General features: G+C 44.9%; 2 protein-coding genes across 4 annotated transcripts in view; one reads left to right on the forward strand and one right to left on the reverse strand.

Moving 5' to 3' along the window:
* The window catches only part of NSMCE1 (NSE1 component of SMC5/6 complex), a 133,486-nt gene extending 125,665 nt beyond the window's left edge, over window positions 1–7,821 (forward strand). For all 3 annotated transcript variants that reach the window (XM_086940591.1, XM_086940593.1, XM_086940592.1), the window contains exon 8: window positions 7,408–7,821. In XM_086940591.1, coding sequence (XP_086796717.1) covers window positions 7,408–7,550 — 143 coding nt within the window. In that variant the 3' untranslated portion in view covers window positions 7,551–7,821. The remainder of the gene's footprint in view (window positions 1–7,407) is intronic.
* A 23,892-nt stretch (window positions 7,822–31,713) lies between these two features.
* On the reverse strand, window positions 31,714–56,170 carry ZFAND2A (zinc finger AN1-type containing 2A). Its single transcript, XM_086940594.1, has 9 exons — window positions 55,230–56,170; window positions 49,579–49,699; window positions 48,852–48,946; window positions 45,338–45,466; window positions 43,925–44,076; window positions 43,713–43,802; window positions 42,607–42,667; window positions 40,107–40,183; window positions 31,714–32,835 (listed from the first exon to the last, which is right to left on the reverse strand). Exons 2-9 carry the CDS (start codon window positions 49,631–49,633, stop codon window positions 32,739–32,741), a joined length of 756 nt encoding a protein of 251 aa, XP_086796720.1. The 5' UTR covers window positions 49,634–49,699; window positions 55,230–56,170; the 3' UTR covers window positions 31,714–32,738.
* Window positions 56,171–72,089: the final 15,919 nt, after the last annotated feature.

The raw sequence follows: 72,089 nt of genomic DNA on the forward strand, positions 1-72,089 counted from the left end.
GACCTCTAAGCAGTCCATCTCTAGGTGGATTGTGTCCTGCATACAATTATGTTACCAAAAGGCTAATAAGACCTTAGGAGGTATGCCTAAGGCTCATTCCACCAGGGGCAAAGCTGCCACGACGGCTCTGCTCCGTAACGTGCCGATTGCTGAAATCTGCAAGGCAGCCACTTGGAAGTCGGTTCATACCTTTGCTAAGCATTACTGCCTGGACACTGACGCCAGGGCAGACGCTCAGGTTGGGCAGGCTTCGCTGCGGAATTTGTTCGCACAGTAGTGGCGTTATGTATTATTCTCCACCGCCGCTTTGGTGTGGGGATGGGCTTGCCATCCTATTCACTAGATTATGACTATACACAGAGATCCCCTACTACAGAAGGAGTAGTTTCTGTCCTGTAACTCCAGTTCTGTAGTAGGGGTATCTCTGTTATAGTCATAAGCGCCCGCCCTCCTCCCCGGTGGAGATTTGTTCATCATGTAAAGAATGCGACAGGTCTGGCGTGCTTCGCCTTCAAAAAGAACTGAAAGTAGAGGGACCTGCTATGCATTCTGGGATACTGGGAGAAGTTCTGGAAAGTTCTCTTGAAGGCACAGTATCCTATTTAAGCCACATAATGGCAGCCTATGGGGCTTGTCTGTCCCTACCTTCCTCTCTATCATTCCAGAGTCTTTGACTGGGGGAGGCAAGTTTCTCTATGGTAGAAACTGGCAGGCTGTGCTGTGTGTGGTGTTTTTTTGGTGGAATTTCTAGTTGAAGGACTGGACAGTGTAGCCTGTGGATATAGGCTGCATTATTTGTCTTTATATTCTCTCTTAAGTGTCTTTGCAGTTTTCTGCATTATTTTGACAACTTAAGAGATTATTTTTGATTGCCGGGGTCCACGCACATGGGCGGGACTATTCACTAGATTATGACTATAACAGAGATACCCCTACTACAGAACTGGAGTTACAGGACAGAAACTACTCCTTGTCTGTTATGGCAGTACGCTTAAATTGTAGTGTAGTTCCTATATTCTCAATAGGCTCTGCGCATTGGAATAATATATCCTATAGTTTAGGCGTAGGACTGAGGTCTACTAGGTCTCTATCGAATACATTAGACTTAATTGTGAGTGCCGACTAGCTCAGAGGTCACTAGAAACTTTGTTTCCCTAGGATAAAACTGATCAGAGTTGTGGAAACAATAGATAGATATTTCACTCAGTCAATCGTGCATGCTTGGTTTCACCAGAGGTGCAGAGAAATAGAGAGACAGGCATTTTCAATAAAAAGGTTTTATTGAACAGTCTTCTTTCTCAAGCATAAGAAATGAACTGCTACAATCGTAAAACTGATTGTAAAATATAATGCATACAGTATAAAGAGTAGAATAAAATAATACCGTAAGAGCATTGTATGGTTCCTAAACAATAGATAAATACATAAATAACAGAGGCTAAAAGTACTCAACTGGTGCTTCTAAAACACGCCTATCCCGATGTGACTAACCTAAGCTTAGTACGAGGGAAGAAGTAAGTGAGGTGTAGCATAAATGTAGTATTCTTTTGCCAAGAATCTATCCAAGATTTCTCTTAGGGTCTAATCAGCTCTGTACCTTAGTTTGGAATGAAGGAGGTCAGGCTCAGGACTCGATTTCCCAGCAACCCACAAGGGTAGCCTGGAAACACTGGAGCTGGATTTCTAGGCAGGATAAAAGACAGCGTCTCGCTGTGCGTCTGCTGGAGGGTCGGCTTCCTTCGGCACTTGCTGCAGCAGGATGCGTTGGGCAAGTAGATAGTCTAACTGCTCAAAACCACCGTGTGTTTGCTAAGGCAAGTGTGGGCATATTTATACCTTGAAATTGCCGAGTTTGACGTAAAGGTGGACATAATAATGTCATTAAAGACTCTTGGTTCTTTGAAAACTCTATGAGTTCTTGGACAAGTCAGTTCTCGAGCAAAGGGAAAGTCCCTAGCTGCTGAAGCTGAGTTTTCCAAGAAATCGTTGTAGATTTTCGGAACTAGTGGAAGTAGCCCTGCCGTATTTGGACTGCATGAGCTTTGTCTAAATATGGTTATGATTCTTATGCCTATATAAGGACATAATGATTTATACCTATATAAGGGCATGAATCAGGAAATTTACAATAGCGTCCTAAAATGGTTTACAACAAAATACTCCAATTTACCCCCACTCCACTCCACTACTCCACACCTCTGCGCCACACTATGCCACTTCACTCCACACTGCGTCACTGCACTCTTCTCTACATCACTCCATGCCTCGCTATTCAACACAACTCCACTCTACGCCAATGCACTCTACCCCACACTATTCTACTATGCACCACTGCACTCTACACCACTCTGCTTTGCACCCTGGCTCGCCATACCACTCTACAACTGCCCTCTGCACCACTCTACTCTGCGCTACTGCTCTCTACAACAGTATACTTTGCAACATTATATTCTCTGCCACTCTATTTTATGCCACTGAACTCTATGCCAATCCACTCTAATCCACTCCAATCTATCCTGCACCACTGCACTCTATAGCACTCTAGTCTATGCCATGCACTCTATGCCACTTTACTTTACTCTGAAACAATCTACTCTGCCACTGCAGTCTATGCACCACCCCACTCCATGTCACTGCACTCTACACAACTATGCACTACTTTACTCAAAACCAACACACTTTACGCCACTACACTGTATGCCAATCTACTCTGCAACACTGCACTGTACACCACTCTACCCCACTCTACACCATTGCACTCCACATCACTTCACTCTACACCACTGTAGGCCCCTGCACTCTTCGCCAGTGCACTCACTGCCACTGAACTCTCTCCCATTGAACTCTATACCACTCTACTCTGCTCCCCCTACTCTGCACCACTGTACTCTGTGCCACTGCACTCTACCATTCTACGCCACTCTTCTGCACTCTGCCAGTCTAATCTACTTTGTACCACTGCACTATACTACCCCACTCTACCCTGCACCACTCCGCTTTGCGCCTCTTCCCTCAACTCTGAAACAATCTACTCTAAGCCACTGCATTCTGTACCACTGCACTTTACACCACTCTACTCTGCGCCGCTTCAGTCAAAGCTGCACCACTACACTACGCCACTATTCTATTGCACTGTGCTCTACCCTGCACCAGTGTACGCTGTGCTGCACCACTCCACTCTCCTCTAAAACAATCTACTCTACTCCACGCCACTGCACTCTACCCTACTCTGCACCACTGCATTCCACGCTACACCACTCTACACAACAGCACTATGCTACTTCACTCTACTCTAACCCTTTGCACTCTATGCCAAATCACTCTACATCACTTTACTCACACCCTATGCCACTGTACCTATGTCAACTATTTTGCACCACTACACTTTATGCCACTATACTCTACAAAAAGAACAGTTGACGGACAGAATACAGAACAATGTCGTACATTCACCCCAGTACAGAGATCTGGGCCTAAATCGATCATTTTTTTGCTCACCATGCCATTCCAGTTTGCACCCAGCTATATGCTAATCAGTCTTTACCCTGTGCCCAATGGGAACAGCCCAGCCCGGACTGCCAGGCCAGGTGCTCCCTGGACTGGAAACAAGCCTCCTAGGACGGTTTCGGGCCTCATCCCTCATTGAGCAAACGAATGATGGATTAAACCCAGATTCTTGTGACTGGGGGTGAATGTTTGCATTGTCCAGCATTCCGTCCATCAATTGTTTCTTTTGCATATGTCACCTTAAGTGGGAAGGGTATGCCCAGACGTGGGTCCCGTGCTCACTACACCACTGGATTTAAGCCAGCCTTGTTGATGAAGGGTGATGCCCTGAAACCATTCCCAGGATGCTTGTTTCCGGTCCAGGGAGGACCTGGCTTGGCAGTTTGGGCTGGACTGTTCCTACAAGGAACAGGGTCAAGACTGATCTGCATCAGCTGGGTCCAAATTGGGGGCGTGGGCGCAAAAGAATGATGGATTAAACTCATATCCTTGTGACTGGGGGTGAATGTTTGCATTGTCCAGCATTCCGTCCATCAATTGTTTCTTTGGCATATGTAGCAATACTCTACAACATTCTACTCTGTGCCACTGCAATCTATGACACTGTATGCTATGCCACTTTACACCATTGCCCTCTACATCACTCAATGTATGCCACTCTATTCTACTCTGATCCCACTATACTTTACGTCACTGCTCTCTGCACCACTCTACGACCCTGCCCTCTGACACTCTGCATAACTGTACCCTGCACCACTTAACACTAAGCCACTGCACTCTACCCTGCACCAATCAACTCTGCACTACTCTACTCTACTCTGCACTACTCTACCCTGCACTACTCTACGCAAATTCACTCTACTCTGCGCCACTCCACCCCATTGCACTCAATGCCACTGCAATCTACTCTGCACCACTCTACTCTTGACACTGCTCTTTATTCTACTCTGCTTCACTGCACCGTACACCACTTTACCCAAAACCAATACACACTACGTCACTGCACTCTATGCCAGTCTACTCTGCACCACTGTACTTTATCCCATTTCACTCTACGGTACTCCACTCTACGATACTTCCCTCTACGATACTCTACTCCTTTAAACTCTGCACCTATGCCACTCCAGTCTACAGTACTCTACTCCACTCTGCCATTCTACTGCACTACTCAATTCTACGACCCTCTGTGCAACTCCCTCTGTGCCATGCCATGCTCCACTGTATTCTATGACACACTACTCCACTCTATGCCACTCCACTCTATGCCACTCCACTCTGATAATCTACTCCGCTGTCTGCGTCTCTACTTTGCAACACTCTACGCAACACCCTCTACGCCACTCCACTCTGCTCTACACCACTCAACCCTACGCCCTTCCTCTCTGACATACTACTCCCTCCTCGACACTCCACAACACTGTATACTCTTCCATGACACTCCACACCACTCAACTCTACTGTATGCCACTCCATAACACTCCACTCTAAGCCACTGCACTCTACCCTGCACCACTCTAATCTGCCTCTGCACTACTCTATGCCAATTCACTCTACTCTGCGCCACTCCACCCCATTGCACTCTATGCCACTGTAATATGCCCTGCACCGCTCTCTTGACACTGCTCTTTACTCTACTCTGCTTCACTGCACTGTACCCACTTTACCCAAAACCAATACACACTACGTCACTGCACATTATGCCAGTCTACACTGCACCACTGTACTTTACCCCATTTCACTCTAGGCCCCTCCACTCCACAATGCTCCACTCCACGATGCTCCACTCCATTAAACTCTGGACCAATGACACTCTACTCCACTCTGTACCACTCCAGTCTACAGTACTCTACTCCTCTCTGCCATTCTACGGCGCTACTCCATTCTACAACCCTCTGCAACTCCCTCTATGCCACGCCATGCCACTTAACTCCACTGTATTCTATGACACACTACTCCACTCTATGCCACTCCACTCTGATAATCTACTCCGCTGTCTGCCTCTCAACTTTGCAACACTCTACGCAACACCCTCTACGCCACTCCACTCTGCTTTATACCACTCAACCCTACGCCCTTCCACTCTGAAATACTACTCCCTCCTCGACACTCCACAACACTGTATACTACTCCATGACACTCCACTCCTCTCTACACCACTCAACTCTACTGCCCGCCACTCTGTAACACTCCACAATACAACACTCCACGCCACTCTTTCACCCTAACCTTTACCCATGCTGAACAGCAGCCACTCTGGTGTACAACATTGCTAAATATTGGCAAAGCCAAAAGCTCTTGCATAGGTGCGACCTATTGGCTTTGTCAATGCTTGTTTTTGTTCTTCTTCTTCTTCGTCTTCTTGACTGCAGGCTGTGCAACACACACTGAAATGTGTGACTGCTGATAAGCAGTGTTGGTGCTTGTGTGTGACTCCTGTGAAGCTGTTTGAAAAGGCCATCATTAAGCCTGAGTAATTTATCATACTGTGGCAATCCAAAAATGCTTACAAGCAGACACTGCTTGGCTGTAGAGGTCGGATCAGCCTAATTGTTGTATCCCTTGACCAGGGAGAGTGTAATAGGATTGTTAACAGCATTCAGAGAGAATTCTTAGTACCATAAAACTTACTGAAGTTACTGACCACATTATCTTGATGAAAATAAAGTGTTGTATTTCTTTTTTTTTGTTGTATTTTTTTTAATAAGAGTTCCAGTGCTTGATATCTTTATTATGAGTGAGGCATATGCTGCCTACCTTACCACACCCTTCAAGAAATAGCTTTAACTGTTTTACTGGGTAAACAACGTTTACCACAAAACTTTTTCCCCGCAGAGAATCACAACGCGGTTGTTACAACAACCGCGTTCAATCAATCATATCATTTGTAAAGCACACTACTCACCCGTGAGGGTCTCAAGGCGCTGGGGTGGAGAATGCTGCTCCTGTTCGAAAAGCCAGGTCTTGAGGAGTTTTCTGAAGGTCAGCAGGTCTTGGGTCTGCCCTAGGTGGATGGGGAGGGTGTTCCAGGTCTTGGCGGCAAGGTGGAAGAACGATCTGCCGACGGAGGTCTCTCTTTGGAAGCGGGGGACTGTGGCCAGGGTGAGGTCAGCTGAGCGGAGCTGGCGGGTGGGGGTGTAGAAGCTGAGTCGTCTGTTGAGGTACGTTGGTCCGGTGTTGTGGAGTGCCTTGTGTGAGTTGTGATTCAGCATACCATTACTCCGCAAGTCGGAACAACGACTTGCGGAAGGGGAAGGGGGTTGTATTTAAAATCTAACACCTTCCCTAGTGTTCACACAGACTGGAGTTGGAATAGTAAATTATACTATTCCAACATCCAGTACTCCCCCCCCGGCAAGTCCTTGTTCCGACTTGCGGAGCTTGGTATGCGGAAACACAACGCGGTCGTTGTAACAACTGCGTTGTAATTCACTGCGGGATAAAGACATGGATTCATTTTACTGTGCTGCCTCCTGAAAATCAGCGCTAAAAGATGAGGGTCTTGGCAGTTCCATGAGCTTGCAGTATTCCCTGGCTCTTGTGTTCCCAAGAACAGTAGTAATCCTTGTCACAGGGATTACTTAACAGCCTTTGAGTTGTACAGGCCCCGTAGAGCTGGCCTTCCGGAAGGGGGAATACATTTATTAGTGTGTTTTGATAAAATAGAGAAAAGGCATCAAAAATGAGCCAAAGTCTTTGCAAATTAGAGACCGGGAAAAAGTTAGTCATTTATCCAGACAGCAAGGTGGACCAGAGGTTTAAATATATGGAATTGAAATAATCTTGTCCTGTCCCTGAAATAATTTTAGGTGATTTCTTCCCACGCCTCCTCTTTAGTTTTTAGAATTAACATCTCAACTCAGCCCAAAGAATAACTAACTCATTCTTTGTATCTTATTGCAGACATTGCTCGTTCTGATTCCCAGAATCCTCCACAGCAACCATCAGAGGAGCCATCCACATCACAGAAAGATACGCCCACATCTCAAAGACAAAAGAGGGGTTCAGCCCCCTCATCTTCGGGAAGGAGGTCAAGCCGACGCTGAAAACGAGATTTTCCTTGGGACTTATTGCATGTGGAAGTTTCCACTCAAATTTTAAATAGGTTTGTAAATCTTTGAAAGAAATGTGGCGTTTGGACTTCGGCTTTCCTTAGCGCCACTCGCCCCATGGAAACATACTGATTTGCTGCAGTTGCATCCAATCCGAATGAATCCATCATATGCTGCTTGTGAGATTTGGTATAAGGTGGTGGCGGAGAGAGATTATTTTGGTTTATAAGATTTGCTGAAAATAAAAACTATTTTGCCAACATTATCTGCAGACCTTTTCAAAGTTATTAAAATGTTTTCTGATCTGATCATGACATATCGAACAGTTGTACAATATCACAGTCTCGATTGTAGATCTCATTGCGTATTTTGTCAGAGGTGAAAAAAGGTATGACCCTTCTTCACCAGTATCATGCCTGCCACCAGAAATACTATTACTAAGAAGGCTGAGGAGGGATTTCCGTCATGGAAACAGATGTTCTTCCTTCTCGGTTCTCCTCAAACTATATCTGGTAGTTGTGTTCAAGAATTGTTTTGTACTGTTGGCTCGCATTATACCTAACTATAGGTAATTCTGGGCCATATGTAGGAGGCCAAATACCGGTCGGTAACGGCCAATTTCGGCCGTTACCGACCAGTATTTGGAGTTTCGGATGTAGTGGGCCAAAATATTACCGAATCTGTAAATTTACCGAATTGGTAAATTTACCGATTCTGTAAATTTACAGATTCGGTAATATGGGATGTAGGTGGCACTGAAAACAGTGCCACAGGCCCTAAATAATTCGTTATTTACCATCAAATTCTATTTGACGGTGAATAACGAATTCCTGTGTACATGCACATCTGTGCATGTACACCTGTGCCATGTGGCACACATACATGCCCTAAGGGCATGTATGTGTGTCACATGGCACACAAGCCTGAATCCGGGGTGCAAGAGGGTGTCAAAGTGACACCCTGTCCCCCTTGTAAAATCGGTAATTTTACCGAATCGGTATTTACCGATTCGGTAATTGCCATTGGTTCCTATGGGCCTCAAGGCCCATAGGAATCAATGGCAATTACTGAATCGGTAAATACCGATTCGGTAATTACCGAATGTTACCGATTCGGTAAGTATTTCGGTAAAAATACTTACATAGCATTTACCGATTTGTAAATACCGAATCGGTAAAATTTGGTATTTACGAATCGGTAAATGCCATTTACCTACATATAGCCCTATGTCACTTAAGGGGCCTCTCCCCAAACCATTAAGTATACCTACTACTGTTTTAGAGCCGAGAAGCCAGAATTGGATCCAAATAAATTCTAGGATATTTTATCATTATTGGGTTTTGCATAAATGATGAAGAAAGAAATAGAGGATCACAGGCCAAGGTTATCTGCGCCTGATCAAATTGAGTTTTATTTGTGCTCTGATGCACATTTGTCAGACCAAGAAAGAACAAAAATAATGCGGCGGAATGGATACAACAACAATTTGTAAAGATGATGGAGACCTGAATTAATCCATCAGTGAGAAATTATTCTCTTGCAGGCCGATTGTCTTTATTTATAAACACACTCGCACTAGGTTGCAAGTCCGATGTATATCGTTATACATCCAATTTATATATATATATATATATATATATATATATATATGTATGTATATGTATATATATGTATGTATATATATGTATGTATATATATGTATGTCTTTATCAAACAAATCTTTTACATATAATACATGAGAATATACATACAGTCAATTCAATTCAAAACCAGATTAATTCGGTTGGAACAAAAAACCATAAAAGCGCAGTATACAACATTTGACAGTTAAAAATTAATAAAATCGACATACGTGATAAAAAGACATACAGTTAATTATTTCCCGATATTTCATACATTGCATTGGTTCTCTTAGTGTAGATTGTAAGCAACTTTACATAATTAAGGTTGATAAGAACACCAGGGCTTCACAAAGAGCAGTTTAAAATGCATAAATTATATCATAACTCCAGATGTAAACAATAAACACATAGTGGCGTAACATGATTATAAAAACAGAGTATAGTTTAAAGTGCATAGATTGTATCATAACTCCGGATGTAAACAATTGCGGGGGATACTTACAGTTTTGGAGGGGGGAGGCGAGGAGGCCCCCACAGCAGCCGCCACCGTCAGGATTCAATCTGTGCTGCCCACAGCGCCGCCCCGGGACTACATCTCCCGGCAGCCTTAGCGGCGGCGCTGCTTCCTGACAGCACGGGAGCGCCAGGAGGCGCCTAAAAGCAGCGCTCTGCTCCGCTCCGCGGGACGCCGGGCGAAGCCCGGGCAAAGGGCGGGCCCTCTACGGCCCTCAGAGGCCAGAGGAGGACGGGACGGGCCACCCCACTTGGCTCCATCCAAGGAGGAGGTACAGAGACGTTTTTAACTTCCTATTAATCCCGCATTGTACTGCCTACTGTCGCTTTTGGAGTTCTGCTTGCCATTAATCATGTCCATCTGGGAGGAGCTGAATGCCCTGTGTGGCACAAAGTATGTCCCGGACGTATCAACCCCCCCTATAGTGGGTAGAGACGCTGACCAACTAAATTGCACTCCACAGGATGTATCTTTATCCCCCCAATAAAACCCTTTCTCTAGTCAACACACTGTCCCGAGGTTTAAACTGTAAAAGGAAGCATGATGAGGAAAATGATAATGTCAATGAGAATCTATCCAATGCTGACAAATTGTGCACTAGTCCCTCATCATCCCCCTCCAACCCAACTATATTAACGTCGGACAAGGCTGGGAATAGAATACATGACTCTGTATCGCCCCTCCAACTGACCTTACTGGCTCAGATTGAGCAATTGCTAATATCTGCACTATCACCTTTGGTCACAAAAATCAACGATCTAGGGGACAGGTTGACCAGTATTGAAAAAACAATAAAAAGGAAAGATCTACCATCTGAAAAAACTGCTATACCCAATTGCCCGATTCCCTCTATCAACAATAAAAAGCCTAAGTCCACTGCACGCAGGAAAGCTCAAATTCTTGAATCCCCCCTTACTACACCCATTCCAAGTGGCCCGAACGTTACTTTTAAGCCTGCATACGTACCTCATAGAGCTCCCAGGACCGCTCTAGAAAGAAGGCATCGCATTAATCTACCTCCCGAAGCCGCTTCATACGTGACTGTTCTCTCTGGGGTCCCTGTACTTAGCCAGGGCAAACTTGAAACACACCAGTACCTGCTAAACAAAGCCATTTTCTGGCTAAAACACAACAGACCGTTGCCACCTGCCCTAGATGGTGGAATCCTGAGCGTCAGGAGGGTGGGGTGGCTAGGTACACTGCCCAAAGACATCCCGGGGGATTTGATTTTAATTATATTCAAGAATAGGAACCTTGTCCCCTACCTACGATCTTGCCAGCCCAAAGAAGGAGATGGCCCCATTTGTATCTGGGACTTGTATGATTTTTATCCCGGCCCGACACAATCTGTTACCAAGACTGATGTCACTGAATCATAATTCTTGGTGAAAGGGGATTCCGTGTACCCTGTGCTATTAACCCTCTACCCTCTAATTAGTCTTGATTATGCATGTACCTGGTTTAGTTGATTCGTCAAATCGATTTAATCTTGTTTTAATAGTCGGTTTCTTTTTACCTTGTAATGAAATGATGAGTTACCTATGCATGTATGTATTTTTTCTTGTGGCTTTTATGGTTTTAAACTAAAAACCGAATAAAGCTTATTTGATTTGATGTGAACAATTGACTCAAGCAGCGAAACATGGTTATAAAAACAAAGGGTCAGAACACATGGGCTTAAAGTGCAATATGTAAAGTGCAGGGGGTAACATTTACGTTAGAACAGCATACTCTTTCTGGTCTTAATTGCACTTAAAATATATGTGGCAGTATAAAAACAAATATCTGGTTCTTTGAGTGCAAGAAGTAGGGTCATAGCAGCATTGATGGTATTAGTTTCATATTTCTTAAACAAAGGTTTGAGATATACAATCCTAAGCGACAGAAATTAGTCACATAAAAATCCACTTATGTATCGGAAAACAGAATCCTTGGTGCCCTAATATTAGTAATGCTGCGAAAGACACTTTTATACACCAAAAATACAATTTGCAACTCACATTAATAAAGATCGCCCTCATGCCAACACCTCTAAGGTTATTTGCACATTACACCCTATTATACTATTTACTGGAGTTGCAAATTTTTCTTTCCATATGGATTAAAGTGCTACAGGGCTTCTTTCTAAATCAGGTCGGCGCATTTCAGCCCATTTCGTCTGGGCCTCATCAGGACTTGGGGGCCAAATGAAACCTCCCCAGTAGGACTGCTTCTGAGCCGAAGAGGAAACCTCAAAATTCGGCCAAACGAATCGCGATGGAAGTTGACTCCACGTATATAGTTGATGGAAAGAGATTAGGTAATCGTCAATCTTCGCTCAAGTCATCCGTCGGAATCTCTGGAAACTCTTCTGCCGGGTAAAGACTCCTGGCAAGTCTCTAAGCGGACCATTCCGCTAACGAAATCTCTGAGAGATTCCATTGCGATTCACTTGGCTGAATTTTGAGGGAAGCCATCATAATACTAATACAAAAACTAGTGTATAATCATTTAGAATGTGGGTTATACTAACCACTGTTGATTATAAGTGTAGAATATAAAATTCTAAGATTTCTGCAGGGTGATTGGCAAGCTTAATGCTGGTCAAATCGGGTTCAACTTGTTCTGTTTCTTTCTAGCTGTAGACTAGATAATTTAAAAACCTACTTATGTGCCAGTGTAATCATTGATGTCCAAAAGTCTTTCAACTCAGTTGGGATTGTATGCCAAATGTGCAGCAAACTTATGGTATGGGCACTGATTTTATGTATAGGAAGCTAAACAAATGGTAGGGTTTCTTACGATTGGGCCTTCCATAAGGGAATGTGATGAGGGTATTACATTTTCTTCCATTTATGTCTACATTAGCTGTTGTAGGTTGATGAGAAGCAGCATTGAGGATCAAGCACGTCATCTGGGTTTAAGCCAAACACATTTTCTTATATGCTTCTCATCCTGTAGACTCTGTTCCTGACATTATGTAAGAGATGCAAGACATTGGCATGATTTCTGGCCTGCACGTTAATTTATGTAATTAATCTAATATCTAATTTATCTAAATCACTCCATCTTCACTTTTGGAGTGCGCATGAATGGCCTAGTTAGCACCCGGGCTGGCTGTAGCAGTAGTCTCTTTCAAGTTCTTATTGGAGCAAACATACAAAGAGGAGGGGTGCGGTATATTTAGGTTGAGCATTGAGGGGTCGTTACCAACATGAGTTAGTGATTGTTTCTGGGCTGCGCTTCTGATTTTACTAGCTGGCAAGATTGTTTTGTGTACTGTCAGATCGGATACAAGAAGGTTTTTTCAGTGCTTCAAGGGTTGTGGAATTCCTATTGTCCAATTCCCAGGTCATATTGGTTTGGGTCCAGGGCAAAACGTTTTTTAAAGTTTATTTTGACTTCTTGATAAATAGGCACAAACCCCTTCAGCACAAACCCTTTGGCTGCCAGTTTACATTACCACAGTACGGCTCTGTGAAAGGAGTGTCTGCAACTAAGGAAAGGTTTGTATTCATATGTATAAACTGTTCATACTTGTATATAAGATGCATTATTTTACACCCTTGACCCTTGGCGTGCTAAAGAAATGCTGTGATCTCAGCTTGCATTACTAACTATAGTTCCAGTAAAAAACAAGCATTTACAATGCAACGGTCTCGCCTTTGCAAAAGTTAGCGCTTTTGGCATTGTAAATGACAAATGTTTTATTTATGTGTTGGTTTTGGAAACAGATAAATAAATGGCATTGTCATGAGCAGTAGAGAGTGAGCAGTAGAGAGTGAGTAGTAGAGAGTGAGTAGTAGAGAGTGAGTAGTAGAGACAGTAGTAGAGAGAGTAGTAGTGAGTAGTAGTGAGTAGTAGAGAGTGAGTAGAGAGTAGTAGAGTGTGTAGTAGAGAGTAGTGAGTGTGTAGTAGAGAGTAGTGAGTGTGTAGTAGTGAGTGTGTAGTAGAGAGTGTGTAGTAGAGAGTGTGTAGTAGAGAGTGAGCAGTAGAGACTAGTGAGTGTGTAGTAGAGTGGTGAGTGTGTAGTAGAGTGGTGAGTGTGTAGTAGAGTGTGTAGGAGAATGTGTAGTAGGGAGTGTAGTAGAGTGTGTAGTAGAGAGTAGTGAGTGTGTAGTAGAGAGTAGTGAGTGTGTAGTAGAGAGTGTAATACAGAATGTGAAGTAGAGAGATTGAAGTAGAGAGATTGAAGTAGAGAGATTGAAGTAGAGAGATTGAGGTAGAGAGATTGAATTAGAGAGATTGAGGTAGAGAGATTGAAGTAGAGAGTGTGGAGTAGAGAGTGTGGAGTAGAGAGTGGAGAGTCTGTAGTAGAGTGTAGTAGAAAGTAGTGAGTGTGTAGTAGAGTAGTAGAGAATGTGTAGTAGAGTAGTAGAGAGTAGTAGAGGGTGTGTAGTAGAGTGTGTAGTAGAGCGTGTGTGTAGCAGAGTGTGTAGTAGAGTGTAGTAGAGTGTGTAGTGTAGAGTGTGTAGTAGAGAGTGTGTAGTAGAGTGTGTAATGTCGAGTGTGTAATGTAGAGTGTGTAATGTAGAGTGTGTAATGTAGAGTGTGTAATGTAGAGTGTGTAATGTAGAGTGTGTAATGTAGAGTGTGTAATGTAGAGTGTGTAATGTAGAGTGTGTAGTAGAGTGTGTAGTAGAGAGTGTAGTAAGTAGTGACTGTAGTAGATAGTGTGTAGTAGAGAGTGTGTCGAAGAGAGTAGTGGCTGTAGTAGTGAGTGTGTAGTGAGTGTGTAGTAGAGTGTGTAGTAGAGAGTAGTGACTGTAGTAGAGAGTGTGTAGTAGTGTGTAGTAGAGAGTAGTGACTGTAGTAGAGTGTGTAGTACAGTGTGTACTAGAGAGTAGTGACTGTAGTAGATAGTGTGTAGTAGAGAGTGTCTAGTATAGAGTGTGTCGAAGAGAGTAGTGGCTGTAGTAGTGAGTGTGTAGTGAGTGTGTAGTAGTGTGTAGTAGAGAGTAGTGACTGTAGTAGAGTGTGTAGTACAGTGTGTAGTAGAGAGTAGCGACTGTAGTAGAGAGTGTGTAGTAGAGAGTGTGTAGTAGAGTGTGTAGTAGAGAGTAGAGTGCGTAGCAGAGAGTAGTGACTGTAGTAGAGAGTGTGTAGTAGAGTGTGTAGTAGAGAGTGTGTAGTAGAGTGTAGTAGAGAGTAGAGCGTAGCAGAGAGTAGTGACTGTAGTAGAGAGTGTGTAGCAGAATGTGTAGTAGAGAGTAGTGACTGTAGTAGGGAGTGTGTAGTAGAGAGTGTGTAGTAGAGAGTGTGTAGTAGAGAGTGTGCAGTGATTTGAGTTTTACATCAAATTAAAAACGGGAACGGAACAAACTCATCCTATACATTATTGTGGTAGGTGCCCACGCATATAGGGTTAAATGATGCGTTAGATGCCACAGGTCCCACCAACACGCTTCCTTTATGATAGGAGAATGCCCAACATCGCGGAGATTTGCTCTCTGCTCTTCCCGGATATTTGTATTTTCAAATGTATAATGTTATCCTGCTAAACGAAGACGATGCTCAAACTATAAAAGAAGAGGGTTTCACAGATATGTTAGTCCTTCCGGGCAAACGAAATGACCCAAAGAAAGATCATGTGACAGTTTAGAGCTCCAAGTGAGTCTTAATAAAATCAGTGTCTGGAACTCATAGCATCAAAAAACGAGCGGGGCATCAAACTGCAGTGTCATTCAATCAAAGCTTCAAGGCTTCTGAGCGCTAGCCGAGAATTATTTTTTGTGAAGCACTAATCACTGTGGAAGGTGCCCCTGCTATCCCAGATGTGAGAAGTCAGTCTGATATGAAAATAAGCAGTATTTGGAATGAATGTATTTGGCAGGGGGAAGGTGGGGCGGCGCAAGACCGTACTGACGAGTGAGCAGGAGCCATTTTGTACCAAGTGATTCTGCCTGTGTGCATGTAGACAAACCAGGCAGCAGCATGAGCATGTGATTCGGTAAAATAACAAGCATTTACAATGCAATGGTTTTGCCTTTGTTAAAGTTAGAGCTATTGGCATTGCTCTTGACACTCTGAAGCTCCACTCTGCATTCTGAAGCTCCACTCTGCACTCTGAAGCTCCACTCTGCACTCTGAAGCTCCACTCTGAAGCTCCACTCTGAAGCTCCACTCTGAAGCTCCACTCTGAAGCTCCACTCTGAAGCTCCACTCTGAAGCTCCACTCTGAAGCTCCACTCTGCACTCTGAAGCTCCACTCTGAAGCTCCACTCTGCACTCTGAAGCTCCACTCTGCACTCTGAAGCTCCACTCTGAATCTGCACTCTGAAGCTCCACTCTGCACTCTGAAGCTCCACTCTGAATCTGAACTCTGAAGCTCCACTCTGAATCTGAACTCTGAAGCTCCACTCTGAATCTGAACTCTGAAGCTCCACTCTGAATCTGAACTCTGAAGCTCCACTCTGAATCTGAACTCTGAAGCTCCACTCTGAATCTGAACTCTGAAGCTCCACTCTGAATCTGCACTCTGAATCTCCACTCTGCACTCTGAAGCTCCACTCTGAATCTCCACTCTGCACTCTGAAGCTCCACTCTCAACTCTGAAGCTCCACTCTCCACTCTGAATCTCAACTCTGAAGCTCCACTCTCCACTCTGAATCTCCACTCTGAAGCTCCACTCTGAAGCTCCACTCTCCACTCTGAAGCTCCACTCTCCACTCTGAAGCTCCACTCTCCACTCTGAATCTCCACTCTGAAGCTCCACTCTCCACTCTGAAGCTCCACTCTCCACTCTGAAGCTCCACTCTCCACTCTGAAGCTCCACTCTCCACTCTGAAGCTCCACTCTCCACTCTGAATCTCCACTCTGAAGCTCCACTCTCCACTCTGAATCTCCACTCTGAAGCTCCACTCTCCACTCTGAATCTCCACTCTGAAGCTCCACTCTCCAAGCTCCACTCTGAAGCTCCACTCTCCAAGCTCCACTCTGAAGCTCCACTCTCCACTCTGAAGCTCCACTCTGAAGCTCCACTCTCCACTCTGAAGCTCCACTCTGAAGCTCCACTCTGAAGCTCCACTCTGAAGCTCCACTCTGCACTCTGAAGCTCCACTCTGAAGCTCCACTCTGCACTCTGAAGCTCCACTCTGAAGCTCCACTCTGCACTCTGAAGCTCCACTCTGCACTCTAAGCTCCACTCTGAAGCTCCACTCTGCACTCTAAGCTCCACTCTGAAGCTCCACTCTGCACTCTGAAGCTCCACTCTGAAGCTCCACTCTGCACTCTGAAGCTCCACTCTGAAGCTCCACTCTGAAGCTCCACTCTCCACTCTGAAGCTCCACTCTGAAGCTCCACTCTCCACTCTGAATCTCCACTCTGAATCTCCACTCTGAAGCTCCACTCCACTCTGAAGCTCCACTCTGAAGCTCCACTCCACTCTGAAGCTCCACTCTGAAGCTCCACTCTGAAGCTCCACTCTGAAGCTCCACTCTGAAGCTCCACTCTGAAGCTCCACTCTGAAGCTCCACTCTGAAGCTCCACTCTGCACTCTGAAGCTCCACTCTGAAGCTCCACTCTGCACTCTGAAGCTCCACTCTGCACTCTGAAGCTCCACTCTGAAGCTCCACTCTGCACTCTGAAGCTCCACTCTGAAGCTCCACTCTGCACTCTGAAGCTCCACTCTGAAGCTCCACTCTGCACTCTGAAGCTCCACTCTGAAGCTCCACTCTGCACTCTGAAGCTCCACTCTGAAGCTCCACTCTGCACTCTGAAGCTCCACTCTGAAGCTCCACTCTGCACTCTGAAGCTCCACTCTGAAGCTCCACTCTGAAGCTCCACTCTGAAGCTCCACTCTGAAGCTCCACTCTGAAGCTCCACTCTCCACTCTGAATCTGCACTCTGAAGCTCCACTCTGCACTCTGAAGCTCCACTCTGCACTCTGAAGCTCCACTCTGCACTCTGAAGCTCCACTCTCCACTCTGAATCTGCACTCTGAAGCTCCACTCTGAAGCTCCACTCTGCACTCTGAAGCTCCACTCTGCACTCTGAAGCTCCACTCTGAAGCTCCACTCTGCACTCTGAAGCTCCACTCTGCACTCTGAAGCTCCACTCTGAAGCTCCACTCTGCACTCTGAAGCTCCACTCTGAAGCTCCACTCTGAAGCTCCACTCTCCACTCTGAAGCTCCACTCTGAAGCTCCACTCTCCACTCTGAAGCTCCACTCTGAAGCTCCACTCTGAAGCTCCACTCTCCACTCTGAAGCTCCACTCTCCACTCTGAAGCTCCACTCTCCACTCTGAAGCTCCACTCTGCACTCTGAAGCTCCACTCTGCACTCTGAAGCTCCACTCTCGACTCTGAAGCTCCACTCTGAAGCTCCACTCTGAAGCTCCACTCTGAAGCTCCACTCTGAAGCTCCACTCTGAAGCTCCACTCTGAATCTCCACTCTGAATCTCCACTCTGCACTCTGAATCTCCACTCTGCACTCTGAATCTCCACTCTGCACTCTGAATCTCCACTCTGCACTCTGAATCTCCACTCTGAATCTCCACTCTGAATCTCCACTCTGAAGCTCCACTCTGAAGCTCCACTCTGAAGCTCCACTCTGAAGCTCCACTCTGAAGCTCCACTCTGAAGCTCCACTCTGAAGCTCCACTCTGAAGCTCCACTCTGCACTCTGAAGCTCCACTCTGAAGCTCCACTCTGCACTCTGAAGCTCCACTCTGAAGCTCCACTCTGCACTCTGAAGCTCCACTCTGAAGCTCCACTCTGCACTCTGAAGCTCCACTCTGAAGCTCCACTCTGCACTCTGAAGCTCCACTCTGAAGCTCCACTCTGCACTCTGAAGCTCCACTCTGAAGCTCCACTCTGCACTCTGAAGCTCAACTCTGAAGCTCCACTCTGAAGCTCTACTCTGAAGCTCTACTCTGAAGCTCTACTCTGAAGCTCTACTCTGAAGCTCTACTCTGAAGCTCTACTCTCCACTCTGAAGCTCCACTCTGAAGCTCCACTCTGAAGCTCCACTCTGAAGCTCCACTCTGCACTCTGAAGCTCCACTCTGAAGCTCCACTCTGAAGCTCTACTCTGAAGCTCTACTCTGAAGCTCTACTCTGAAGCTCTACTCTGAAGCTCTACTCTGAAGCTCTACTCTCCACTCTGAAGCTCCACTCTGAAGCTCCACTCTGAAGCTCCACTCTGAAGCTCCACTCTGAAGCTCCACTCTGAAGCTCCACTCTGCACTCTGAAGCTCCACTCTGAAGCTCCACTCTGCACTCTGAAGCTCCACTCTGAAGCTCCACTCTGCACTCTGAAGCTCCACTCTGCACTCTGAAGCTCCACTCTGCACTCTGAAGCTCCACTCTGCACTCTGAAGCTCCACTCTGAAGCTCCACTCTGAAGCTCCACTCTGAAGCTCCACTCTGAAGCTCCACTCTGAAGCTCCACTCTGAAGCTCCACTCTGAAGCTCCACTCTGCACTCTGAAGCTCCACTCTGCACTCTGAAGCTCCACTCTGAAGCTCCACTCTGCACTCTGAAGCTCCACTCTGAAGCTCCACTCTGCACTCTGAAGCTCCGCTCTGAAGCTCCGCTCTGAAGCTCCGCTCTGAAGCTCCACTCTGAAGCTCCACTCTGAAGCTCCACTCTGAAGCTCCACTCTGAAGCTCCACTCTGAAGCTCCACTCTGAAGCTCTACTCTGAAGCTCTACTCTGAAGCTCCACTCTGAAGCTCCACTCTGAAGCTCCACTCTGAAGCTCCACTCTGAAGCTCCACTCTGAAGCTCCACTCTGCACTCTGAAGCTCCACTCTGCACTCTGAAGCTCCACTCTGCACTCTGAAGCTCCACTCTGCACTCTGAAGCTCCACTCTGAAGCTCCACTCTGAAGCTCCACTCTGAAGCTCCACTCTGAAGCTCCACTCTGAAGCTCCACTCTGAAGCTCCACTCTGCACTCTGAAGCTCCACTCTGCACTCTGAAGCTCCACTCTGAAGCTCCACTCTGCACTCTGAAGCTCCACTCTGAAGCTCCACTCTGCACTCTGAAGCTCCGCTCTGAAGCTCCGCTCTGAAGCTCCACTCTGAAGCTCCACTCTGAAGCTCCACTCTGAAGCTCCACTCTGAAGCTCCACTCTGAAGCTCCACTCTGAAGCTCCACTCTGAAGCTCCACTCTGAAGCTCTACTCTGAAGCTCCACTCTGAAGCTCCACTCTGAAGCTCCACTCTGAAGCTCCACTCTGAAGCTCCACTCTGAAGCTCCACTCTGAAGCTCCACTCTGAAGCTCCACTCTGAAGCTCCACTCTGAAGCTCCACTCGGAAGCTCTACTCTGAAGCTCTAAAGCTCCACTCTGAAGCTCCACTCTGAAGCTCCACTCTGCACTCTGAAGCTCCACTCTGAAGCTCCACTCTGCACTCTGAAGCTCCACTCTGAAGCTCCACTCTGAAGCTCCACTCTGAAGCTCTACTCTGAAGCTCTACTCTGAAGCTCTACTCTGAAGCTCCACTCTGAAGCTCCACTCTGAAGCTCCACTCTGAAGCTCCACTCTGAAGCTCCACTCTGAAGCTCTACTCTGAAGCTCCACTCTGAAGCTCCACTCTGAAGCTCCACTCTGAAGCTCCACTCTGAAGCTCCACTCTGCACTCTGAAGCTCCACTCTGAAGCTCCACTCTGCACTCTGAAGCTCCACTCTGAAGCTCCACTCTGCACTCTGAAGCTCCACTCTGAAGCTCCACTCTGAAGCTCCACTCTGAAGCTCCACTCTGAAGCTCCACTCTGAAGCTCTGAAGCTCCACTCTGAAGCTCCACTCTGAAGCTCCACTCTGAAGCTCCACTCTGAAGCTCTACTCTGAAGCTCTACTCAAGCTCTAAAGCTCCACTCTGAAGCTCCACTCTGAAGCTCCACTCTGAAGCTCCACTCTGAAGCTCCACTCTGCACTCTGAACGGTCAGACTCCAAAAATCGGCCCTAATCACAATAGTATTATTTCACCTGCGTGAATATAAGTCTTTGAAATTCTGGCCAGTGGTAATACACACAAGTAATATAAAATTGTTGTTCCAAAGAGCATTAAATGGAAATAAAACAAGTACCAGACCCATTGACGCCTGCACCTTAAAAGCGAAACTGACTGAAGCAAGCGACCGGGCCACTTTGAAAAAAAAAGCCACACACATTAGATGCAGTCAAGGCGCGCTCACGAGGTCAGAAGGCACTCCACATGAACAACTACCAGACACATTGACGCCTGCACTTTCAAAGTGAAATGAAACAAAGTGAAACTGACTAAAGGAAGCGCATGGCCCATTAGATGCAGTCAAGGCGCGCTCACGAGGTCAAATCTCCAAAGGAGAAGCTCGTGACAGCCTGACTACAGCAGAAAAAGCTCGTAACAGTCTGATGTCCACAATATTCCCAGAAAAGCGGCAACATAAGTTGTCTTGCATAGACAGCAAAAGCTTCGCTTTTGCTTTCGTCTAGGCGAGACCTAAACATATAAAATGTGGTCTATTTTTCGTGCACTCAGAATAGTTCCTGATTATTGGAAAAGACATGCATAAGTATAAAAGCAAGATTGGTGAATGTGTTTTTTAAAGTATTATGCACACAAACCTATTGCAACTAAAGACAGTTTGCTAAACTCTTATGCAACTTTAAAGCACAATACCCATGGTGTCATGTAGCAAAGCTTGTGTGTTGCAAACCAATATTTAAAAAAAAATGATAATGGAGAATGTGTGTATTACCATTATAAACCGCATGAAACAAATCAGTCCTGATTCTGAAGATAAGTAAAACAAGAATGCATTTGAAGTTGTGTCCTTGCATTGGTGCGAATTTGCAACTTTCTGAAGTTCACAAGAGACTGCAGAAGTAGGCCTGGATTCCATATCCCTAGTAAACTTTTGTTACTACACCCATGTAGTTGCTGATGGGCAAATCTGCTGAGTGATTGCAAATTCTCATTCCCTGCACTCCCCTTTTTCCCACCTTGCAAACAAGCTTTACTACCACCCTTGTTAGGACTACATTTCCAGTTTTTTCCAGTGCAGGAAGCTTTTAGGGTGGGTGCGAACATCAGAAGTTTGGAAGAAAGACTTGTCTGAATCTTGGGTATTGGAATTTGCATTTGAAGATGATGAAGGGACTCAGGTGCATCAGCACACTAATGAACTATCTTGGAATATTTGTTTCAAGATTATACAATTTAAATATCTCTAAAGATTATACTTTACCTTAAAAGTATTATCTAAAATGGCTCCTGAGTTGGAAGTGAGACGTATGCATGTGACGTGGCTGTGTTGAGAGCTTACTCAATTCTATAAGAAACTGGTCCAATCTGTAGAAAAGGGTGTGTCGTTTGCACTGCTCAATTTGTAAAAAGCACACACACAAAAATAAGTGCCAGGGCCCTCTTCAAGAGGCCACTGCGGCTTACTCCACTCACTGCTTCTGCTAGCGCAGCCAGTGCTCGTACCAACATAACTATTAACCATTACACTACTATAGGTGTGACAACTCAGAATATTCCAGGCCCCCAAAGCTATAAGAATGGCTTGGATGTGAGGTATTAGTAATTTTTAATGCATGTTGAACTGATAAACAACTGTTGCTGTGCGCATCTCTATATTAGACAAACAGTTCCACAATGTGGCAGGCGGTCATAAGTCCTCGTGTTTCGGCATCAAGGCAATCCTTCACAGAAGAGGTAATAGCGACAATATTAACAGTGAAAACTGGATCCCCCAATCCAGAAATAATACTATCAGGGGATTTCTACATGTGGCTAATGTCTGATTTACATAAAAACGAAGTAACCAAATCACACAAAAGCAATTGGGTCATACCACCGCAGGACCCCCCAGGATGGAACAAGGACGACCTGAGGGGCCGCTCTCTACAAAGCAACCTTGAGAATCTGGGTCTTAGAGCCCTAAATGGGCGCTTTCCTCAAGACAAGCCACCTTGCTTCTCCTACGTATTGAAAAATGGTGCCTCGCTAATTGACTACACCTTTGTTAGCCAGTCACTTCTTCATGAAATAACAGGGTTTAGTCTTGGAAGCAGAACAGAAAGCGATCACCGTCCTCAAGAAATAACGCTTACCTCCGGACTAACCCAACATGAAGAGGAAAGGGCACTGCCATCCGATAGGTATACGATCAACCTTAAACAAATTAAGTGCTCCTTCAGCAACTTCCAACAAATAGCAACTGAGGCCAAACAAATTATCGAGAGCACTAGCAGAAACTCCATCGACCATATTGCAAACTGGTCAAATTTTGCAATTGAACTGATCAATAGACACGCCAAACCGATAAGGCATGCCAACCCGAATGGGCAAAAGCTGACGCCTTGTAGGAATCTCGACATGCAATCTGCAACAAGAATCGGTTATGGCGGGCTTTAAAAACAAACCCAAAGGACCCGCTAATAATAGAACAAAGGAGAGAGGCCTGCAGCTATTTGAAGAAGGCAAAAAGAGAACAACGTAGAATTTATTGGAACTCCTTCTGGGTCAGACTACAGCACGACATCAAATCAAATAACTCTGCAAGGTTCTGGTGCACTATCAACAGCTTATCTGGGCGCGCTCAAAAAGTCGCGTCGTCAACCATCTTGGAGTCCGAGTGGGTCGACTTCCTGAATACTCATTTTAATGAATGAAAAGATATAACCTTTTATCAGAATTCCATCGCTGAAGGCACTACAGTATGGCCTACTGACCAGCAATCCAAATCGCTTACAATGGAGTTATCCCTCAATTCAGATCAAAACATCGAAAGAACAACACAGGGTCCCAGGAACCGAAACGGGAAAGAACCAATAATTATCCAGAAGGACCAAATTGAAAAACGAATCAAAAAGGGTCGCAAAGATGGGGCGCCAGGCCCAGGCGGAATTCCTCAGGCTGTGTTTAAAGAGGACGTTACTTTTTGGGCCTCGAAGTAAACCACCCTTTTTAACACCATCCTACATAACAATATCATTCCGCCCTCTTGGCAGGGGTCAATTCTCGTGCCAATTTTCAAAGGCGGGGATAAAAAATCACCTGGGAATTACCGCCTCATAACCCTCATAGACAATGAGGCAAAGTATATTGCCGGATTGTTGCTGAATTCACTTAGGGCATGGGCAGAAGACCACTCAGTAATTCCTCCGAATCAAACCGGCTTAACAAGCAACACTGGCACCTCTGTCAATCTAATGACCCTCTCCTGTTTGATTGACCAGGCGGAGGCCAGTTCCAGCTCACTCTATATGGGATTCATCGACTATAAAGCCGCTTTTGATAACGTGAACATGGGAATGCTTTGGCAGAAGCTCTCCAGGTTAAACATCCCAGAAGACCTTTTAAGAGCCATACAGCTTTTGCATCAGGACATATGGGTGAGGATCAAGATTGGGGACGGCTCTAGGTTATCACGCCCAATTCTGACGACAAAAGGCCTAAAACAAGGATGTGTTTTGGCCCCCACCCTTTTCAATTTGTTCCTATCAGACCTTCCTGAAGCCTTAAACAAGTTAAATTCCCACACTCCTTAAGCAGCTGGCTTCAGTTTGTCAAACCTGCTATATGCCGAGGATGTGGTCCTCCTTAGTAAAACAAAGATTGGCATGCAAAGACAATTGGACGCATCCTCCGAATACTCAACCAAAAATGAGCTTCAGATCAACAACAAGAAGACAAAAATGTTGGCGGTGCGTCCAGGAAGGGCAAAGAAGCTGGTTTGGGTCCTGAACCGGGAAAGCATAGCTGAATCCAGCTGCCATAAGTACCTTGGCGTCTTTTTTTAATAACAACGGCAGATATAAAATCCACCTTGAAGAACAAAAAAAGAAGGGAGCAGCACTTGCTTTCGCAATCGGCACTCTACACAAAAAGCTACTTGGCCCAACATTTGCACCAACAATACAGGTCGCGCAGGCTAAAATCATTCCAACATTAACCTATGGTAGCGAGTTGTTAAAAGGGTTGGACCGTGGCAATTTGGATAAAATAATCGCAAAAACTTATAGAACAGTGTTCAAGCTACCAAACCAAACATCACCGGCGCAAATCAGGCTGGAACTGGGTATCTGTAACCAATCATTGGCCAGAGCCAAGAGCTTCTTAATGTGCTGTCACAAATTGAGGTCATTGAAGGAAGGCAGCCTAGGCCAACACCTATGGGCCAGTCTTAACAAGAACCTATGGCGAGCAGGACATGACTATTGGGAAAAATGGCTAAGAACCCTAGGCTTGAATGACCTTTAGAACCTGCAAGTAAGCCAAAATTAATTCAAACGATTTGCAAAAATAAGCGCTAAAAAACTTTCTTTAGTGGAAGACAAGGCTCGGCTAGCAAAAAGTTAGTCACGTCTGGATGACTTTGCAATCCTATGTCCAGGTGATCCCACAGCCGTACCCAACCTTAACATTCACTGCACGTACAAAACTAAGCTTCTTAAAATTAAGAATGGGACTCATCAACTTGTCGTGTCACTTGCCAAAATGGAAAAGAGTCAATGGCCACGAACCCTGTTGACTTTGTGGGAAACACAAAGAAGACATCACACACATCCTATGCCTCTGCCCAAACCTGTTGCACGACAGACTGTTCCTCTTAAGGAAACTTTGGAACAAAAATATGGTTAGATCATGCAGGGCAGCAGTTCTGGCATGCTTTGATCCCCGGAACACTGAACTAAATTGTGCCCTGGTCAGGTTTTTGAATCAAGCAGAAAAAAGAGTTTGTGATGTGATCGATCCAAGTGACCTTCCATCAGCATAATATTTGCTACTTTTATTTATACTGGACTGGAATTCACACTCCTTTTTTTTTACATATGTACACTTTTAAATCTTTTTTATCTTTTGTAACTTGCAAAGGTTTTTTTAAATCAAGCAATAAAGTCTTTAACTTCTTAAAGTCCTCGTGTTGACAATTAAGTGCCAGTGCTGAGCACCGGAAACCACCAGCTCAAAGTAAGCACTTGTTGTGGGTTGGTCCCTATTTCGTTAAAAAATGGTGAAAGAGTAACTATCATTTTAGGTTTGATACTGTCAGAGATGCATTCTAATGCAATAGAAATGCTCTAGAGTCGCAAACTGTCTATAGTAGCGACGTGACAGAGGGGACTTATAAAGAGCACGTCTGGAAACTCCACCTTCAATATAACATGTCAGGTCACCGCTGGTACAAGAGTTCTTCTAAACGTCAATATTTATTAAAAGAATTGGAATACGCACTAAGGAAACAATTAAATTCAGCTCCTGAATTGTGGCAAAAAAGTTTTTATGCATTTTGAAAGTCGACTGGCAGCCTGTTTTGGAATTTCAACTTTTAGTACTCTTAATGGAAGCCCATGAATGTCCACAAGCAGGGAGTATGAATAAAGCAATGTACTTTTTAGTGGAAGTTGCTGATGTGCTCAAGAAGATTCTTGTACTTTCAGGGCTCACCTCTAACAATGTATTTCAGTGGTCCAGTACAAAAAACTTGAGATAGCTTTACTCTGTGACTTCCTAGTTTGAAATTTTAAAACAATATAAGGTTCAAGAACTGCTAGGGTAAGCACTCAAGGGCAAATACTAGCAAAGCGACAAATTGTACTGCAATGGAAATCCACTTGAGTGCTGCAAGATAGGTGGTTGTGATCTGATCAACCAGATTATTAAGAAGGAACGAGTTGAACATATTGAAAATGTATATGAAAGATGTGTAAACATGGTAAGATACACCTCTAAAATCTGATTGTCCTGCTTACAAATCGTTACTAAGGATGAGGGACCAACGATGTCAAAATTAGACTCTAAAAACAAACAAGGTTTGGAAACCCTAATATGTCTGGCCTTGGCAAAATAGTTGTGTTTGATATATTATGATATAAGAAAACTTTGCAGTCTCAATGTGGCCACTATATGCTTGCAATAAAAAATCTAAATTAAAAAAAAGCCATTGTACATAATTTAAATAGAGAAGTACAGCTGCTTGTTAGAAGGAATATCGGATTCTTGTCATATAGAAAAGGCTCTATTGGCTTTCAATTTCTGTAACCTGAGTATGCATGTTAAGCACTATTGCTGACTGAATACGGTGATTTGGTGGAATGAGAGGTCCTCTTCTTGGGTGCGGGCTAGGGTGATTTACATTTTGATAATAATATATTAGCTAATGTCCTTCCCAACTGATTTAGCACATCATATCCCCAGCACAATCTGGATTCCTCCCCCATTGCTCTATGGCTCTGAATCTGCACAATGTCTTCTCCGTTCTCAATAGAATCCCCCCAGACACTCCGACAGCAATAACTCCTAGATGCCAAGAAGGCATTTTACTCCCTCAAATGGCCATTCCTCCATGCAGTGCTCAGCAAACTAGGCATCCTGCATAGATTTTCCTCATTGATTGATCTCTTATATGCGCCCACCCCATGGCTTGTAAACTGACCAGTCAAGCGCACACAACAATTGTACTGATTTGAGTGATCAAGGTAAAGTGTTTCAAGGATAAGATCACACACGAATGTTCGTTCTATTCTTGTTTTAATTGGTATGTGAATGGTTCTCTTATTGAAGGAGATCCATAGAGAAAGAAACCAGCCGACACGTGTTTCGTCAGTAAGGGTGTTAACCCAATGACTCTTCAGGGCTGCAAAAGTATGCAATATTGTGGTATCGGGGGACCGGTGATAATTCCAACCCGGTCCAAATCGGGTGTTCAATCCCTTAAAGCATGTGTAGGAACACTTGTTTTCTGATACCCCTTACTAAATATATAGGCAAAATTGTTGTTACCCAACCAAAAGGTGAATCAAATGACGGTGAGATAACCAAGGGGAGAGCGCACCGCAGTTTCAGGATAATAAATTTTTGTCATGCTGCGGACTAAATTATGTGGCATGGAAAGCCATATTTATATAAATAAAGGCAAACTGTGAGGCACATTCAGTGGCATTATTTCCTAGCTTTTTTGACACTCAATGCAAATGGGATTCCGGTGGTATAGAAATTATAGCTTTCTCGAATAAGTGAATGAAAATTACATTCGTATTTACGATTCAAAAATGTATTTACCAACAACTAATGATTTTGTCTTGCATGGAAAACAGAAATTACATTATTAACCCTGTCCTTTCCATCCCCCATTGACAGTCGGATTTAAAGAGCGCAAAGTGCTGAGCTTGTTGAACAAATGTTCTCCAGGATTCAGTATATATGGCTCTACCTGCTGGTGGAATCCAGGTACCTATTCTTGGAAGGGATCTGCATTCGTTGTTTTCTAAAATGACGCTTAACAAAAGATATTCACAGTAACAAAAAATGGTTTCATTTATAAAATACATCTTGAAGGTAAATATATTTTTCAGGGTGCAGAAACTGAATACTTTCGCACATTACTGTAGTGCAATTTATGACCGTACGCTTGAACCTATTTCAAATTTTGCACCTATTCAGTCTCTTACTGGGGAATCTTCGACAGAATCAACAATTCCAAAATGGAAATACTCTGTACTGGCGATATTAAGTGCGAGTTGAAACCGGATGGCCAGAGCTACCGACGTTTGGAACTGTGGAACCAGGCTCGAGTCTCAGCTCAACATCCTGTTATTTTGAGCAAATCATTTGTATATATCCCTATGCCTACAAAAATAAACGTATCCTTGTGTAATGTAACTGGTACACATGTAAAGCGCTGCCATTTATTTATTTTGGAGGTTTCATATAGCACGAACATGACCCTTGCAGGTATCAGAACGCTTTACAAGGGAAAAAAGGTGAACAAAAGAACACTGTATGCCATAATTATGTCCTACTATACAACCTCTGTTATGAGGGTTAGATACATTGCCTTCAGGTCAAGTTTGTGCTATATAAAGCTTAAGTTTTATACAAGTATTAAATGACTTATAGTTACATTATTCTATGTTTAACATGTATATAAGTGACTGCATAAATATATTTTTTATCATAACTTATCTACAATTGCTTCACTACTGAATTACAAAAAATAGAATAAAAACAAATACATTAATTTAAAATACATCAACACTTGAAAGACTGAGTTTATTAAATGCAACTTTAACCTACATATATTACCTTCCATGTACTTATGTATCTTTATTACTTTGTTTCTAATTCAGCATATCCAATGCACTACCCTATATCTCTCACAATATATCTTCTACTGCCACTCCGACTCATCTCAAACCTCTTTCTACTACTCTTTCCAATACACTACCCTAAAGGACCCCCCCCTTTTTCTACTCCTTATCCACATGAGCCCCTTCTCTGAGCGCTCATCTTTATTCATTTGTGAAGCTAAGAGTTTGATACAATGTGTAAATAAGAATGTTTGAGACTGACTTATAAGTGTTGTAACTAAACTTTCAGAAATGCAGTTATGGGTGTCTTAATCTTCTGTTTTTGAAATCTTGTCTGCTGCCATAACCTCATAACTGTGGATTGAATCTACGACATTGTTCTTCTTTTCCATATAGTGGTAGGAGATCTTTTGCTATATTCAGTTCTATGCCTCTTGTTGCTATTTCAGAACAGACCATTGTTTGTCTGTATCATAAGTTATGAAAGAAAGAGCCCAGAGTGCTGGGTTCTGAGACCTAGCTTGTGTCACGGCTCTTGGCCAATGTGGTCAGACAGAGCCTTTAAGAAAGAAACATTTCTTTCTAGAGTCCCCTCACTCACTGGGGTTGCCCCATGGTGACCTGCTTCATCATTGGAGCCATCCCAGTCCTCTACGAAAATGGGCGTGCTACGACTTGCGAATTACGTAGAAGCACTATTTTTGTGAAGGACTATGTGTAGTGCGAAGTGTAGTGGAGTGGGTGTATGTGATTTAAAAATACCATGCTAGTGGGCCTCAACAAATTTATTATTTACTTCTCCTAGGTTGGTATGGTTTAAAATGGGTTAGACCACTGTGTTCCGACCTGTAATGAAGGTGGGATCAGTGTGCGGTCGACATGTTTCAAGCTTCCCCAAGCTTTTCGTCAGGACCACACAGGGACCAGCCCTGTGTATTCCACTCCTGTTATTGCACAAATAGGAACATAAAATATGATACAAAAAAACATATGACTATGCTACTAATAAAAACATGCGTGATAATACATAAGATCTAATTCTATGCAGTATATTTTACACGGTGTCTACTAGCACTCCATGGTCTCGGGGGGGGGGGGGGGGGGGCAGTGTCACCCTTCGAAGTAATCTTCTAGTGTAGAGACTCCGCGCCGTAATACCTAAACAGCTTCCCCACCGGACCGCATCTTTGATACGGTCCGGCGGGGAAGCTGTTTAGGTAGTAGGCACTGTGTAAAATATACGGCGTCAAATCAGATCGTATGTATTATCACACATGCTTTTATTAGTAGCAGCATCAAATGTTTTTTGTATCATATTTTATGTTCCTATTTAGGCAATAACAGGAGTGGCATACACAGGGCTGGTCCCTGTGTGGTCCTGATGAAAAGCTAGGGGAAGCTTGAAACATGTCGACCGCACACTGATCCCACCTTCATTACAGGTCGGAACACAGTGTTCTACCCCATTTTAAACCATACCAACCTAGGAGCAGTAATACATTTGTTGAGGCTCCCTAGCATTGTATTTTTAAATCACTTACACCCACTCCACTACACTTCGCACTACACTTCGCACTACACATAGTCCTTCACAAAAATAGTGCTCCTACGTGATTCGCAAGTCGTAGCACGCCCCTTTTCGTAGAGGACTGGGATGGCCCCAATGATTAAGCATGGTCACCGTGGGGCAACCCCGGTGAGTGAGGGGGCTCTATAAAGAATTTTTTCCTTCTCAAAGGCTCTGTCTGACCACATTGGCCAAGAGCCGTGACACAAGCTAGGTCTCAGAACCCAGCACTCTGGGCTCTTTATTTCATGATATGTCTTAGGAGGGCGACTTAGTTTTGTATACCTCCTTCTCCCCCCTTTTATTTGTACTGTATCGTAAGTTACCCAGGTTCTTTGGGTTAATTTTGGGTTACCCCATTGTTCTGTGACTACGGACTTCTAAAGAAACAGACACTGAAGAAACTCTTCCCCTGAGACTGGGGTAGAACAGCAATAAAGGGAGCATTTGGAAAAGAAGCAAAAACCTGCTTGTGCACGAAGCGGATATTGCGAGGCACACTGGCACTGTGCATTCATTGGCCCTTTCCAACAGAAAGGCAGAGATAACTACTTTTCACATAGCGCAGCATTTGCGCTGCTGCAGTGTGCTATGTGAAAAGGAGAGCGCCCTATTTACTAAAATAAGGCAATCTCCTCCCCTCTCCCTAGCACCAGCGCTGAAATCAGCTGCTGTGCACCACAGACAGCCTTTGCGCCATGGTGCAAGGGTGTCTTTGTGAGTCTAGCATAGGTTGTGCACTGGAAGGATATCCTTCCTGTACAGAATGTTATGCAGAGACTCACTTCAAACCTTTTCCCTCTATGTATGAGTGCTGTAAAGTGCAGCACACATGCAAAGTCGGAAAAGAAAGGAGAAATTAAAGCATCTCCTTCCTTGCGCCTACTTGAAAAGTACTTTACTGAGTAAATTGGGTTTAGTGTGAGAAACATTGGGTGGTTGCATGGGAATGCCCATGCTCCACCCTTGGTACGTCCCCATGGCGCAAAGCAGCGCTAAACTAGTTTAGAGCTGAAAACGAAATTGGAAAACAAAGATTTTGCACCAAATCTTAGTAAATTTCCGCCTTAGAATGTAAACATACGGTATTCAGGTAAGTTTATATGGGTGAGCCCTCTTCCTTCTATCTGTTTGGCTAGCCTATATGCAACGAACTGTCAGGTACTCTTCCCCCCCCCCAGGTTTATATAGCGTGAACTCGACCTGAAGGTAACAGAGCGCTGTAGAGTAGCAACAGTTGCATTACAGAAGGACACATTCATGTCTAGGCACGGGGAGATTATGTGATTTGCCTAGAATCACAGGATGTTTGAGCCTCTAACGAGAATCGAATCTGGTTCCCCAGCTTCAAAGTCGGACCCCCTGGCCGTTAAGCCACCCTCCCTCCTTTACTCATCTCCGCCCCAATAGATCTAATCTCTACCCTTTAGTTTATGACCATAAAACGGTTTCATATTAACAAAACATTTTTATTTACAGATTGTACAAAACAGGAAAAATATTGGATTAGTCCATTTTATTCTGAAGCGGTAATTCTACTTTTCGGTTTCAAACGCTGTTTGTCATAATTATGCTTGATGGAATTTTAGGAAAAGTTCCCTCGAGTATCCATAAAAGTGTGCATATTTGGACCGGCTGATTAAAAATAATCTTTGTTAGTAACACAAATCAGTGACTCGCAGCTTTGACCTAGCACTTTAAAATGGATTACCAGCACCATACCTAGTGAGAGAACAACCATCCCATTCAAATTACTGTCAGGTCGTTTGCACTTACACCCAAAGCAAGTTTAAAACCAGTTTCTATTCAGCCTCGGGCGCCAGTATTTGAATGGCTAAAACAAGCATTTTAAATAATACATAGTTTTATATCGATTTTTTTTCGAGCTGTTAAATCGTACACGGGTACAGTGACTATCACCTTTATATTATGTTATTATATACTTTTACATATTATGAAACCGTATGCTCTTTCTAAAACTTAAATTTACACACAAACTTTCATATATAATGCACTTCAGAGAATGTTCACCATGGTACATTATGTGTGTAGTACAAAGCCCCGAAACCCACTTGGTTTTAAATAGAACTATTAAAAATAATTATATTAAAAATGTGTATCCAAACGTAGACTTCTAATGCAATAATCGACTTGAAAACGGAATGCATTAGAGGATGCAAATGTTCATGTTTATCGTTTGGGCTTCCAAAATGCTCATGTACAAATAAAACAGATGCCAAATGAGTATTTAAGGGCAGCAGCATCATCTCCTCGTTTTAGCTGGATAGTCGGCCAGCTTCTTTGAACCCAAAGGCCAACCAATTTTGTGAATTGCCTCTTTCAAAGGAGAATGCTAGAATTCTTCACTCTAGCCTCCTATTCCACCTGTCAATTAATGCTCTTGTGATAAGTCCCAGCCATGTTTTCAAACAATATTTACAGAGTTCTGTCTTCTGCGGATTGCTAGACAGATTTATTTTCCCACCACAGTTTTCTTCCTGCTTTGTAACTGTATGCTTTCATCCAGACTGGTTGAAAAAACTTGGGGTGTTGCATCTTCCTGCTGCAAGCTGAGGAGAAAGAAATTGCCCAAGTTAAAATACTTAATTTCATTACAAGACCGGAGGCTACCATTATGCTTACAACTTTTAATGCAGACCCAAGCAGCCGCATATGTCACAAAGTAAAAGTTCTATACTAGAACACAACAGACCAAACAATAGCAGTAATCACTAGGCAATCAGCCTCTTTTAAATGCGGCTCCAAGCAGATAAGTCATGCTTTTCTTATCCTCCTTATCATTGCTGGTTTAATTTATTCTATCTGACTATTCTTATTATTGTTTTTAGCATTGTTTATATATAAGTATTTAAACTTGCCATTTCTATCTAACTAGCATATTGCTTTTCAGATCTTTTCAGGTGAGTTTTATTTGTACTTTTCACCTAACCGACCCTCCCCCTATTTCTCTCTCGGGTAACCGTTCTCCAATTTACGGAGATCGGCTTCCTCCCTCTTTTCTCACCACCTTCATACTCCTTTTACGAATGCCTGTCCGCTTTTCCGCTTCATGCGCCCGCTTTTCGACCGCTTTATGCGCCTTTTTATACAAAGCCTGAGGAGTTTCTTACCTCGCCCTCCTTTCGGACTTCGGGACCTTTCCCGTCTCTTTCCCCATGCCTCCAAGCCCACAGGGACCCGAGGAAGGACCGTTGGCAACACACGCGCTGCGTGCTATGCCTGCCTAGGTACCTTCCTCAATTCCCTTTTACCATGGGCGTCTCTTCACAGCTCGCGCTCGAGGAAACAAACAGTTCCCCGACGCGATCAGCTGTTTTGAAGGAGATTTACCGTTTCCTTTAGCGCTCTTGACAAATCCTTAGCGCTTTTGCCAAATCCTTAGCGCAAATCCCATATAATCTCTCAAAACGATCCATTAACCCTTCCAATCCCACTCTCAACAGTTTTTAACACTGTTTCCTGCCTTTTACTGTCTATTAATCTGTCACTAAGAGTCTCTTCGTCCTACTGGACCCTCCCCATCCTTCCCTATTATATTAATATATTTAAAAAAAAAAAAAAAAAAGGGGACTGAATTATAGATTATTTAAATATTATATAAAAAAAAATAAAAAAAAAAAACTATAATTATTATCCTTGAATGCATAAAGGCATCACATATTTTATTATAAATTTACTCATGTCTGATTCCGACTCAGATCAAGCCAACGCAGCTGAATCTGATTTTAACGATGAATCCATCAGGAATCTTATACATAAAGAAATGAGATCCTGCATGTTCTCTACCCTCTCTCAGGTCATGTCCTCCAAGAGATCACTCCCTCCCGGAAGGGATGATTTTAATAACGATGACCTGGCAAACGAGAACACAGAAATAAGGGGTAAGAGGCATAAAAAATCTAACAATATTAATTTTACCCCAGAGAGCACGGGAGGTCCTAGCACCTCAAATTCTACAGGAGGTAATCTCACCTCACTTGCCTCAGGTGTCCTTAGCGGCACAAATTCAAGAGGTGTCCTTAGCGGCACGAAAGTTTTGGGTGTCCCCCGCGACACATACTACCAAAGTATGAGAAGAAATGTTTTCCCCTCTTAATATTAAGCACCCTAGAAGTTCTGAATGGACCCCCCATGACCACATTTGTAAGTTTATTACTAAGTGGATCAGGAATCCTTTGGAGAGGGAGACTCGAAACCTTTTGAGAGCCGAATGCTCCAGACCCTCTATAGAGGGTAAGGTTTGCCAAACCCCAAATCTCGACCCCGAGCTAATCACTTATCTGTTCAAGCTCGGCAGGGACCCTCGTAAAGGACTGGAAAGATCCCTAAAAATATGCCAAGATAAAGTTTTAGGTATCCTGGGTCCCTTGACTAAAATAATTAACACAGCAGAGGAAAGCTACCTCACCGACTCCCCTCTTGACACTCTTTCAATCCGTGGTTGGAGTCAAAGAGCTCTAGTCTTGTTGGGCAATGCTAACGCAGGACTCAACTCCGAGAGGAGAAGAGTGGTCTTAACTAAAATTAGCCCAAAACTAACCGATTTGGCCGACAAAGAGCCCTCCCTTAATCCTAAAGGCCTTCTCTTCGGTGAAGACTTGATTAAAAGCCTTGGTAAATATGTCAATACCTTTACCGCCTTGGATAAGGCCCATCAAAACATGAAGAAAGTCTTCAATTCTAATAACCTTTTTGGAAGGGCCGGAAGAAGGGGCCAATCTTTCGGCCGCTTCAACCGACGGCCCTTTTCTAGATCCAGGGGTTATGGCGGAAGAGGATACCAACCCCCCAGCCAACCTCCCTTCTATCCCCCCAGAGGAAGAGGCTTTCGTTCCAGAGGTTTCAGAGCAAGAGGAGCTCCTGTCGACACCAACCCTCAAAGTGAGTACTCCTTCTCTTCCCCTTTCTTCGAATCCAAAAGTGGGAGGCAGGCTGAAGTTCTTTTACCACAACTGGAAACTTATCACACAGGATCCTTGGGTTCTAGATACCGTAGTTGGTTTCCATGTAGATTTCTTTCAAACCCCAGTTCAGAATTCAATTCCGAAAGCAATTCCACTTACTCTGGACCAAGAAAAAATAATAGAGGAAGAAATTTCCTCAATGCTTCGAAAAGGTGCTATCATAGAAGTCCCTATGGAATTTCTGAGGTTTGTAAGCACTCTTTTTCTTGTAGAAAAGAAGGACAAAGGTTGGAGACCCGTTATAAATCTCAGGGAACTCAACAAATACCTTGTTTACAGACATTTCAAGATGGAAGGAATCCATCTTCTCAGGGACCTCTTATTAGAGGGAGACTGGCTAGTCAAGCTGGATCTGAAAGATGCCTACTTTACAATCCCCATGGCCAAGGTTCATCAACCTTTTCTTCAATTCATTTGGAAAAACCATCTTTACCAATTCCAGGCCCTTCCTTTCGGCCTCTCCTCAGCCCCTTGGTGTTTCACCAAGGTGATGAGGGCAGTGACCTCCTCCTTAAGAGAAAAAGGTATTCGTCTCATCATTTATCTAGACGACATCCTTATTCTTTCTCAAGATTACGATCAGATCATTCAAGATCTCAAAACTGTTATAGACCTTCTAGAAAGTTTGGGTTTTATCATAAACAAGGAGAAATCCATTCTTTCCCCCTCCAAAACGATGGAATTCCTCGGTTTCACAGTAGACACAGAGAATTGTCTTCTTCTCCTTCCTCAAAAGAAAATCTCAAAAATAAGGAAAGAGATAAAACATGTCCTGAAACAATAATATCTCTCCTTGAGAGAACTAGCCAGACTCTTGGGCCTTCTCTCTTCTTCCATTCAGGCTATCTTTCCGGGCCCCTTGAATTATCGAGCCCTTCAAAGAATAAAGACCAAAGCTCTCAGATCAGGTCTCTGGTACGGCGACTGCGTTTCTCTGAACCAAGAAGCTGTCTTAGAACTGAATTGGTGGTTAGACAATTTGGACGCATGGAATGGCAGAGCCATCTTTGGTTCAGCTCCAGACTTTATTTTGGAATCAGACGCGAGCCTTCATGGCTGGGGTGCCTGTCTCCAAGATCAAAACACTGGTGGGATCTGGTCTCAAGAAGAATCCTTTCAACACATCAATTATCTGGAATTGACTGCAGGACTATATGCTCTAATGAGTTTCAAACACTATCTTCAAGGCAGATCAGTCATTCTGAAAATGGACAACATGTCCGCAGTTGCCTACATAAACCGCTTAGGTGGCACCAAATCGGAAGATCTATCAAACCTAGCCAAGAAACTTTGGATATTCTGTCTGGAACACAAGATCTCTCTCAGAGCAGAATACCTTCCAGGGAAATCTAACCTCTGTGCAGATTGGAACTCGAGGTTCCTCATAGATTACAGCGATTGGAAACTCAACACTTCTGTCTTCAATTCCCTCAATCACTTCTGGGGTCCTTTCCAAATAGACCTTTTTGCCAGCAGACTAACTTTCCAACTGGAAAATTATTACAGCTGGATGCCCGATCCGGGTGCTCTAGCGGTGAACGCCTTTCTCCAATCCTGGGAAGGGATCATCGGTTATGCTTTCCCTCCCTTTGCAATGATCCAGAGAGTACTTCAAAAAGTGAGACAACAACGCTCCTCAATAATTCTGATAACTCCGTTTTGGCCGTCCCAGGCATGGTTTCCCACTACTCTGGAACTAACTTACGATCTACCGTTCCTGATTCCCTCACTCTTAGACCTCCTTACAGATGTAGACGGTCGAATTCACCCTCTCGTTCAGACAGGGAGTTTGAACCTTCTTGCCTGGAAGGTGTCAGGAGATCTAACCATCTCGCAGGACTTTCGTCAACAGCTTCTACTCTCCTCGGAGAATCTTGGGCTCCCGGTACACATTACCGGTACAACAACATCTGGAAGATATGGTTACGTTGGTGCTTGGAAAGGCACCTGGATCCCGTGGAGGCACCTATCGTTGATATAGTTAATTTTCTGGGAGAACAGTTTGATAGAGGTCTGAGTTACAGATCTATCAACTGCTATAGGTCTGCAATTTCTGCTGGTCATTCCCTTGTCAACAATAAGACGGTAGGTAAGAATCCTATTATTTGTAGAATTCTTAAAAGTGTAAGAATCAGAAGACCTCCCAAACCAAGATATCAATCTCTTTGGGATGTTAAATTAGTCCTTGACCTTTTCTGCTCCTGGCCTGAGAACTCTCTTTTAAGTAGAAAGAATCTCTCTTTGAAATTGGCAACTCTTCTTTGTTTAATTTCATGTCGAAGAGTTTCTGATGTTAAGGCTCTTGACATTTCATATAGGTGCTATGATATTTTTGGGGTCAAATTTGAACTACATAGGAGAACCAAAACTATGTCTGATAGTATCTTTTATCCACGTTTTGACATGTGTAATAAACTTTGTGTTGTTCACTGCATGAAAGAATATGATTTAAGGATGAATTCTCTTCGTCCTCTGGGTGTTGATCAATTACTTATCTCCTTTGTTAAACCTCATAAAGGTATTTCTTCCAGTTCTATAGCAAGATGGGTTAAAATTGTTATGGGACTTGCTGGCGTCAATCTGGATCTTTTTAAACCACATTCCATTAGAGGCGCTATGGCAAGTAAGTCTTTCTGGTGTGGTGGTAAGTTAGAAGACATTCTTAAATCTGCTGATTGGTCAAATTCTAGGACCTTTGCTCATCATTATTGCAAACGTATTACTCATATGTCTGATGCTGTTTTACATGACTACCAACAAGCATAATGGTAGCCTCCGGTCTTGTAATGAAATTGCGATTCTCCTATTAACATGACCAGAGAATCTGGATTTCATTAAAGACACGGAGGCTAACATTATCCCTCCCACCCATCCCTTGGGTGGTTGTGTTTATTTTAATGGTTGTATTTAATTCATTTTCTATTGCATTTGTATTTCATTCTCATGTTATACTCACATGCTTGCTTTATCCTTTTTTACAGGTTTTATCTTCAATTATTTCTGAATTCATTTATACTTTTCTTCTTTTCAGATAACCTCTCATGAGTTTACTTTATGGCTCCTGTTCTACATCCTTTGGATTTGCTTCCTGTTTTTCGGATTTTCAAGTTCTTCTATCTTCTTTCAAGCTGTACTTCGTGGATGCTTCTTGGACTTCCTTTGCTCCACATTTAAAAGAGGCTGATTGCCTAGTGATTACTGCTATTGTTTGGTCTGTTGTGTTCTAGTATAGAACTTTTACTTTGTGACATATGCGGCTGCTTGGGTCTGCATTAAAAGTTGTAAGCATAATGTTAGCCTCCGTGTCTTTAATGAAATCCAGATTCTCTGGTCATGTTAATAGGAGAATCGCAATTTCAAATTTAGATTGTCAATATATTACCCCCGCCACAAGCTGGAGGTGCAATGTACAACACAAAAGGGAGCTGCAATGTACAACACAAATTACAATGAAGGGGTTTTGGAATAACTAATTCCAGACAGGTTCTTTCCATCCGTAACGGATAGTCGGGTGGCAATAGTGCCGCACAGTGGCACCTTTCCCTGCAATCCTGGATATTATTTCTTAAGGGTCAGCATGAAACTGGTCTTACACTCATTATTCACAACCAGCATCACTTTGTGTGTTTGGCCTCAAGTGATCGTTTTTGCTTAGCAGCGAAGAATCAAGAGGTCTAAGTGATCCTTGAGGGCACTGTCGGGTACCTGGATTGTTGGATCCCATGCTTAAGCAAGGCTTAAATCCTGCTTGGCGTGTCTTAAGAATGAATGTGACTCTGTAATTGGATGGTTATAGCATTCTCTGGAATTTTTACCATAATCGATTGTGAGCGATGCAGTATGAGGTGAATAGTTCATCTGTCGCCAAGGGAGGGGGGCGAGGTTGGGATTTTTCAGCAGTGGATTACCAGACCGTTTTTAGAGAGGACAAGTGAGAAGGAAGTTGATACTGAAGACTAGGATAGAAAGGGCTTCTGAGGAGTTAACAATGGGAGATCATCAACTAAATAACATTCTAGACTTGATAGTGGCAAGGGGTGCATAGTGGGTGCAAGGTAGGGCACACGGGTTGTATGTGCAGAAGGGTATGGGGGGGATAGTGTTCATTTTGTATATTAAGGTTGCCTGCTGAAAGTTAGCTTTGGTGCCAAGTCTAAATTGATAAAAGAATAGGAAGTGTGGCAGGGTAGTGTACTGGTGAAGTCTATGAGCTCCTTGATCCCATTGCGCAGCTGGGTAGTGGTACAGACACAGACATCAATATTAAAGATGGTGCTTGCACAAGGTGTGGGAGTTTGTGCCAGTGCTGCTGGAGTTAAGGTTTTTTTTATTTTATTGTCGTTCATCTCGAGTATTGAACACCACAGTTTGGTAGTCGTAATTTGGTCCATTGCAGTCCTCATTGGTGCAATGATTAGTTTTGGGTGTTTAGCAGTGTGTTTGCGGTTGGTTTTGGGCTAACAGGTAATGTGGTGTTTGTGCTAATCTGTCAGAATGGAGATTTAGAAAAATGTAAAGGTGGCTTCTAAGAGCTGAGCCTGGGGTGTATAGTGCAACAGTTAATCTCTCCTCGTGGATGTTCGCAGTTTAGAGAGCGCGAGGCAGAGAAGCAAGTTTCTTTTAAGAGGGTCAGTGAGTTGATATGAGTCCATAAAGATTATGAGCCCAAGAAAAGCTTTTTTTTGGAGTTAAAGAATTCAGATTGCAATTAGACCTGGATAGTCGGTTAATTATGATGCCTGGATACTAAGATTAGACAAGCCCCAAGTGCATGAGAAACAGACTCATTAATGCTGTGATTTTTAATCTGGAGGAAGTGGGATTTAGGGAAGCAGCTATCTTTTTCAGGTCTGTACCTGGGTGTCTGTGAATCATTCTGTGTGGCTTCTGCAAGTGATAACTCCAGGACTCTCTTCAGCACTTCCTCTTCACTCTTCAAAAGATAATTTAGAACACACGTCAGTCACATATACTTACAACAGCAATATTTTTTGTCTTCTCATTTCTAACCCCCTTACCAAAGAAGCATGATTCAATTCCATGCCTGGCCTCCCCTTTTATAGTATAAAGAGAATAACCAGCCCCTCTCCCACCGGCCGCCGCCTTGCAGGTAGGCTGTTCATCTGCTAGAGCCTGGCACAGCTTCAAACATAGGATATTCTGCAATTCGTCAGCGTCCACATTGCTGGCATGAAGAGCTAGAGAACGAGGCTTGCTTCTTTTAGCCTTTTAAAAAGCCCATAATGATTTAACTTTTGAAGGCCAGAAAAACTATTCTTGCCCTAAAAAAAACTTTTTTTATTGGAGTAGTTTAAGCATTTGGAGACCTTTTTGCTCCCATGCAAGTTTTTCAAACAACAATAGTTCAAACACAGGTTAGAATTGTATAACTTTCCGACAAACTTGTTTAGCTTATCCTGTGATGTTTGTATCTGGTCTCTGAAGGAGGCTTGCACTGCGGATGTACCTGTTGTGACTGAGATGAAAGCTCGTGCTGCTGCATCCTCAAATTATAAATAGGAGAGATAATGGATGCTCACAGGACACAACCATGGTTTTGCCTCAAGATAGAATGATTTGATTTAAATTCAAAAATTATTTTACCAGACGTCTCCTAATTCCTGATAGATTTCAACTTTCTTGGGATGAAAAGTATGATGTGACAGGTTTAGGTCATCGGATCGGATTAGTTCGGATGACTTTAGTTCGAACTACACATGTATGTTTTTTTTTTTTAATTCAATCCCCTGACCCCTAAAAAAATCTTTACTACCTCTATACTCTACACATGCTTACACCCTAAAAGTCCTTTACTACTCCTACACACTACCGATCACTGAGCCATTAGAATCCCTTACTAACCCTATACACTACCCATCCCAGAACACTAAAAATCCCTTACAACCCCATACGCTATCGACCTTGAACCCTAAAATGTGAACTATACCATGTTTTACCCATCCCAAAACTAATCTACCCTTAAAAGCTTACCCCAAAAATAAAACACATATATATATATATATATATATATATATATATACACACACACACATATATATATATATATATATATATATATACGCCCATGTATGTATATATACATACATCGTAAGATTTAGAGCTGAAGTAGTTTTCCTGAAAGGAACATCTGAAGAAACTGTATGGTGAAATAAAGAATATGACCAAAAGAGGGCACCCCCTTTGATTATTACCAATCAAAGTACAGGGTTTGATCCGCTTTCCTGTTGTGTGTTTGTCCGAGGGGAAGCTATTTTAAAGCAGCAGGCTCTATCACCTTACCCAAGTATAAGAGGGGAAGAGATGGTTGATTTGCAGTGCAAGCCCCTAAATTACAGACCAGAGATCGCAAATTTCACATCCTTATTGAACCTTAGGCCTTTTAGGAAGGTACTAAAAAAACCCTCTTCGCCGAGTTAAGCTCTTTAAATGTATCAAATATCCTCTGCCCAGGGCCTGATGCTGCTTGATCTTCTTGGCTGTGATGGCCCCCTACTAATGTAGCTAATTTCAGGCGCCTAGAGGCAATTTAGTTAATTCCAAGTATTTGCAAAATTAAATGCTAGGAGCTATTTTGCAGGCTAAGCCCCAGAGGGCCACTGGGAAATGTTTGTTTAACACAGATGCAAGAACAAAACTTGGAGATCAGTACCCGCACTTCTCCGTAAACATTACTGTTTGGATGCATACTTGATGGTCTGAACAACTCAGACTTAAAAATAAGGCTTGGTCCAGTATGTAGAGTCCAGTGCTGCCAATGAGCTGTTACTGGCCAGCAATGTTTTTTTGTTTTAGATCAAAAGTATTGTGTGTAAACAAAACTTTGACCTGTAAAAATGTTTTAGAGTGAAACTAAGAACAGGTTCCCCCAGATTCTGCATGTCAGTAATAATAAGTTTATTGTTGATTTAATTAAAATCTTAGAATATAAAACCATATCGTCTCCATCTTATTAGACAATCTGATATACAGGTAAGCAAAAATTATAAAATCAAAAGTTTAAAAGGATTATTAAATGTTTACAGTTATTGAGACTCTGAGCAAAGTAATTATCTTACATATACGTAAGTCTAAGCAATCCATGGATGTTCATATGTTCGCAAGCACCACTAATAGTTAATGACATAAACCAACAACTCTACATGATTATTCTTCATGTCAGCAGCAGAGGAAACGCAGAGGTAGCGCGCTGCTTCCCAGTAGCCCTCACTGGCAGGACATAGCAGTGCTTGACACTTCTACACTGGTGTTGATGTGGAGCATCAGCCCTCTTAAAAGGAAAAGGTTGACATTGCAATGGAGCTCAATGAGAGCCCTAAGAGATTAGGTGGTACTTACCAATCCATTCTGCCAGGTGGCAGCATACGACATCCCACAGCTCCTAGGCAACAGTGAAGCACTGAAAGTAAAGAGGTGAGCTGTGTTAATCTTAAATATACATACCATTTTCCACAACACCTATCCTGTGATCATGCCATTTTAGAAACAGGGTAAGTAGTACTTCATTTCCACAAATAAAAAGTGCCCAGGCACTCCTCAGGAGGCTACATCCGCTTGCACCGCCCACTACCTCTGTCAGGGCTACCAAGTACAGGTACAACACAACTACTAACCATCCCACTACTACAAGCGTGACAATTCTGACTATTCAAGGCCCCCCGAAAGCTAGAAGAATGGCTTTGGCAATAGGTATTAGTCATTTTTAATGTATTAATAGCTCAACTATTGTTGAGCTATTCTCTAAATTAGACAAACAGTGCCACCATGTGGCAGTCTGTCATAAGTACTGGTGTTACCAATTAAGGGGCCTATTACGATGTCGGCGGAAACAGGACCTACCTACCGCACGGCTGGTTTACTCCCATAGAGGAATGGGTGTCTGTGTTTATCCCTGCACCGTGTGACAGGCACCTCCTTGAACCCATTGGAAGCCAGCCGGAATGATTGGGCGGTTTAATTTCCAACCACCAGCATTGTAATGTGACGGTCGGAAATTAAACCAAGATGCAGCCTGGAAAGGCTAAGACCGATGGTTGGAGCCTTTCTGGGCTACATCGTAATTGGCCCCAAGTATTGGCGCCGAGCATCAGAAGCCGCTGGCTCAATTGAAGCACTGAGGGTAAGTAATTATGCACATCTTGTGCCCTGTCCAATGCAGAAGTTACAAAAGCCATTTCATATCTTTAGTAACAGCCAAATCCAATGTCATAAGCACCAATAGCAACCCACTGGGAACTCCATGCAGGGAACATTAATGGCACTGAATGTCTTTCAGACAAATTCAGTTTTAAAATATTTATTTCTGCCTTGTGCAGTTCTAAAACATACAAGTATATTATCTAGTAGCCTAAAATGGTAACTTGGATCATTATAAAATCCTAAATTAAATCAGATTGGCTGGATCAACCCAAAAGGGACAACTATTAATGTCTATTGGTTTATACCTGATTGACTGAGGTGGCTGGTGCGCTGCAGTTTCACGCATTGAAGATGCTGCGTCAGAGCATGTCTCTGCCCTTAAGATGGCTGCGCGTCTGCAAAACAAAGATATCACTCAGACAGTGCCCATTCCAAAGTAACCTAGCAAATATGTAAAGAGTATGAGCAAGGCAGGGTTAATAATCCCTACAAGTTAATAAATAACTGGTAATCTCACCCTGCTTTTGAAAGTGGACGAACACTGCCTTTGCAACTGTGATCTGATGGATGTCTGTGTTTAATACAAAAGTTCTCTTGACAATGATCACACACCACCTTCATGAGTTCTTTCCTTTTGCACCCTGGTTTTAAGCACTTGTTCCTGAAGATCTGTAAAAGGTAGGAACAGAACAGATTCATGAGAACATTACAAATACCTTTCTGTGAATGATGATGTTGGGTTCTCAGATATTAAGTACTGCTGTGAGAAACAGCTATGCATGAGCCACAATTAATCTTTTAAATGAGTATTTTTGAGGTAGTATATTAGCTGGTTGTAAACGAAACCGAAGAGGCATTTTTGTAAGATTGTGCAATTATAAATTCCAGCTATCCTGTATGGCTAGGTCAGGCAGCCTTTTTTCTGCTGTTATATACAAATACATTATTTTACCATCCTGGTACATTAATTCTGCTACTAGTGGACAACTCTCAAATAATAACAGACCAAAGAACCCACAGGCTAACCACAGCCAGTTAGAGACAGTCTTCGAACACACAAGTGGATAGTGCCTAGAGACAGATTAGTTAATTGTGTATGATATACGTCAATCTCTTTGGAGAGGAAATCTTGAGCTTAGTTTAAATTGCTTAAATCTGTAAAGTATGGCACCTGCATCCTATCGCTCACACTTTCTTTACAGTAAAATGTTGGACTGTTACAAAGCTGCGTGCTACTCATGAGAGAAAACGGCTCAAAGATCCCTAAAAGTAGGGCACATGGCTTAAGATCTTAACTTGGTGCGGTCTCAGTCTCACAGGGAAGAAGTTGGCCGCGCTTTAAAAGCACTGGACAAAGCTTCAAAGAAGAATTGGCAAGAGAATACTGATGCTCAGTCATCCACACATCTGAATAGCAAAGTCTTTTGGTTGTCTCTAAAATACAGCATCTACTATCACAAACAAAAGACATTACGGGACAGAAGGGCACCTTTCATACATTTTTTTTCCTCTGAATTTACAGAACTCTCATGCTCGAGCTATCGGAATGTCCTGCGGCTGGTTAACTGAATGGGCGGCCACTACTACAGCAATGTTCACTGATTTGTTCCAGAAACGAAATGTATTCTCATGGAGACTGTCAGCCTGGGCCCTTCCCTTCGTATAGTTAATCTCATGCTAGAGTACCATTGAGTGAGTAACAATAAACCTCTGTTATTCAGTGCTAAGATACCCTATGGGCAAACGTGCGCTTTACAAATACAAGATATAGAGAGAGACACACTCTGGGTTGTAGGCGAGGTTATATGTTTCTCTTGTGTTGGACTCTAAATTAAATCAGTAGACAGAGTTGATCCAAAAGATACAGCATCTCTAATACTGCATGAAAATCATAAACTCATAATCTGCAGCAAATGAGAACATCATTTACCTTTTGGTTACGCTGAGAATCAGATTTACAGTTTCTGGCAATATGGTCTCCAATCACAACATCAGGCACTTCACCTCTTTTGACTGGGATGGGGGCGTTGCACATTGGACAAACTGGAACCTGTACGTCCTATTAAAATAAAACAATACAAATATATATATATATATATATATATTTTTAAGACACATGCTTGAATAAAAGAAGAACATCAGAAATTGTGTTACTAATTTGGAAGGAGAGTACAGCTGTCATCGTAAACACACTTTTATTAGGCTAAATACAGTTCCTAGAGAATCTCTTTTCAAACAGTGTTTGCTGGGATACAAGCAGCAGCCAACTGCCCTACAAAATGTAAGTTCAAGTAGTACAACAATTTTAAAGTCAAGAAAACAACAAAATCTAATTCCATAGCCAGTTTAGAGGACATAATGAGCACAATAATCTTGACTTTCTAGCCTCAGAGGCCAAACAACTGTCCCCCAAGAGCAGGGTCATTGGCTGCCTGCCACGGATGTGTGTTGAGCCCTTGGAGCACTGCTGAGAGGCAAGTCAGATCTAAACAGGTTTTCTCTTAGGCAGCACAAAGTGCACCTTCTTAAGATACTATTTCCACTAACATTATCACCATTGAATTAGATTTTTGAAACAGTCGAAAATAACTTTCAGTAATTTTTAATGCATTGCTTTGGTGGAGATGTACAATGATGATTGTATTTATTGCTAGGTCTTATCACAGAAAATGCAGCTATAACTAGACAGTGAAAACTTCTTCAGAGTAATTGTTGACTGTGTGGGTATACTCTTTCCAATGTGTAGTATGCTATATTTGTATACATTAAGCAGCCTGACATGTGCACTTATTAGGCACACTTTAGGGGGGACCTGCCTGATGTATGAAACTAGGTTTTCCTAGTTTACACAGGCCCTTTCCTTGCCATGTTTTGATGCCGTACTTTTAAACTGCCGCCTAGCCGAAGCAAAATGGTGATCCACAAAGCCATATATTTTGTCATATATGTGGGTGGTGTAAGAACACACTGCAGATCACATACAGGATTTAACTTCCATGCCACTGGTGCCATTACTGTGCCATTTCCTGTGGCCTTACAGGAAAGTTAAAAAAAAGCCTATTAGGTGAAACAAATGCCTAGCACGTGGTTTGAGGGAGAATCGTAGGTGCTATACCACAGTTTGGTTGTCGCACAGTAAACAAAGTTCTAAAGCCAGGATAAATAGACAAAAGTGGGGGGCTGCTATAAAAATGATGTCTTTTCTTACAGCAGCTGACAGAAGTTTTATCAAGATTTCAAAACCTATGCATGAAGGAACTGAAATGGTCACATTGCATTCTTTCATCTTAGTTTCAACCAGTCACTTGTGGGATGTACTCTGCTCCAGCACATTAACTGTAAAGTAATGCTTTAAAATTAAATATTGAAAACACATTGAATCAGGGATGGTAAACAGTAATGCTAATGGTTATGAAAAAAAACTGGTTGGAATGACTTTTTATAGAATACACTGTGAATTTGACACCAAGTAGTTGAATATTTTATAGTGTACCTGCCTGCAGCATGAGTCAATACAATCGGCTGTTAACACACCTTTAGGCTTCCTGTTTAATTGTTTTAGACACTTGGCAACATACGCTTTGTGTGTAAACATAGCGGAGTTTTAAATGTTTAAAAAAAATAAACTGTTAGAACCAAATGGAATGAAGGTTTCAACCTGCAATCAGCAGGCTCTAAATGAAGCTTGTAGGCAAGGAGCAGTGGCGCAAAACATGGAATCGGTCCCATCTTAATCTCTGCAAAAGAAGCAACTAACTATACATTCGACTTGCAATATCACGCGCGCATGACTTGCAATTGTCCGACATTAAAAACTTTTCACAACATATTGCACCCATAAACATAAAAAAATTAATTTAAGGAACTCCCAAGTTTACAATTATGGAGGTTAAAAATGTGGATTAGTAAAAAATGAAATTCGTATGTACGTCCAGCGCCAAACCAGAATTAGTATTTTAATTTTTGAAGAAAAAAAAAGTTACTTTTAAGCTAAATTGTAATCCATTGGGTCTCTACTATCTTCAGCCTACAATTGCTCTACTACCTAGTAACCAACCAGAAACAGCTTCGTAGTTAACTCAGATTTTTGTGCAGTCATTACTTTTGCACGTGTAAGAGTTATACACATCTAGGACACCACAAATACAATACATGGGTGGCCCCTCAACTGTTCTCATATTTTCTACAGCTATGGTGCTTTTGGCCAAGTGCAAAGGGGTAAATAGGCGGGTGTTGGAACTCAGAAAGACCTCAAAAGGCAAAGTCGAAATTAAGAGTGCCACACGGGTCGGGGCGATAATTTTCACACACGGTGAAATAAGAAAACACAAGGGGCCAGATGTAGGTAATTCTATTTTACCGATTCATAAATACCGAATTTTACCGATTCGGTATTTATGAATCTGTAAAATAGAAGTAGTGAGATGTAGGTACATTTCTTTTTCAATTTACGGAATCGGTAAGAATCGGTATTTACCGATTTGGTAAATACCGAATCGGTATTGCCCATAGATTCCTATGGGCCTTGAAGCCCATAGGAATCAATGGGCAATACCGATTAGGTATTTACCGAATCCTGCAAGGGTGCAGGGGGTGTCACTTTGACACCCTCTAGCACCCCTAATACAGGCATGTGTGCCATGTGGCATGTCTGTGTGTCACATGGCATAGGTGTGCATGCACACATGTGCATGCACACCAGGATTCGGTATTTTACCACCCAATTGGATTGGGTGGTAAAATACCGAATCTTAAAGGCCTTTGGGACTCAGAAGAGTCCCACCTACATCTGGAAATACCGAATCGGTAAATATACCGAGTCGGTATTTTACCGAATCTGTAAATTTACCGAATTGGTAAATTTACAGATTCGGTAAATAAATGGCCCCCTACATCCCAATCACCAAATACTGGTCGGTAACGGCCGAATTCGGCCGTTACCGACCGGTATTTGGGCTCCTACATCTGGCGCAAGGTTCTGAATTTATTGGGTGCGGCAACTCCAATCACAAGCTTTGTCCTTCAAAACGGGCAGTAACATCCAGCATGTCGGCGGGGGGGGGGGGGGGGGCTCTGGGGGGGTACGGTTATAGTTGCAGGGTTGTTCACACCCAGTAATTACACTAAAAATTCAGATTGTCGCTTTAACGGGTGTTAGAGCAGCGAGCCAACATATTCATGAAGCTGGACCTTTGGTTGTATTTGATAGAGGTGGGCCCTATGAAGATGTAGGAGAACACAGAAGCACAGCTTTGTACAGAGACAGCAAGACACGGGTTTTAAATTTAGTTACAATTAATATTTCATAATGGAAGCCAAGAAAAAGTTCCTGCTGCTAGAAGATTGTACCTTAAACACCATTTGCCCTGGTGTTTCCTTGTGGGAGTCATCGGAGTACAAAAAAATAAGTAATAGGATGAGTCAATGTGCTTTGGCAACGCTACCTTCTTGTATGCAGAGTTGCATCTGTGCTGCTCATACTTATAGTGGTTTTTGCAGAACACGTCTTTGCATGCGTCACATTTAAAGGGCAGGAAATCTGCAAAAAATAAAGCAAGTTAATGAATACCATGTTATGAAATTATGCTTCTCCACCATAATTATCAAAGTATATAATTTCACATAGCAACCCAAAATTGTATGCTTCAGTATCAGGCACTTCTTTTAAAACGGAGTAATGGATTTCCATTGACCATCAATACAAATAACCTAAAGTGGTAAGGAAGGAACTTGGCTCATAAATGCAGCATCACTGACTGTAAATCCAGTCCACCACCTTTGTTATGGCCCTCATCCAACTGAAGGCCTAAACCCACAGGAGAGGTTGCACCAGAGGGGCAAAATAATTAACATGCAATATAGACTATATCCAAGGTCAAAAGTATTAGCACTTTTAATTTTTCACCCCCATCCACCCCATCTTGTTTCCCCTTTTCTCTCGCTCGTCATAGTTACTCATTGCGAGAACCTGAAATTAGTTTTGGGAAAAATGTATGCCAGTCCCATACCAGCAACACCATTTTCAATAGAAGGAATAGGACTGCTTCCTCTCTGGTAGTGTGGAAGCAGCAATGTCTATGATACCCTCACATTCAAAACGAGTACCAGAATGTGTTTAAGACATTTCTTAGTTACTGCTTGTACAAACGTTTATAGTTTACAGTTTCTTACCCAGCTGTTTGCACGTTTTCTCTGAACAATGTTTTCCCAAGTCTGGAAACTCCATTTTAAGATATGCGTCTGTGAAGATTCTCTTGGTCCTCTTTAAACAATGGGTGGTGTCACAACTTCCCTACAAACACAAGCAAACCATAATCAAAAGTTCTACATATCTGCATTTTAGCAGACTCACAGTACATTATTTACACTTTTAAGGAACGCATTTTAAGATCTGCATTTATGTGCAGATAACTGGCCTTCGTCAATGTTTAGAAATAGAGGCACAGGCACAAGCAAAACATGTACAAATATTTAACAACAAGGTAGCTATTTATCAGGCAAAATAAAAGATCTATGTTGCTGCGTAGTGGAATCCAGAATAAATCATTCGTTGTCAATTGTAGTCTTTGATAGTGCAGTATTTGGTTCTATATCAATATTCTCTTATTATATATAAAGCTACCTGAAGAAGTCAATGGCCTTAAAAAAGAGAGAGTGGGTCGGTACATTCAGGTAAGAAAGACCGGATGGACTGTAATACAATTCCATGACAAGTGTGTATCTGACCCAAAAAGGACTGAATTCCTCTTGGCTTTCAGCAACGGACAAGCCCAGCAAGTATATCTGTCATTCGCATAGACCGATTCGCAAATTAGCTATCCCCAAATAAAAAATTGCTCAGATTCACGTTTGACACCGACCTCTCCATTGAAGACACTTTCCCAAAACAATCCGAGACAGCTCAGGACCAGCTCCTACTGCTGACAAAAGAGAGAACAAGTTCTTTTGTAGTAGCACAGGCCAATATTTATTCCTATCTGTAGGAACAAAAGTCCACAGATGGCAAGGAAACATTTAATACCCTGCCCATTTTACACTTTCTGGCCTGCATGATGTCCAACTTGAAAGACTGTTTACATTTTGTTTGAACCAAGAATATACTTTAGGTGGCTCGTGTTTTTGTGATAAAAGAGCTCCAAGGCACTAAACGTATTTAAAAATTGTGGAACTCAGACAGTAGGCAACAGAAATTGTGTGGCTGTGCTTTCAGGTCAGTGACACCAAAGCAGTCCAAATGCTGGCCTCTTCCACCCGTTAGTCTGGACTTCTGATGGAAACTCCAGGGACCAGTTCCGTAAGGTTTATGAGACAGGAACCTTCTGTTTACTTTTTCTCTTAAGACTAGGAACAAACGAGAACGCATAGAGAGGCCTCACTATTGTAAAAGGGTGACATTACTGCCTGGTGTGAGCTGGGCAGTCTTCTGGCAAAGAACAAGGCCTAGCCAACTGAAGTCTGCAAGGTAGATGTTTTGTGGGAATGAGTCATCTAGTCGACATGAGGCCTTTGCTGCTCAGATCACCAGAACATAGCACATAAGCATCAACGTCACCAGAGATCAAGGACCTGCAGAGGAGCACTCCAGGGCTGCAAGTGTGGCGATCAGTACCTTGCCTGGTACCATTACATAGTTAATGGGACCATGGATCGGCCCTTTTCCGGTAGCAGTGGATTTTTCTCAACAATGTATATCTAAAAGTAGTGTCAACTCTGGCTACAGAATCTTCCCTCATCTTGAGAGCTCTAACAATTGCCATATATCCCACTCTACAACTGTCATTGTATGCTAACATTATGTCACAGTTCCCAGCCCTAACTTGCAAGTCTGTAGGTCCACATGGTGCCACTGGTCTCATGAATGTCCTACTAATGGAAGTTCTGACTGATCTAAAAGTTTTGGCTCATATGCAGTTTAAGTTGTTACACCCCTTGGTGACGTCTTTGAGCACAATCAAAATTCTGGCACCAGCATAAATTCTTATGTGAACTATAACTGAGAGACCAGTTTCACCCTTAACTAGGCCTTGGAGTTTTCCACACTGCGCAGAGCACACTGAGTTCTGGAAAAATCTGCTCCTTTCCTCGTTCGCCAACATTAAGTTGGTGCGTGGACAATCCGAAGCTTGACCACCTGCCAGCAAGATTTCTCAATGCGGGCAGTCGCGTTGAGAAACCTTCAGTTCGTGTTGAGGAAGCTGCCGCTCGAGTAGAACATCTACTCAAGCGGCACAAAGAAGCAGCGCCCTCTTGTGCTGTGCTTAGTGCAGTTCACACTGATTTTCTAGTGCTGGACAAATACCCTGTGCTAAAAATCAGGGCGGCCTAATACACTCTGCTTCTTTCGGAACGCAACGTAGTGAGGCAGAGTTTTTGAGTTATGCCGAACTCCACCGAGGCCTACGCTCAACTACTCTTCTGCACTCTCTCTCCAATTATAATGTATGGTGGCTTTTAGAGCCATTTTACAAACAAAAAAAACCCATTAAGTTGCCAAGCCTTGTACCAAAAACAGATGAGAAAATAAGGCCAAAAGCGCACAAATAATCAACTTGTAGCATTTTGTATGGCAAATCTGGCCCAATGTTGTGACTAGTAGACAGAACACAAGACAAAAGAAGAAGAGTTAATGGGCTTGGACAAGAAAACCTGCATCATTTTATCTAGTACTGCATGAACCTTAGAGTCCCGTTTTATTCTAAATATAGCCAGTCAATATGCAAGATAGTTATATCAGCCTTAAAAGGTGCTATGTCTTCTACTTTTATGGTGTTCCTTTTCTTTCTGAGAATTAAATTAAACTCAGCGGCTGCCTCTCCAAACCTCAACCTCTCTCACTGGGCGTCCCACAAGGCTCTATCCTCTCTCCAACTCTTTTCAACCTCTTCATGGAACCCCTCACCCTTATTTATTTATAAAGTTTTATATAGCGCAAACTTGATCCCGAAGGATATCAGAGCGCTTCACAATTTCCCTGAAATAGGAATATCAAGCTGGCTGAATATTCACATAAAATGTTTTTGCAAGTAAAAGATCTAGACCCAAACTCAAAAAGAAATATATTTATCAATGTTTGTTCAAGCTTCTTTGATAGTATTTGGCTGGTGGACTCATAAACAAGCTAAAATCAGTTACCACCTTTATGCCAATGATACTCAACTATATTATAAGATCAAATCCCACAATGACATCTTACATATCAACGATGCCCTGACTAAAATCCAAGCCTGGTTTCACCTTAACCACCTCAAATTAAATCCCCCAAAAACTGAAATCATCCTATTCGCTCTCAAAAACAACTCACTGCCTATCCAACACTGGATTACAGATATTAAAGCACTCAGCTGCTCTCTCAGCACATTCAACTCTGTCAAACCCCTCGGCATTAGCATTGATCAGATTTCCAATCTCATCCCTCATATAAAAAACGCGGCTAAAGGTGCTCTCTTCACTCTACATAACCTTAAAAAAAATTAAACCCTTTATTCCAGCTGACGACTTTAAATCCCTTGTACAATCACTTGTCCTTTCCAGAATCGACTATGGCAACGCCACCCTTGTTGGCACCCCCAAAGTTCAATTTGCCACTATTAAATCTGTTCTCAACCTGGCGGCCAGGTTTATCTCTAACTGTAAGCGACATGATCACATCTCCCCTGTCCTTAAAATTCTCAAATGGCTTCCAATCGAAGGCGGATCCACCTACAGGATTGCCTGCATCACTCACAAAGCCCTTCACCAGAACACCCCTTCGTACCTTTCTGACAAATTCCAAAAAGCAGGGTGTACTAGATCTCTGAGGAGCACTAGCGCCCTTGTCCTAATCCCCCCTCAGCTCAAAAATAAAAAGACTCAATCTTGTACTTTCTCAGGTATTGCCCCTCTATTTGGAATTCTCTTGCCAAAGATCTTTGTTGCAACCCTTCCCTCCCCCCTCTTCAAAAAAAGACCTCAAGCTGCTGCTTCTTAACAAATATTGGGGTTCTTAATTATATTGAACTCTCTTTCCATATACCTTTTGCATTACCTCTACTCTCTCCTGCCTACTACTTTTCCTATAATCTCTCCTTCTTTCATTCTCAATCTCACTACTCAACCCCTCTCTATCTACTTATTCACCAGTTCTCATTTTCTTTACATGATCTCTGAATTATTCCTTATCCTTAGACACTTGTAAGACTCAAATGTCTTATTCTATGTTAACAAATTGCCCTATGTTTATCTGTTCTTAATGTGTAACTCACCCTGTAAAGCGCTCCGATACAATGGGGTCCAGCTAGCGCTATATAAAGCCTTTTAAATATATAAAAATAAATGGAAATCGCTGGTAAACAACAGTGCCCACCGCAAATAATGCTCAGTAACCACTGACAGTCCTATGGAACATGCCTTGCCCTCTCCCACCTGGATGAGGGTTGTGCCCTACTCGCCATCATCCCTGTGAACGGTGTCTTTTTTGGTTGCCGCAGTGGCTCCCTCAAACAACTGAAGAAACAGGACCACTTCAACACCATAAATGATTTCCATTAGCTACCCCTTCCGAACTGCAACTACAACTCAATGAAAATAGCCCACCACCGTAACACACAAACCAGCTGATGCTGCTGTTCATGATATTGCCGCACTTAAAGCAAGAAATCCAAAACGGAGCTCAAGACAAACCTGCCACTGAACACCTCTTCCTGTGTCCCCAGGCTGAACAATCACCCCCCCCGCCCCCCTACTATTTATAAAGTAACTAAACAGCCCCTTCTGTCATTGACTTCAGTAAGGACCCTCCTAGTTCCTCCACAATCAAATGAGCACCCCTTTTCTCTCCTTGCCCTTACTGCATGATCTCGAACAATGCAGCTTACAATCACACTCCTCAAACCATCCCCATTAATTTTGATCTGTTACCCCCTTTCTAGGCTAACAGTAGCTAATTCTCAAATGCTGGCGGCCATTGGTCTGCTTTAAAACAAACAATGTTACAAAACAACGTTTGATTTGCAGAAACAACGTTTTTTTTCATATTCTCGGATTTAACCATACAACAGTATTCATTAACCCCTTCCATGCTGATGACGGAACCGCTCCGTCATCAGCTACAGTTGAGCTGTGCTGATGACGGAGCGGTTCCGTCATGGCCCGGCCGCCGCGCCTGCGCGGCGCTGATTTCGCGCCTGCGCGGGCGTTCTAATGAGCGGGGCGGGTCATGATGGAACCGCTCCGTCACCAGCACAGCTCAACTGTAGCTGGTGACGGAGCGGTTCTGTCACCAGCATGTGGCGGCCGCGCGGCCGCCCCGCCCCTTTAGCGCTGCGGCGGAATAGCCGCCGCAGCGAAGGGGTTAAAATCTACGATATATTAATTTTCTAAAACAAATGATAATATAAACTTTGAAAATATAGAAAAAACTGACATGGAAATTAAAGAAAGGAGGCAGAAACAGCTTTAAAACTGTAAAACACTCAAATGAAACACTTGTAGAAACTGTCTAAATCGGATTCCAAGCAAGTAACGACTTGAATGGGTATATTTATCTATCGAGACATTCAGAAAGTAAATGAGAATTAATATGAAAGTAGGTTTCCCACCCTGGAAAAGGAATGACATCCAGGGAAGTCTCTACAGAATGTTTTCTTTTCCAAAACAACTGTGGTTAAGGTGAGTGTGCTATTATGAGGAGGATTTAATAAAATATATATACTGTCGCATGCTACATTGTCTTATTCGGCAATCGGCGAAAAAACACGGCAGACAGAAAAGAGAATAAATAACACGTGGGAACAAAAAAAAGCTCAGCTCAACAATGTTCAAATAAACTCTATGAAGGAGCTCACCTCTGCTGGTTATTCGCTCAAAAACAGCTGCGTGGTGGTGGGCTGCCTCAGGAGTCTTCTGGTCTGCTCGTTCTTGAAAGTCTACCTGTCCCCAGGGAGATTGCAATTAATGTCTCTAGCCTGGGTCACCTGGAAACTGCTCTCCTTCGGGTACTGAACGTCTTCGTTCTTCTTTTGGGCATGTACTGTCGGAAACGGCCACGCCAGCAGTATTTATCCATCAGCGTGTGCTGAGTCACAGCTCGCCTAAACGTAAATATCCACATGCAGAGAAGCCTTCCAGCTGTTTCCAGAGCCAACCAATGTTTACTGGCCGACCACGCCTTCTCTGCTGCATCACGTCGCACAAATGACGTCCTACGTGAGAATGACAAGCAGAATTGTGATCCTGTTTCTATGGCTACGAGCGCGCCCGCGTCCAAAACATACGTACGTAGCCAGAGTCATCGACGAAGGACAAATACTGCTGAACCACAGGCGAATGTACTGAAAATCCTTGTATGGTAATCGCCTGCATGGTCAAAATAATAAATTGGGTAACCAACAAAGGGATACACGGGTTTCGTGAAAAACAAACTCAAAATGGGATAAAAGTTGCTGAATGTTTTAACTCCCTAAAAATCAAATGCTACTGTGAATAAAACAAAAATAATATCCACTATAAAAATTATTTAAACGTCTTTACGAAAACAATGAGGCTTCGACTACATCAAAACATTTATAGAAAAACGTACCCGCTGTCAACTTTCGTGCACCTCAAATATGATCGGATCCAAGCATGTGTGCTTACATTCACAGTACTTTAGAACTGTCCTAAGTTTCCTTTTCTCTTTAAGTACATTTCGGACATCAGCTGTGGAAATAATATTTACACTTGCTTCAAAATAGTACGTTTCCTTAGGGGGTCCAGCTGCTTTTACTGCTTGAAACACACTGACTCCTTCCTAAACGATGACTTGCATTTTCTACCCTTAGACTGTGACGTTTTCAGAGCGCTGGGGACTTAGGTAATTGATCAGCTGACAGTGACTTGTCCTTTTATCCCGTAGGCCCGCCTGCGCGCGGCGATGATGTCACCGTCATATTTATCGGTCATGACTCGGCAGTTTCTTCTAACACATGACATCCAGCATGTACATTACCAACGATTTACCCCATTTTTGCCAGCTATTTTCCTCTGGTGATTTCATTGATGTTTTGGCGGGCAGTAGTTTGATATTTCATGGGCTTGCTGTAGTTTTGGAACCAGGACTGCAGCCAGTTTAGGCGATGATGCGGGTAGGGTGAGCATGAGAGGGCCCGGACCGTCTATAGCATCCATGGTACCACCTCTGCGGTAGTGCAAGCAGCGTGCACACTGCAGTTAAACGTTAAATGCTGCCCGCTCGGGGAACCGCCTTATTATAAAAGTGTCTCGCCATTGGGCACTAAAGTGACGTCAAAGTTATTCCGACTGCGTTTTTCGGGTGTGTTGTTACACTGTAGTGCGGTACTGGCTCGCACATGAACCACCAGCCCTCAAGCCTGCCGGGAACTGGCACATCGCGCGCTGACACTTCCTTTCAGGACCAGGATGTCACGTGAGCTCACACCCTACCACTGTTACTGGGCCTGTGCTAGTAGCAGCGGGAGCAGGAGAGCCGGCGCACAGGTGTCACATGCACCAGCGCAGGCGCTAGCAGCCTGGCGTAGCCAGTTTCAGCGCTGGTAAATCAGAGTGAGTGGTATTCATTTCATATGCGTGACAATGCATTTCAGTGCGGTGATGCGGAACACCACACTGAAATGCGTTAGAGTCACGCCTGATGCGTGATACCTGGCAGGCCTGAGTTTGTCAGACAATGTGAGAGGGCAGCCTAATGTAAATACATGAGTGTATGCAAGATACGCCCATCAGACATATATTATTGCAAACAATAACGCTTTTGGTTTGTCTTGTTCATGTTGGAAACACACCAGATGGGTGCTTCAGGTTTCATTACAAGCATAGCTGCCAAGGTTTCAGATTGCTTATATGAGACATTTTCATAATTTCAGTGTAATCATGAGTGACTTTCAATGACTAGGAGTGACACTTCCTCACCAGCAATATCAAGCAATGAAGACAAGGTAAACATATGAACGTAGCTGCCATGTTTTCAGATTGCGTATGTGTGACATTTTTGTGGTTTATGTGCACTTATGAGTCACTTTGAACTGTCACATATGTGACAGTTAGAGTGACACTTTGGAGTAAAACCAAGCAACAAAGTGCATTGAAACAGGTACATACATATCACTAATTACACCTTTTTAAAAAATGAGAAGCTCAAAAAATATCTTGAAATTGCTGCAAAACCCCTGAAATGGAAGTTTAGCACTTCCTCGTCACTCTATCTTATACTGTATGTCATGTGTACTCACAAACTTTCTGTCGGGGGCCAACATTACAGTGTGGTTTGTGGCCGAGGGCCACACCGGTACGGGTGGGGTCAGCAGGAGGGCTAGAGTAAAAAAATTCAAACCTGTTTCAAAACATTAGACAATGCTGTATTTCAAAAGCAGATGTAACTACAAAGAGCACATTTTGATAATACATTTTTATTAGCAAACAATAGCAATCTTAGGAGGCATTGCATAGCTTCATATACACTTTTATCCCAATTCCATCACAGTCTCTCTCTCTCTGTCAGCCAGTCTCTCTCTCTCTCTGTGTGTCAGTCTCTCTCTCTCGCTGTCAGTCTCTCTCACTCTCTCAGTCAGTCTCTCTCTCTGTCAGTCAGTCTCTGTCAATCAGTCTCTCTTGGTCAGCCAGTCTCTGTCAGTCTTATTCTCTCTGAGTCAGTCTATCTCTCAGTCAGTCTCAGTCAGTCAGTCTCTCTCTCTCCCTGTCAGTCTCACTCTCTCTCCCTGTCAGTCTCTCTCTCTCTTAGTCAGTGAGTCTCTCTCTCTCTTAGTCAGTCAGTTTCTCTCTGTCAGTCTCTATCTCTGTCTCTCTCTCAGTCCGCCTCTGTCTCTCTCTCAGTCCGCCTCTGTCTCTCTCTCTGTCAGTCAGTCTCTCTCTCAGTCAGTCTCTCTCTGTCAGTCTCTCTCTCTCTGTCAGCCAGTCAGTTTCTCTCTCTACTCTCTCTCTCAACTTTCCTTCTCTTCTCTCCAATCTCTCTCTCCATTCTCTCCACTCTCTCTCCATTCTCTCTCTCTCTCCACTCTCTCTCCACAGTCTTTCTCTCTCCACTCTCTCTCTCTTTCCACTCTCTCTCACTCTCCACTCTCTCTCTCTCCACTTTCTCTCTCTCTCTCTTTCCACTGTCTCTCACTCCACTCTCTCTTTCTCTACTCTCTCTCTCCCTCTCTCTCTCCAATTTCTCTCTCTCTCTTTGGGGGGCCATGGGTACATAATAATAATAATGATAACTGAATTTATAAAGTGCCTGGTTACATTAGGCTAGTGTGTCCCCGCGCTGCACTACGGCTATAACCAGAGCACTACAGCAGAAGTTATTCATCCCCCGCTACCTATCCCAAGCCTATTCTTTGGGAAAGAGGTACGTTTTCAGCTCCTTGCGGAACGCCAGCTATGACGTCTCCAGTCGGAGTCTAGGAGGCAGTTTGTTCGAGTGTTGGGCTGCCAGAACGAGAAAGGAGCGCCCTCCCATCCTCGCTCTACTGAACTTCGGAACCTTAACCTGCCCTGTCCCGCTAGATCTCAGTTTCCGGGTTGGGTTGTATAGGGTAAGTAGGTTGTGGAGATAGATGGGCCTTTTCCCCTGTATGATTCGGTGACTGACACACAAGGCTTTGAACAGCACCCGTTCCCTAATCGGGAGCCAGTGTAGCTATTCCAACGCCCTCTTCGAGGCGGATCTCTTAGGCAGCATTAGAACCAGGCGAGCCGCCGCATTCAATATATGCTGCCGCATTCTGTATACGCTGCAGCCTTTGAATACAATTAGCATTTGCTCCCAGATAAAGGACATTCCCATAGTCCAGCCTTGATGTAATTAAGGCATGGACCATGGTTTTCCTGGCTGTCGTTGGCAGCAGGTCCAGTGTCTTCCTGAGACCCCTCAGAATACCAAAACACGTGCCTGCTAACCATCTTGTGTGTTGCTCAAACGAGATCTTAGTATCGAGCCATACCCCCAAATTCCTAACTTGCTCGCTAGGTGAGGGTAGCGGGCCCAGTGCTTGAGGCCACCACACCGATGTCCATACCGAAGGAGCCTTCTCAACAATCAGCACCTCAGTTTTATTTCCATTCAGTTTGAGGCAATTATTCGCCATCTAAACCCCCAATTCCTGCATACAAGTACTGACATTGTTGGCTGCCTCCTTCTCTGGTTGTGTCAAAGCCACTACCAGCTGAGTGTCATCTGCGTAGGACACAACTTCCACCCCAAATTTATCTGTGATCTCCGCCACAGGTGCTACATAAAGGTTAAAGAGGGTTGGGCTGAAACTGGACCCTTGTGGCACCCCCTGTTTCAGGCTGATGACATTAGACCGATAAGGTCCCTGTGCCACTTGAAAACTGCGATCTTGCAGAAAGGACTCCAATTATTCTCACGCTTTACCCGCCACTCCTCCCCTTTTTGGACACTGTAGCAGCGTGTGATGAGCTACAGTGTCAAATGCGGCACTTAAATCCAGCAGAATCAGCGCCGCCGTCTTCCCCTCGTCTACAAATTTCCGTAAGGTCTCCGTAGACAGGAGCAGCGCTGACTCTGCCGAGTGAAGTGCACGGTAACCTGACTGAGTGGAATGGAGCAGCATATGAACATCAATGTGGTCGTTCAACTGAATATTAACAACCTTCTCCGCGATCTTGACAAAGTAAGGTAACAGCGAGATGGGAAGCAGGTTGTCTAATTGTTCCATGCTAACGTTAGGCCTTTTTTTTCAAGCGAGCACCACTGCCTCCTTCCAAGGTTTCGGCACCTTTCCTGAGCTAAATGATAGCTCTAATAAATGTCTAATGTAGGGCTCTAAGATCTCCCCACTACCTCTCCATACTTTAGGAGATGCACAATCTTTAGGGGACCCAGATTTGATGTTAAGCAACTATTATGCCTAAAGCGTCCCGAGAAGGGACATTGAAGGTCATTAGACAGTCCGTCCCCTTTAAGTTGATAGGAGCTTCTTCTATCATGCAGCCTTCTCTGGCCGCCTCCGGGAAGGAGGAGTAGATCCTCTTCACCTTATCCGCAAAAAACTCTGCCACCCGGTTACAGGATTCCTCTGACCCTGTCACCGGTGCTGCAGCGCTGGATAGGTCAGATATTTCTTTAAAGACGGAGAACAGCTCCTTCACAGAGTTCTCTGCTCCCACTATCCTCCCTCTATAGTAGGATGCCCGCGTTTTTCTAATGAGGACATGGTATCCTTTAAGACTGTTTTTATATTCACTCCTGTCTACCGCTGAGAAACCTCTCCTCCAGCGTCTCTCAAGGCGCTTGCATGCCGCCTTCTCCTTCCGAAGGTTGGCCCCGAACCATGGTGCAGATTTGGTTTGTCTCCTTGGTCCTTTACTCGACCAGGGTACATTACCTGCAAGGTCTGTGGGCCGCCAAGGAAGGCCTGCCGGGGGCGCTGGTGGCTCGCGGGCCGTACCATGAGTACCACGGCTGTATGTAATACAATTTTAAAACACAGTGCTTTTAGTAACAAGGTGGGACATCATGGCATTATAATACAGAAGTCACTATCCCCCACTGTGATAACCAGGACAAAATTGTATTTCTCTCTAGATACACACAAAACATTTGCAGTTATTTTAGTACCCAATTGAGGTTTCATTATGTTAATATAAAATAATGTATTTCCCATAAATTTCTTTAACTTGTGTGATTTATCATCTTTCATTTAGGTGTGTGGGTATTTTGTATGAAGTTACCTAAAATAAAAGATTAACGTAGTTATAGAATATTGTTTCCCTGTTTCTGATTTGTTGTGAGACCCAAGCTACATTTGCTGCTGGAGCAGTCAGAGTTAAATCTAATTCACGCCCTAAAAATCTCTGAAGTTTCAAATTTCAGCAAATACGAATGACTGGCTTCAGAGCAGGGCATCTGAGCAGTATATTTCAAGTAATGCTGACAGTTTAGCTTTTAAGCTGTATGGGGCTGGAAATTCCCACATATCTTTCAAGGCCATTACTATATTAATGCAAAAGAAACAATTGATGGACGGAATGCTGGACAGTGCAAATATTCACCCCCAGTCACAAGAATCTGGGTTTAATTCATCATTCTTTTGCTCACCACACCACCCAAGTTTGGACCCTGCCATATGCAAATTAGCCTTGACCGTGGTCCTTGTGGGAACAGCCCAGCCCGAAATGCCAAGCCAAGTCCTCCCTGGATCGGAAACAAGCATCCTGGGACCGGTTTCAGGGCATCACCCTTCATCAGCCAGGCTAGATGGAATCCAGTGGTGTAGTGAGCACAGGACCTAAGTCTGCGCATACCCTTCCCACTTAGGGTGACATATGCAAAAGAAACAATTGATGTACGGAATGCTGGACAAGGCAAACTATCATCTGACTGCAGCCAGTCCACAAGTGACTAGGAGTGTGGCTTCCAGGCTGAGCTCTTGCCGGCTTACTCTGTCTTGGGGCTGAAGTTCTTCAGCAAGAATTGGCAAGGGGCTAGGACTGCAGCAGCAAGCTGCAGTATAAGTTTGTGTCCTAGGCGATGGAGAGTCACCAGCATCAGCTTTACTCTTCTCACTCAGGAGAGTATCACTAATATGTGAATAATAAAACAATAACTTATGCAGCCAGTACAGGGAGGACATGGAATGCCCAAGATGTGGAGAAGTAGGGGCAGAACTCTTTCAGATGCTCTGAACTTGTCCGGAGCTAAGGAATTACTGGAACAAAATCAAAATGCAACCGAGGCGATTGTAGAGCGCCCGATTCCCTGTGCCCCTGTGCACTGTCTCTTGGGCCTGTTCACCCACACCTCCAAAAGATGGGCCACAAGCAGATTTCAAGACCTGGCCCTGATACTGGCTAAAAGAGAAATAACGAGGCATTGGAAGTCCCCTGAGGGAACTTGAATTTTATTATGGAAAAAAGATTTGGAAAAATGGGTGGGATGTGAGGAGAGGATCCTCCTTAGGAATGCCCGCCAGAGGATTGTATCAATAGAAAGATCCAGGGCCTGGGAAGCATTGATAATTAATACAAAAGACCCAGTACCCGAATCAGAGGAATCCACTCCAACAGGACCGTGTCCTCAGAGGAGCCCAGTGCAGCAGAGCTTGGGCGGGAAGGGACCCCACGACCCCTCAGATACGTCCAAGAATAATTAATACTTTGACAATAAGGCAGGAGATGGCAAAGCTGGGGTAGCAGCACAGCTAAACATAGGAACTGCACTATGTAAATCCTTAGCTTATGGCATTGATCTGTAACGGGGGTGGGGGAGATAGGAGGGGGATTGAAAGTTAACAGGCTAGTTTCCATGTTATGAATCGTTATAACAATTAAGAGTCTGCATGGCTTTGATCCATAATGAGATTGATAAACAGTGATTACTGGAACTATATTGTATACCTCATGATCACTGTAAAAACCAATAAAATATGTTTTTTAAAAAAAATTATGCGGCCGGTGAAATCCTGGTTCAGTGCAAGCATGCAGGAACTGGAGTGAGGAATCACATGGCTCTCCCTGATGCCGGCAAACAGCATCCAGCACCCTCCAACACTGCCCCCTCTGTCGCCCTGCCATCACCAATCAGCGTTGTATTCACAGATCGTACGAGGACCGACTGTGCCAGTCAGTGAGTGCGACCTCCTCCAGGTACGTGTGTGTAGAGGAGAGGCCCCACTCTGGCAACTGCATGCAAGGAAATGCAAAGCTGCCGCCCCCTCAGAGTCTGCCTCTGGGACCAATCGCTGTGCTTGGTCAGTGGAGTGTCAACAAACAAGATGCCAGTACTGCGCATTAGATTAAAGCTGAAAAAGATTGAGTGAAAATCCTCAATTTTAAAGACCACTCTTTCAGTCTGAGTTATCAACTATATTTCATTTATTTTTATTTTGCTTTTATCATATTTTTTATTTTGTTGTACAATTTTAGCAAAGATTGTTTTCTGGGGGAAGGGGACTGAGGGTATTTTTTAGGGACTAGTAACACACAAGTGACTCCGACTGGGTCACGTGACTTTTCACAATTCAAACAAAGTATAATCGCATTTTTTGCTCAAAACATTAGTGAAGGGGGGCGTGGCCAAGATGGCGGGGTGAGCGGACGCTTCCTCCCGCAGCTCCTCCAGGCTGACTAGGCTCGAGCCCTTTTCTTTAGCTTTTCTCCCCCCGCTGATGCTCAGCGTGTGAGAGGAGTGTGGCGGAGTGCCTGGTGCGCACATTGCTGTTGATTTGACTTTAATCGCTCCGGTGGAAGTGCCTCAAAAGATCGATTGAAGATCGGGGGACGACGGAGCGCCCGGGAGGCGGAGCGAATCGGAGTGCTGTCCAGGTGCCTCGGCTGGGCCTGGTGCTGAAAGTTGGCGATCCGAGTGGAGACTGCCCCGGCACTCGACGGAGGTCGACGGAGAGCTACAGGCTGGGGACCGACTACACGGAGGACTTTGGCACATGCTCTGGCGCCCGGACCTGAGGCGGTGTCACCCTGCATGGCGAGAGCCCGGTCCCGAAGTTGGAGGACGACTGGCTTGAAGCCGGAGACTGATCTGTCGACTCTTTTACGTAACAGCGTGGTATCGGCTGTGGAACTTTTCAGATTGCCTGGTTTCTGGGGTGCCCCGGTTGTGTCGCCGGGCCCGGACGCTTTGCTTGGCCCCACCCAGCCGCCATTTTGTCCCCGAGGGGACGGTGTCGTCGGCCTCCTCCGGATCCCCTTGTTGGCGGATTTCTGCACCCTTCGCCTTCGCAAGGTGGCCTCCTTGAGGGGCTTACTGACCGGGGCCCCCCCAGTGTAGTTTTCAGCTGTCGACCCGACTAAGCGCCCACGGCTGGCAGTGCCCGGACTGACCCGCCATTTTGTCATCTGTGACGCAGTACCCCGGCTCGGCTGGGAGCTCCCCATATCGAGTGCTGCTGGTGGTTGGACACTGCCCGGGGCGGTCGGGCCTGTGCCCACTCTTCAACTAAGGCGCCTGAGATGACTGGAAGAGGTGGTTCGAGGAAGGGGGACCGGACCCTGCCGGACATGCTTGGCAGGGCCCAGCAACTACGGGACAGGACGCAGCCATCGCCGGGATCTTCCCGGGCCTCGGCGGACGCGCCTGGGGGTGAACCCCCGGTCACGAGATCTTTCATGGAAGAACTGTTCAATTCCCTCAAAGAGGACTTCCAGACACTGAAGCGGGAAGTGGCTAGCGAGGTCCTTGAGGTCCGCAGAGAGGTGGAGGGCCTCGGTGAACGGGTTGAGATGGTGGAGACGGCGGCCCAGCGCCGGGACGATGAGATTGTCCACTTACAACAAGACGTTCTCCGTCTCCGGGAGCAGTGTGTTGAGCTCCAGGCCCACTCTGAGGACCTTGAAAACAGGTCACGGAGAAATAACATCCGAGTGCGTGGCGTGCCGTCTGCGGACGAAGGGGCTGACTTAGTGGGATACCTGCAGGACCTGTTCCGGGAAATCCTGGGGGAAGCCGCGGACTTCCCTATCCGCATTGATAGAGCACACCGGGTTGGTCGACAACGCCAGTCATCGGCGCCCCCACCGGATATCTTAGCTTTCCTGCCCGACTTCCCGCTGAAGGAGCGCATCATGTCTGAGGCCCGTAGGAAGCAGCCTCTGACGTTCCGGGAGCGACCTGTTGCGCTCTATCAAGACCTATCCGCCATCACGCTGCAGAAGCGCAGGTCTTTCAGGATTGCCACCGACTTCTTGCGCGAACAGGAGACGCCGTACTCCTGGGGGCACCCCTTCCGCTTGATCTTTCGCTGGAACGGAGTGCTGCATCAACTACGCTCCTTGCAGGACATTTGCGGTGTTCTGGGGCTCACAGCTACGGAGGAGGAGGGAGCCACACCGTCATGGAGGCTTTCAGAGAGACGGGGCCGGCGGAGGTCGGCGAGGAGAAGATCAGCGGCGAGCGCTGGGCGTCCTGATTCCCCCACTATCAGGGCGGACATGGCCGGTGCCTTGAGAGCGGCTGCCGGGGACTTGGCCGGCTCCAACAGCGTGGCCTTGACGGCCTAGACTCACTCCGGGGGGAGATACACATAGCTTCTTCGATGCCAGGTTTGGGGCTGGGGGGGATCGGGGGAGAGCGGGAGGAGGTGAGTGGCTGGACGTCCACTTTTCTAATTTCTACGGACTTGCCCGCTTTGGGGCTTGACTGAGACAATGGGGGGTTTGAGTTGGTATTTGGCTAGTTGCCAGGGGTGTGTTTTGGGTGGGGTTGGGTGTTGTTCTGGAGTTGGGGAAGTCCCGTCCGATGTTTTCCGTGTCCACGCTTGGCCTGCTTTGGCCTGTCCCGCGCTGCCGCCCCGCGCACCCCGCCCTATGGTTCCTTGCCCGCAGCATAGCGTTCCTGATCCCTGGGAGACATGTCGTCCCTGAAGGTGGTGACCCTTAATGTTAAGGGACTGAATAATCCTGTTAAGCGCAGGGCGATTTTGTCTCTGCTTGAGGGGACGCAGGCTGACATTTGCCTTTTACAGGAGACCCACTTGTTGTCCCGAGACTGCCATAGATTGCGCTCCGCTAAGTTCCCCACCCAGTTTTTCTCCTCTGCAGCGACTAAGACCGCGGGGGTGGCCATTCTCATAGCGGGTTCCTTTAGGGGGGAGGTACTGTATAAGTACGCTGAGCAGAAGGGAAGGCTTCTCGCATATCGCCTACGCCTGGGGGGCATAGCGTTCACAGTTGGCTCCGTCTATAGCCCGAATGACCACCAGGACCGCTTTTTGGACTCGGTGCTGGTAGATGTCACTGCCTCTCCCGATCGCCACGTCATCTTAGGGGGGGACCTCAACATTGTCTTTGATTCCGCATTGGATAGGTCGGCGCAGCGGTCTCCGCAGACAGGTGAACTTTCCCAGGCTGTGAAGGCCCGGATTGCGGACATGGACTTACACGATCTTTGGCGCTCCATGCACCCCACAGATAGGGACTACTCATACTTTTCGCATGCGCACCGAACTTACGCTCGGTTGGACTATCTCCTGGTTAGTGGGCCGATGCGCGCCGCCGCCACGGCGGCGGACATTGGGGTCCTGACCCTGTCTGATCATGCGCCGGTTACTGGCGCGTTTGCGTGGCCGGCAGCCTCCCCCTCTCGGGGGGTGTGGCGCCTTAGGGACACTCTTTTACACAAAAAGACGGTAGTGAAACGTATTGAGGAGGTCATACAGGACTATCAGACACACAATAGTAACACCGACACTTCCCTAGCAACACAGTGGGCAGCATTGAAGGCGGTTCTCCGGGGGGAGTTCATCTCTATTTCCTCGGCCGAAAATAAGGAGCGGCAACGGAAGAGGGATGAACTAACTGTTCAGGTTCGGGAGCTTGAACAGGTCCACCACCGTACGGGGGCTCCGAGGGTGTGGAGACAGCTGAAGGCTGCAAGGAAGCTCCTGTCGGCGCTGGATCTGGATAGAGCGGAATACGCCGCCTTGCGCTTGAAACACGCTTACTACACTGGTGGGGACAGGTGCGGCAAGCTCCTGGCACATCGACTCCGGGTCGCGCAACAGCGTAACGTAGTGAAGGAACTTGTGAGTACGGATGGGGTGGTCGTTTCTGGGGATGCAGAGGTGGCGGAAACTTTCCGCAGCTTCTATGAGGCGCTGTACGCTGAGGAGCCCTCCTCGACGTGTGATGCCGAGGACTATCTGGAATCGGTGGCCCTTCCGGCGCTGGATCCCACTCAGGCGGAATATCTGGAGCGGGACATTCACGTTGAGGAGGTGATTTCCGCTATAGCTCGGTTGAAGCACGGGAAGGCCCCGGGCCCAGACGGATACACGTCCCTGTTTTATAAGACTTTCTGCCCGGTTGTGGCCCCTGTCTTAACTCGACTATTTAATTCCTTCTCTGACCCGGGGGCCATCCCACCGGATCTCCTGAGTGCGACGGTCTCGGTGATCCCGAAACCCGGGAAGGACCGGGCCTTGTGCGGCTCGTATAGGCCCATTTCGCTCCTAAATGTCAACCTTAAGCTATACACGGGGATTTTGGCGTCCAGACTGGCCCTGCACCTCCCCGGTCTGGTGGAGGCGGACCAGGCTGGCTTTGTGCCCGGCAGGCAGACGGATGACAATACCAAGGGGGTGGCGCATGTTCTAGAGAAGGCCTCGAGGATCCCGGGGGAACGGATGCTGCTGTCAGTTGATGCGGAGAAGGCCTTTGATAGGGTCCATTGGCCGTATCTCGAACTGGTTCTCAGGAAACTGGGAATTGGCGATAAATTCCGCACTATGGTATTCAACTGCTATAAATATCCTTCAGCGTCTGTGCGAGTCAACGGGTGTAGCTCCCGTGGCTTTGCCATCGAACGCGGCACGAGGCAGGGCTGCCCCCTCTCTCCGCTCCTGTTTGCTCTCTATATGGAGCCGTTTGCCCAAAGGATCCGCCACAATCCGGATGCTATTGGGATCAAGATGGGCCAGTTTGTCCACACAGTCAGCCTCTATGCGGACGATGTCCTGCTGACCTTGGACGACCCTAGGAGGTCCTTACCCGCCTGCATCCAAGAGTTGGATGCCTTCGCACGTGTGGCCGGCTTCAAAATGAATATGAGCAAGTCGGTGGCTTTGGATGTGTCTTTGGCTGAGGACACTAGGAGGGATCTCCAGCGACTCTTCCCTATGCAGTGGTCTTCGTCCCTGGTGCCATACCTAGGGATCCTACTGGCGCCCACATTGCCGGAGATGGTGACGGCCAATTACACTTCTCTCAGTAAAAAGATCAGGGAGGAGCTTGGCCGTTGGAGTAAGAGCCTCCTGTCCTGGTTGGGAAGAATCGCGGCGGTTAAGATGACGGTGTTGCCCCAGATATTGTATCTTTTTCGTGCCCTGCCTCTCCAGCCTCCAGTGGGCTGTATTCGACAAACGCAGGCTGACATCTCCCGCTTTGTCTGGCAAGGCCGCAAGCCGCGGATGAAGAGGGTCCTCTCCACGCTTGCCCCGGAAGCAGGGGGCCTTGGTATTCCGGACCTCCGTAAGTACTTTCAGGTGGCGCAACTACGCTACCTTGTGGAGTGGAGCAGGTGGGAGTCCGACAAGCATTGGCTTTTTCAAGACCAGGCGGTGGCGGGCCGCACCTTACAGGAGGTCCCATTCTTGCGCCGCGCCCATCGCCCTCCCAACCTTTACGCTTCTTTCGTTACGCGGGTCCCCTTGAGGGTGTGGGATGCAGTCTGCGAGGTCCGGGGCCTTACCACCTTCCCTTCACCGTTCACACCCATAGTGGGTAATCCGGACTTCTCCCCGGGGATGGAGCCGGGCGCTTTTTCCCATTGGACGACCGCGGGCTGCAGAGCGCTCTTCCAGGTCTACGGGCCGGAAGGCGTGGTTCCCTTTCAGCAGCTTCGGCAGGAATTCGGCCTGACGGAACTGGATAGACTACGCTACATGCAGGTTCGGCACTGGGCTCTCCAGCCACAGGTGCGTGACACCACTGCTCGTCAAATTACACCGTATGAGCGGTGGCTGGTGACCCGGACCTCCGATGCTAAATTGATTACTGATCTTTACAAGCATCTGCAACCCCCGCCGTTCCACTATTATAACCCGGGGAGGGAACGATGGCACAGGGAACTAGGTAGGACGCTCAGCCACAAGGAATGGGACAAGATCGCATACCGGGCACGACACTCTGCGTATCATACCGGCCTTACGGAGACCTTCACCAAAGTGTCCACGTACTGGTACTACACCCCGGAGAGATTGTGTGAGATGCATAGGCACACTGATAGGGGGTGTTGGCGAGGTTGCGGGCAGGTGGGGACCCTCTCACACATTCTTTGGGACTGCCCTGTGCTGACCGCCTATTGGAAGGAGGTCTTAGATGAGGTGGATAAGCACTTTGAAATCGAGCTTCCGCGCTTTCCGGCGTATGTCTTGCTGGGTCTCCCTAATGACCTAATGTACCCACTGAAGTCCCGCAGGGGCAGGCAGATCGCAATTGCGCTGGGGTCCGCGGTCCAGAATATCCTTATCCACTGGCGCACCACCACTGTCCCCTCCATTACGGGCTGGTTGCATAGACTCTGGCATGTGTTGGGAATGGAAAAGCTATCGCTCACGGTGGCGGGGGAGATAGACCAATTTGAGGAGCTGTGGCAGCCTTTCCTTGCGCTGCTAACCACCGAATTCAGGGAGCTCACTTGCCCGAGGTACCTCAGACTTCTAAGGCTGACGCCACCGGTGACTCCGGCGGAGTAGGATGAGTGGGGGGCGGGCTCCTGGGGGGCGGGGGGTGAGGCTTTGGGGCGGGTAGTCTTAGTGATGGGCCATTGGACGGGGAAGTTGGGGGGAGTTGGGGAGTTGTTTCTTTCTTCTTTGGGGTGGGGTTTCGGGAGGGGTGGGGTTGTGCCTTGCTGGGTTGCTATTTGCTTTCTCTGCTTAGATTTGGGGTGTTGGACATGCGCACAGGGGAGATACACGTTGCATTTCATTTTTTTCATTTATCATTGTTTCTCCTCTGGACCTACGAACTGTTCCACGACAACGCTCCTGATGTTGTGCCTTTTTCTTTTATTGTACTGTATGTAACCCTACCCTCCTGCTCCCTCCCCCATGTCCTTTTGTCTTAATAAAATGCTTTAAACCTAAAACATTAGTGAAGGAACACATAACATTGAATGGACAACACAGAGTGCACTTTATAGACATACACAAGACAAGACTTCACAATTCAGTAGGTGGTAAGGGAAACGGGAAAGGTAAAAACACTGTCAAAGATGTGTAAATGCCCCGCATTGATCTAGTTTTTGAAAGCAGGTGCAGATACCTCTACTGAATAGTTTCCCGTTTCCCTTACCACCTAATGAATTGTGAAGTCTTGTCTTGTGTATGTCTATAAAGTGCACTCTGTGTTGTCCATTCACTGTTATGTGTTCCTTTACTAATGTTTTGAGCAAAAAATGCGATTATACTTTGTTTGAATTGTGAAAAGTCACGTGACCCAGTCGGAGTCACTTGTGTGTTACTAGTCCCTAAAAAATACCCTCAGTCCCCTTCCCCCAGAAAACAATCTTTGCTAAAATTGTACAACAAAATAAAAAATATGATAAAAGCAAAATAAAAATAAATGAAATATAGTTGATAACTCAGACTGAAAGAGTGGTCTTTAAAATTGAGGATTTTCACTCAATCTTTTTCAGCTTTAATCTAATGCGCAGTACTGGCATCTTGTTTGTTGACTCTTGAATTGGCGCAGCCTTACTGCGCTATAGCCAGAACCCTCATTGTTTCCCTCTGGTCAGTGGAGTGGGCAGACGCCTTGCCAGAAAGTATCAACAGGTAAGGCGCCGTCCCCAGATCCACGTGATGCACGGTCACCTGCTGATAGGAATTATTGGTTATCTCTGTAGCACCAATGAAGACTGCACAGGCCTAAATTAATTGGATCAAAAGGCAAGGCACCACCCCACCCAGATCCACATGGGGCACTGGCTAGTCTAATTATTGGTATTGTCTATGACCATCATGCGCACCCCACTGTTAGCATTAGGTTAGTACCTGAGCTCACCTGATTCGGTTGATTTAATGATTCTCTTGGAGCGACCAGCGTTCATATATTGTGTATTTTTCGGTAGACAGTTTGAGCACAGGCTTCCTAACTGCTCACTCGCCGCACCTCCTCCTAGCGCACCTCAGGGTGGTTGTGAGGTGCTATAATGTGTGACTAATGCTTTTTAGTGCAGTGATGCAGCCAAGAGCACTAACATGTGTTAGTTTAACCCCTGATGCATGGTACTTGACAGGGCTGTACAAGACTGGAGGCTACCATTATGCAATAACCTCTTATTGCTGCCCAACGTGCAGCCCTTTAACCCCTTCACTGCGGCGGATATTCCGCCGCAGTCCTAAGGGGGCAGGGCGGCCGCACGGCGCTCCCGTGCTCGTGACGGAACCGCTCCGTCACAAGCCTCGGGCGCGCTGTGCTTGTGACGGCACGGTTCCGTCACGGCCCCGCCCGCCCAATAGAACGCTCAGCGCAGGCGCGGAATTCGCGCCATGCAGGCACGGCGAGCGGGCCGTGACGGAACTGTTCCGTCACAAGCACAGCACACCCGAGGCTTGTGATGGAACGGTTCCGTCACAAGCATGCAAGGGGTTAAAGAAAATTACACAAATACATCATAAACCATTAATTCCATTTTAGAATGCTCAAACAGTGTATATATCCAAGACACGCAATCATATTCCTCTTTTATTAGCATCTCCTAACAAATAAGTACATGCATGCTTTCTTACATTTAAACAGCAATATGTGTCCTGTGTTTTCTTTCATTTGCTAACCTTTCCCATTTATGGACTGGTCGTTATTTTTATTTGACTTATAAAGTTTTGTATTCCTTTTTAGGTTTCGCGTGCACAGCACTTGCGCTGTGCTTGTAAAATCTATTGTATTAAACATATCTTAAAAGGGGCTTTAATCCTGCCCCCTTGCTTTCCATTGGTTCCTGTGCTTGTCACTTTACTTGTCCCCCATTTGTATTGGCTGTAGCATGCAGTTTCCTGTTGTTTCTGTGTTGCTCCTCGAGTGCTTCTCTTATCAGTTTCCCGGCGTCGAAGTAGTGTTTTCTCCCCTTTGTGGAACTTTTTCGGTCGAGGACCGGAAATGCTGGCTTGTCAGCTTCCCGGAGGAGATCGTATGCTGTGTAGTAGACAGTTTAGTCCCGCCTCTCAGCTCCGTTCGCTTTCATTGGCTGGCTTCCTAAACAGAGG

Source organism: Lissotriton vulgaris, chromosome 10 (genome assembly GCF_964263255.1).
Source record: "Lissotriton vulgaris chromosome 10, aLisVul1.2, whole genome shotgun sequence".
Classification (NCBI taxonomy): Eukaryota; Metazoa; Chordata; class Amphibia; order Caudata; family Salamandridae; genus Lissotriton; species Lissotriton vulgaris.

What these genes read in the sequence shown, in the direction of transcription:
- ZFAND2A (XM_086940594.1), bottom strand. Translation starts at nt 49,633, where the DNA reads ATGGAGTTTCCAGACTTGGGAAAACATTGTTCAGAGAAAACGTGCAAA. An exon ending in CAGCCACCTCAGTCAATCAG is followed by an intron (nt 42,668 to 43,712) that starts GTATAAACCAAT and finishes CTTTACTTTCAG; the next exon opens with TGCTTCACTGTTGCCTAGGA. An exon ending in CCACCTGGCAGAATGGATTG is followed by an intron (nt 40,184 to 42,606) that starts GTAAGTACCACC and finishes TATCTTTTGAAG; the next exon opens with AGTGAAGAGGAAGTGCTGAA.